This window comes from Cibotium barometz, chromosome 5, assembly GCF_041138505.1.
Source record: "Cibotium barometz isolate CiBa-2024 chromosome 5, ASM4113850v1, whole genome shotgun sequence".
Lineage (NCBI taxonomy): Eukaryota > Viridiplantae > Streptophyta > Polypodiopsida > Cyatheales > Cibotiaceae > Cibotium > Cibotium barometz.
The window spans coordinates 34,284,932-34,357,020 of NC_141050.1; the positions used below are offsets into that span (position 1 = coordinate 34,284,932).

Here is a 72,089-nt window from a genome sequence, read left to right on the forward strand (position 1 = left end):
TTTGACATTGTATTTTATTGTTTTCCTTAAGCCTTTTGAGCTTATGTCCCTAATTGCATCAATGTGTCACCTTCTACTCCTCTTTCTAGGCACTTCATGAAAGAATGTAATCATAAAATGTAAATCTTCTTTCTCAATCATCGAGAGCATAATTTAAAAATAGAAATATACTCACTCACTTTATAGCCATCCCCTCTCAAGACCTCATAGCTTCTAGCCTTTTCAAGTGGGTTTAGAGACCTAAACCACTGGCCTACCTTGCCTTCTAAGGGGCAAAGTTTGAATAAACAAATGTAACTGCGATCATCAATCTATCCCATGTCCTCACAAAGTTGATCAAAATTTTTGAGATATTATGAATGGGATCTCTAGATTCATCAAAATAAACAAATCTTGGTGGGATCATCAACCCATCACATGGCCTCACAAACTTAATCAAACATTTCTAGGTACTAAATGGGATCTCCAATTTTATCAAATTTGGTGATCATCCTTGAGTTGTAGATGAGTTATGGATTAGCTTTATTTTACCCAACTTTGATCCTTTGGGTACTATGTTTGTCGCAAACCCCCCTTCCCATTTACGTATTCACATGGTGAGTGTGTTTGTACAAAGCCCTCTATTTCAAGGTTTGAGAACTCTTATCCTATTGGATTGGAAAAAACCCTCTATTTTAGGGTATGGGATCTCTTGTCCCATGGGATTGGACTATGCAATTGTTAATGGAACTCGTTCTCCATCACCCTGGTTTTGAGGTTGCACGATTGCTATGGTAGGATGAGGACACGTTATGTGGACACCCTTATCGATCCCTTGGGTTTGAGGTAGTATGACATTGGCTCTTTACCCCTTACCATGCATGTTCCTTTTTCCTCGTGCAAACGAAGAAGAACTCGAACTTGGTACCATGGTGAGTAAAGATGCTTCAAAAATGAGCTCCTGAGAAAAATGGGACTCTTACTTACACTACATATATGTATTGTTATGTGTTTTGAAGAACACTTGTATCAACAAAGGAGACATGCTCCAATTTCCATTACTTGAGGTTGTTGGGATGCTTGTTGGTCATGGTTACCTTGAGATAAACCCAGATCAAGATTGACACCAAATGTTTAAAACTTTGTAGCGTCTGACATGGTTTAATCACTTCCTAATTGAACCTTGAGGTTCCTAGTCCCGCTCCCCTACTCCTTCACTTGAGCCTTACTCAAAGATAGGGAGGTTTAATTCCCTTTTCATTAACTTTATGATGATATTCAAAGAGCCAATTGAGCGATGTGGCACTCAAAGGGCTCATGTTTTCTAGGTATTCATTGTTCCTCTGCTCACGTCTATGTTTCATTGGTTCATTTTTAAGCTCTGCTTGAGGTGGATCTGAGCTTTTAATGAACTAGGCCTATGAAAGGGTTGGTGTGCAATTATTGGAAAATAATTTATACAATTAATAGGTAGTAATACATGTAATTATTGGGTAATAATTATACTTTAATTCCCTAATAATTATGGGTAATAGTTATACTTTAATTCCCCATTAATAATTGTAAAGGATAAGAATTTTCTTTGGAATTTGTAGTTAGTAAAGATTATATGACAAGGAAATCCTTAAAGGACATGAGTAGATATGTCCTTACAAGATAGTAATAATTAGTTGGCACAATATTAGGTATACCTATATCTAGACTCACATATGTTGGCTTACATGTCCAAACTCCCATCTTTTTTTACAAGAGTGTGGGCTCACGTCTCCCAACCCAAGAGCTAGTCTTGGATTGGTTATTGGAGTTTTTTAGATTTTTTTAGACTTGATGAGAGGTGATTAAGGATCTTAATATTAATGGTGGTTTTTTAGAGTTGATATGAAAGGTGATTAAGGATCCTAATCCTAGTTAATGGTGGTTATATGTTGAAAAATTGTTTGATCAATGCTCCACCCTTGTATTATTTCTACAAGTGATAGATGTCCTCTATTAGGCAGTTCTGAGTTAAGAGATAGATTATGTAGGCTTGGAACTTTATCAAGTAGGATGCATGCTTATGCAAGCTAATGACTACATTAGTGAGTGCTAGAAATCAAATCAAGAACACACTATTCTGAAGTTATGGGAGCAGTTTGACAGTCCAGAGGGTCTTAAATGGTTGTGGTGAGAACTGCACACAAAGTTCATATGGGATAATGTTGTAATCTAATATAGTCCCAGACGAATGATATGGTCGATCATTTTGAACCAAGCCATAAGTTGGCCAACGTGGCCAACCTATATCCATGCCAACCCTTGGTACTATATATAGACTAGTTTGGAAACCTTAGTTCATTCATTGAGTTCACTATGTTTAAACACTCAATGGATGAACTAAGGTTTGAACATGCTTAGCTATCAAAGCTCCTTACTTAGAGCACATGGGTGGGTGGATGCCATGAGTTTGTAATCAAGCAGTAATATTATTTACTCTCCTTACTTAGAGCACATGGGTGGGTGGATGCCATGAGTTTGTAATCAAGTTTACAAGCAGTAATATTATTTACTCTCCACTTTTTTTTCAATTCAATGCTTTTTATTGTGTTGATCTAGCTTCTTCTATTATGTACTCTTACATGATATCATAGTATAAGCTTTAGGCAAAGCTTGTTTTGACAATTTTTTATTTTTGAAGGTGCCCACCCTCCACCTTTTGTGATGGGAAGTTGGATTGAACAAATTGCATTCTCTAGAAGTTTAAGATTAGGTTAATTCTTCATTCATATGAGTTATGGGAAACTACAATAGGTGTTATGTAAGATTCCTCCCTCCAGCTTTTGAGGTGTGCAGGTGTAAGAACCTCCCCTTCTGATCTTGTAATTATTCCCCTTTGAAATAAAAGAAAGATTCTGTTTTATCTTATTTTGACCTATAGAGAGAAAATGTCTAGAGAGAGGTAATCCAAAATTGAGATATTTTTGGATATAAAAATCCTCCTAGTGTCTAAAATGGTTTCCCCTGAAACAGAAATTCAAAAAGAACCTTTCAATGTGCATTTGGAATTAATTAAAAATAAGTATAAAGAACCTTAGCCTAGGTGTCCAGATTTTCAAAAAAAAATAGAATATTGTCCAATTAAGGTTCCTATGGACCAATAAGATTAATCCAAATGTAGGGAGGAGATAAATTGAAGAATTAGAAGAAAAACCCCTAAAAATGAGTAAATACTCACAAAAGATGAAGAGTTGACTAAGGACAAGGTTTATTAGTAAAAAAATATGAATATTACTAAAAAAATGAGATATTTTGGGTATAATGATTCAATTTTGATACCTTGTTAAGGAGAAGGGGGCTCTTCAAGGAGGTGCCTATTTCACATGTGTGGTGGAGTTTTAAACTCAAAAATATTGTGATATTTTTATCTCTCATCTCCACTGGATCAAACCAAATCAAAAGGGAGCCAAACTAGGTCCAAATCTTGTCCAAATTCAGTCAAACTGAACCTGGAAAATTCTAGAAACTAGTTGGACTTGGTTAGAAGCCTCCCTCACCTATAAACAGATTCTTAGCTCTTTGTAAAAAAATATGAGAACTATTCCATGCCAGTATTATACTGAAATAATGATATTTTCTATTATCCTCTAAAAATTCTCTACAAATTGAAGAGATTGGAGCTTCTCTCTCCCTTCAATCTTCCTTGGAGACTACGTTAACATACCAAACCAATTGATTGGTTGGGGGCCTCTACTTTGATCAAAGAATCAAGCAATCTTCTAGGAGGTAAAATGTGGTTTATGGTCTTTTTTCTTTAATCTCCAAATGTTTCTCTCTTCTCAACCCCTCTCAAGCTTGAGAAGCATTCAATTGAATGGATTTTTAATACAATTGAAGTTCTTTAAGGAATTGTAGTGATAAAACACTTAAATTTTCATTTATGCTTAAATTAAATGTTTTTTTTAAAGCATGCCTCTCTCTCCCCCAAAGAATGGTCATTCCTATGACCTATTCTGTATTCAAATCAAGCTTCTCATGAAGCACTTCTCTAATCTAAAAGTAATTTCTATGCTTGTCAAATTGAGGCCAAAGAACTGGCTTTTTAATGCTTTTATGCTATTTAATTCATGGAAAAATTAGGAATCAATTCCATAATTGGATAGTAATCCAATTAATGGTTATTCTATCATATGATATTACTAAACTTTTGCTTTCAAAATTATTGAGAATTATCAGTAATAATAGAGCGGAGCTATGGTAAATTTTCTAAAAAATTAACACATAAATCATTTTCATTCATAATATGAAAAGAGGACTTCCTATCATATTATAGGATTAATCATCCTAGGTTAATTGATTAATTATCATCATAACCATGGATAAATTGATTTTAATGTTTATGCACAAATAGTTAATAGCAAACAGAGAAATTTCTAGTAATATATTTAAATGTTAAAAGAGAAATTCCTAGTATATTGGAATTAATGAGTATTTTAATTAAATTCAAAGATGAAATTTAGATAAATTTATTTTATCTATGAGAAATATTTAAATGTTAAAAGAGAAATTCCTATGACATTTGGAATTTCATCATTTAGATGGGAAAAGAGAAATTCCTAGCATATTGAATTAATGGGTATTTTATTTTAGATGAAATTACTTTATGAGAAATATTTGATGATAAAAGAGGAATACCCATGACATTGGAATGCAATTAATTAAATGCAAAAAGAAGAATTACCATGGTATTTGAGATCCAAGAAATTAAATGAGAAGAAGATATAGGTTGTGAATGGATGAGATGTGATGTGATGTGAATCAGGATAAGAAATAATGAGATGAGATGTGATGTAAATTGAGATAGATGTGAAATGAAGGTGTGATGAGATGTGAAAAGGGGTAGATGCGAGTGGATGAGATGTGATGAGGATAAATGAGGAAATATGTGATGAGATGAAAAATGATGTGATTGGATGAGAATAGGAATACATATGAATTGGATATGGATTAAGTAATGTGGACAGATGTGTGTGGACAGATGTGGAACAATGTGAAAGATGAGAGTTCATTATTAGAAACTATAATTATGACCTTTTTTTAAATGATGTGATTGGATGAGAATAGGAATACATATGAATTGGATATGGATTAAGTAATGTGGACATGTGGAACAATGTGAAAGATGAGAGTTCATTAGAAACTGTAATTATGACCTGTTTTTAAATGACTGTTTTATGTCAATAATGCTTGGGAAACATTTTGACCGTCTTGAGAATGAGGTCATGGAGACCTAATTGATAAAGTTGCAACAGCTAATAAAGAGCCAACGGAGGACGTCTCGTGTAGCAAGGTCAGCCGAGATCTTGACCAGCCTCGGTTCGATCTAAATGGTGAGCTTCCGGTAGTACGGTAGATGAGGGACCAAGGAAGCGGCCTATGAGTGAAGCGCTAGGTGACCTATGGCGAAGGATCCTAGAGGGTGTTGACCATACGGTGCTCGGGCTCTGGGTCACCGAAGATACCCACACGTGCGTCGGGGAAGATATTGGAACAAGGAGTAAGAGTTGTTTTCTAAAACCAGGCATGGATCTGGTTGATTGACCTTGCTGGTCCTCAACAGATGAGTCCATGGCTCTTTTATATGGATCTGTTGGTTGATCTTGCTGATCTTCAACGGAGATTCCATCTTGATTTTTATAAGTGAATATATTGTCGGGTACTATGAGCTAGGAACTATCGAAAAGGCCCTTGAGGGATAGGTGGTGAGCGTTCTAGTCAATGATGCCATAGGTACACCAATGAAGAAATGATTGGAAATTAGGATTCAACTCGATATTTTGGAGGATTATGATCAGTGACACTTTGGTTTCATTAAATGATTGTTTTAAAGATAGATGAACCTATGAAAAAGGCAATTTCATATTGGGTATGTAAGTGGTGTGACTGGCATTAAATTTGCATGAATATCCGGCTTGGGGGCCTGGGAACTCTTTTCCCTGGTACCCGGGACAAAACCTAACCAAATTCCTAATTGGATCCCATCACTACAATGGTTGGGCGGTTGTCTAACCCATGGGACTGGATGGGGTTAGGATGGACTGATGGATCCGTAAAATGAGACTCAATTCTCTTATTGTACGATAGATGAAATAAATCTCGAATAGTAATTGTTTTATGGAAAAAGAATCAACAGCTGTGCCTCTCGATGGGGAAAAAAGCGTTGGTTTCTATGATCCAAGTGCAAGTTTCTTCCTTGATCTAGCCAAGTGACTCACAGGTTCGATCGGATCAGTTTGGTTAGTAATGACCCTGACTACGTTAGAGTACAAATATCCTGGAGGAATCAGTTTGGTCAGTAATGACCCTGACTACGTTAGAGTACAAATATCCTGGAGGAATTGCTCGTGCTTTCGGGTAGGGGGAAGTTTTTCTGGGTTCAGTTTTTGAAGAACCAAGGGATTAGTCTCTTGTCCGGATATCCATGGGCGAGGCCCCGAGTGAGGGATCCTACCCCATGCAAGAAGTGCTACTTCCGCTGCTAGCACCCCCAAATCCGTTGCGTGGAGGGGACAGGGATCTTTCATGTTATGCATCCCTAGCAGATCTGCTCTAAAGACCATACTGCTAGATCCTATTCTCACTTTAACGTGGAGGCAAAGGAATCCAAATATAATATTTGCCATCATAGCAAGTTCTAAAGAACCAATATAAGATGAGGAGTCAGATTGCAAATACAATATGTGCCATCACCAAAAGCATCACTGATTCAGTGATGACATTGATTCAACATACTACCAAAGCTTCTAAAGCATAGCAAGTTATAAAGAACCAGTATGGGACAAGGAATCAAACAAGGATTCAAAACCTTAAGAATCATCTTGCAGCATAAAGACATTCTAATGGAGAACTAGCAGAGCAATTTATCTCATGGATTAAAGGTCAGATGGCACGTAGGTGCATCAGTGTTGTCTTCTAAAGTATGATAGTTTGATGACCTCATTGAACATGTAGGTATGTAACCCACCTCTTACTTTTGAGGATTTTAGTGCAATGCTGGTGGACAGGAGATGCATTTCAAAGCTAGAGATGTTTGTGATGCTGAATTCTCCATAAAGGCAAAGAAATGCAAGGAAAATGGGGGGCTTTGATAACCCCAATGCTTCTTAAAAGAAGAAGAAATATCATACATCATCCTAATGGGTACATTAGTCTTATTGAGATTAGTTTGGGAGAGCATTTTAGCAATAATATGGCCAAATACCAAGCTTTGTTAATTGGGTTGAGAGCATGAGAAGAATGATAATTTAAGCCTTGGAAGGAGTCCAGGAATTGTGCTGAAGTAGAATTAGAGTTGTTTGTGGCAAAAGAAGAAATATGTTTAAAAAAAGAACATTCCTTAGCATTCGATGGTTCATGGATCATTCACAGTGGATCATCCTGACATATGGCCTATCAAAAGGGCTGATATGCCTCCCTTAAGCCTATGGAGGAGTCTATCCTAGTAGCCATCAAGAATGATGCCAAAGCCCAACCATGGATTCAAGTATCATTTCTTTTATTTCGAGTAATGGTGATACTAAGAAGTTGTTCGATGTTCTTTATATGCAAGACATCAAGAGGAATATATTGTCTATTGCAACAACCATAATTCAAGGTGACTTAAAGGTTCTCTTTGATAGGAATGGTGTAATCATCACAGACGCTATCAACAATATCGTGGAGAGAGGGAAATTGACACACTATCAGCTTTTACAACCCGAGCCCATGTTGGGACGAGCAAGCTATGGCATGAGAGATTTGGGCGCTTAAGCTTTGTAGTCTTAAAAGAGATGCAAAGTTTTGTAATTGTGGCACATCTACTTTCATCGTCAAAGAGTCAAATGTGTGTGAATGTTCTATGATGGGTAAGCATCATTGGCATGCATTTTCACAGGAAAGCAAGGCTCATACATGTAGATCTCTATGGTAAAATACCAACCACTATATTGGGTGGTTCTTCTTACTTCTTGTTATTGATCAATGACTTTAGTAAGAAAATGTGGGTGCCCTTTATTCAGGATAAGGCTAAAGATTTTGGAAAATTTAAAATATGGCATGGCTCAGTAGAGAATAAGATTGGAAAGAGGTTGAAGAAGTTTCAAACAGATTTAGGAGGAGAATTCACATCAAATGAGTTTAATTGGCTAATGTAAGGAGCACACTCGATCAAGAGAGATTTGACAATTGCTCATACGTTGCAAATAAAATGATGTTGCAGAGCCTAGGAATCATCACATAGTTGTGAAGATGGCATAGAGTATGCTTAAAGGAAATGGATTACAAAATTGTTTTTGGGTTGAGGTAGTCAACACTACATCACGCATATCCTTATTAAAAAGAGTTACACAAAGGCAGTGTTTATTCACAAGTTGTATAATTGCATGACTTGAGAGCATGGTCAAACAAGATAGGAGAGTATTTATCACTAATGGATTTCATATATGTACAATAGAACTTTCACCACATGTGAAAAATATTGATAGGGGTATTGTTCTAGTAGTCATCTATATTGATGACTTGATTATCACAAGGGATAGTGATGTTGACATTCATGAGGTACAATTCTCCTTAAGAAAATGTTTGAAATCGGGGACTTAGGTAAGCTAGGATACTTCCTAGCTATAGAGATGATTAGATCACATGATGAGATTTAGTTTTTACAGAGATAGTAGTATGCTTTAGGCTTATTGTCCAAGTATGGAATGACAGGTTGTAAGCCAATCTCAATGCCATTAGAGTAGAACAGAAAATTGGTTGTGTATATAGGTGATGGAGGACCTTGCTATGTACAAGTATATTGGAAGAAGTTCAATCTACATGACTATCACCGAGCTAGATTTGAGCTATGTTGTTGGATTGGTGAGTCAATTTATGAAGACCCCAAGAAAGCCATACTTGGATGTGGCTTTCTTGGGTACATAAAGTCCACAATACACTATATGGAAACTTTTATGAGGCTGAAGTACAAGTACAAGTACATGGATATACATATGCTGATTGGGCTAGTAGTATCTTAGATAGGATGTTTTCTTTTAGCATTACTAGTGTTAGCTAGAGCAGCAAGACGATTGCTTTGTCAAGTATAGGGATTGAGTACAGGAGTGCTGCTATGGTAACATATAAAGTTTCTTGGTTGTTGTAGAAGCTACTTGGTTAAAGATATGGGTGAGCACATGGATAGGGCTATCGTCTTATATACTATTATGAGACAACATGAGCAGCAGTTTCAAACCTCTATTAACGTTCTAGAGAAATTAACTAAATTTATTGCTCTCCTCTTCCGGAGATAAATATTATGGAAGGTTCATCCCCAAAAAATTCACATGATAAGTCTTCTACTTAGATACAATAGAGGTAGAGGTAGATCATCATCTAAAGGATGCGATGGGGTTGATTTGGAAATCAAAACTACAAACAACAATAACCACAAGAAAATCACTCTCATATAGGTGGAAGAGGCCACTCTAGAAGCAAGTGGAGCTAGAGAGGCCGAAGTGATTGGCAAAGAAATCCAAATACAAATAACATGAAGTGCTATTACTATGACAAACCAAGGCATATTTCAAAGGACTATACTATAAAAAACAAAATGATATCAAAAGTGTAAAGTTACAATAAGGAAACTATGTAACATCAAGTAAACAAAGTAATGACAGAAGAGTGAGCAATTGTTTGTGATACAGCACATGCTCGATTCCATGACAAGAATGTGTTAGGATCATGAGATATTTGGCAAGTGGATTTTAGTACTCCTAACCACATAACTAGTCATGTGAGTGGTTTAGAGATATGTAGGAAATGGAAAAACCAAGATATATGAAAGTAGGTCATGATACTACACACCCCATTGTGCATGTTGCTAAAGTGCTATTATTTATGTAATGAAAAAATGAAGTACCTGGTACATGTACTTCATGTTCCTAATATTATAAAAAACCTCGTTTCTCTTGTTGAGTAGGGTCTGCTCAAGTGAGGTTCAATCTTTAAAGGTGCTTTGTAATACTTTAAAAATCAATGTCGCTTGGTTGCAAAGGGAAATAAAAATAATAGGATATTTACTTTGCATGTTAACATGCCTAAGGTGAAGGTAGTCATATTTATGCATGTGACAGGTGTCATTATTAACACCTGGCATAAGTGCATTGATCGTGTGAATATACAATGGATAAAGTTTATGCAAGCCCAAATATGTTGCAGGTTTGTAGAAGTTTAAGGTTTATGGTATATGCAAAGTATGTGAAGCATGCCACCTTAGTAAGTAGGCCAAACATGCTTTTCTACATGAAAAGCAAGTTAGAGCAAGGTCATTGGATATTATATATTTTGATATATGGGGATCAACCAAAACTAAAATAATTTTAGGTTGCAAGTACTATGTTACATTCATTGATGATCACACTAAAAAAGTATAGGTTTATTTCATGATAGAAAATAGTAGTGAGGTGTTTGCTCACTTTCAAAGATTTAAAACCTTGGTTGAGAAGGAAAAGGGTATGTAGATCAAATGCCTAAGATTGGATGGTAGGGGATGTAGATCAAATGCCTAAGATTAGATGGTAAAGGAGAATAATTTTCCAATGAGTTCAATGATTCCTTTGAGAAAGTAAGAGATCAAAAGGCAATTCACATGCAGACACACTTTGCAACCAGAATGGTGTTGCAAAAAGGAAAAGTAAGCACATTATACAAGCTACTCATGCCTTGATGTCTAAAAAGAATATGTCAATTTAAAGTAGAAAGTGTTGTTATATTATGAATATGATCCCCACTATAGCTGTTCATGATATAATGTGTGAACAAAATTTATAAGCATGAAACCGACTGTGTCTCACTTGAAAGTGTTTTGATATATTGCATATGTGCAGATTCTTGATGAAGTGAAATCTAAGTTAGATCCAAAGGCACAGAAATGCATTTCCATTTATTATTCTTTAGAGCAAAAAGGTTATAGATGCTATACCATATCACTCACAAGATATGAGTAAGCATAGATGTTATCTTTGATGAGATTAGTAGCTAGTATGCACAGAAATGCATTTCCATTTATTATTCTTTAGAGCAAAAAGGTTATAGATGCTATACCATATCACTCAGAAGATACGAGTAAGCATAGATGTTATCTTTGATGAGATTAGTAGCTAGTATGCACCAATTAAGGCAATTAAAGATGTAGATGAAAGAAGTTATGATGATGTCTTATATGTAGAGCAACAACCACAGATGCTTGGTGGACCAAGAGAGTTCTCTAGCAATGGATCCAATGTTATCCACAACCTCAAACTCATACTCTTGCAAAAGAATAATCCACCTTGCAATGCGACCAATTGAGATAAAAGAATTTGCATTAATATACTCCCTCCTCTCCTCGATCGATTGGATCTTTGTGTGCAGGTGGCCTCCAATTGAGACTCCACCCAACAAATGATCTGGGATCTACTCATATAGCCACTCAAAGGAGAGCTAGGCTCATGCGAATACTCCTCTCTTGATCTCTAAACATGGTGATTAAGTAATACAAGAGATAGAGCCCACTTATTTTAAGTAAACACTTGAAAATAAGAAATGGGAAGATACCATGGATGAGAAGCTAGTAACATGGTGGTAGCATTGGATACAAATGTGACAACATAGGCATTAGTGCCTTTGCCTAAGAATAAGAAGACAATTGGATGTAAGTGGGTCTACAAGGTCAAGCATAACTCATATGAATCTAAGAATAGGTATAAGGTAGGACTGGTTGCCTAAGAATAAGAAGACAATTGGGGATGTAAGTGGGTCTACAAGGTCAAGCATAACTCATATGAATCTAAGAATAGGTATAAGGCAGGACTGGTTGCCAAGACATATCGCATTGACTATGGAGAGACATTCAGCCCCGGTTGCGAGAATGGGAGCCATGAGAGCTCTCATTGTAAAGAATGTATTCTTGCATGGTGATTTACAAGAAAAAGTTTACATTTTTCCACCAGGTTATGAGCGCTACACATCCAGATTTTGTGTGCAAGTTACGTAAAGTTTTGTATGGCTTGAAGCAAGCTCCCAAAGTATGGTCAAATAAGATCAAGAAATATGTTGTTACTGTCGGATTTCAAAGATCCAATATAGATTTTTCGCTTTATGTAAAAAAGATAAATAGAGGGATCATGTTATTAATCATTTATGTGGATGACACTAGTCATAGTGATACTAACATACAAAGATGCTTTTGAAGAAGTTTGAGATAAAAGATTTACTTGAGTTGTGATATTTTCTTGGTATAAAGGTAATGAGATCACTTGATGGCATTTTCCTAACAAAGGCAGTATGAATTGGATATGTTATCTAAGTATGGTATGATAGACTATAAGCCCATTTTAGTGCCGTTGGAGTAAAACAATCTGTTGTTGAATTTGTGAGTCAATTTATAGAGGTCCCTAAGAAGCCATACTTGGATGTGGATAGATAAATTCTCAAATACATAAAGTCCACTATTGACTATGGACTTTTCTATGAGGTTGGCAAAGGGATACAACTACAAGGGTATATAGATAATGATTAGGTTGATAGTATCTCAGCAAACAAGATATCTACTAGTGGCTTTATGCTTTCTTTTTGTTTTGGGAGTGCTGATGTGAATTAGAGCAACAAGAAAGAAACAGCCCAACAGTTACCTTGTACACAGAGGCAAAGTACAAGAACACTGTTATGGCAACTTGTGAGTATGGGTGAGCCCGTGAATAAGACCATTGTCATTTATTATGACAACACAACTGGCTAGTAACCTAGTCTATCATGCTAGGATGAAGCACATTGAGGTATATTATCATTTTGTGAGAGATAGTATTCTAACAGCAGGTGATGTGAATTTGATATATATCACCACATGATCAAGTAACTAATATCTTCATGTACGCATTGGATATAGAGAAGCTCTGCCAAGTTTAGGAGCTTACTTGGAGTGTAAGGCATGGAATTGAGCTCGAGGATGAGAGTTGAGATATTGAGGTCAACTAGTGCTGCGAACATTGATGACCCGCCTAAGTCATAGCTTCCACACTTATGCCACTAGTGGCTGGGTTGGTGAGATTATGGACAATATTCTACCATTGGTTTTTAGTCTATGCGATAGCCACTTTGGTGTATCAGATTTATGGCATAGTTATAACACTAGCTCATGTAGTTGGGTTTACACTATGGACGTACCTTTATATGTTATAGTAAAAAAGAACTTTCCTACTACTTTTCCTTATAATAGAAAAGTACTTTGCTTTATAGTATATACTCTTAACTCTTTATGTTATGGTTCTAGAGAAGAGAAGAGGAGAGAGAAGAAAATCCATCTCTCTAGAGTTCTTATTTACTCATATGTGTGCTTTTAAGGAGCTCAATCTCTCCCCAACATTCTTCTTCACATAATACTTCTTTAATTTGCTCCCATTAATGTATCCATCTAGACACCTTCAAGGGTTTCAATTCTTAGCGAGCCTTTCATCTCAACACCAAGAAGCGTTTCAATTCTTAGTGAGCCTTCCGACACGACACGATCAAGTGTTTGTGCTTTGTGGAGTAATCTTCGCAATGAATTTAAATGGTCCCATACCTCAATATTTTAAATTTTTTCTTTCTTTCCCACATAAGGACTATGTCCCCTTCCTTAAATTCCTTATCCTTAAGATTTTGATCAAACCTTTTTTCTACGAAACTTCTCAACCTTCAAATTGTGTGAGGCTACCAATATAGTTTCATCTAGTTTTTGAAGGTCAATCAACCTCTCAACCAATACATTTCTTATCAAATGTTTGGTTATTGATTATAATCCTTAAGTTTGGTATAATGTACTCCATTATAATTACGACATCATCATCGCCTACTTAAACCAAAAGGGTGTTTTATCTATTTATAACCAAAAGGATGTTTTATCCACTTAAACCAAAAGGGTGTCTTATCCATTTATAACTGTGTAAGATGTTTAATAGAGCCAATGCGTAGCTATAAGCTTGCGTTCTCAATCATTTTGGTTGGCTTCACTAGGTTTTATAAGAATAGCACATAACATCTTGTTAGCACTTCAACAGCCATTGGCTTATGGATAATAGAGCAAAGATTTTTGGTGAACCACCAAAAAGCCCTTCAAGAGACTCAATAACCTCATTGATGTAATGTTATCCTTTTTGCACAATGATAGTGAAGTTGAATTCCTTTTCACACAATGATTGTAAAAGTCAAATTCCAAACGCAAGAGCAACCAACACATGATATGTTCTACCTATTGTTGTGATGAAAGGCTTGTTTACAACATATAATAAAGCCAAACGGTCTACAAAGAAAATAAATTTATTAGCCATAGTATAATGAAGATATTTCTTTATTGCACAAACCATGAGCAATCCTTCTCTTTCTATAGGAGTATAATTCATCTCTACATCATTGAGTTGCATATTGACAAAACATAAAAGATAATCCAATTTGTATTCAAGCATCACTACAACTTGGAAGGGTACGATGAGGCAACGTTGAACCTCGAAGCCTACAATTCTTTTAAGGGGTCTAAGGTTGGGCTAACAAAGGGGTGACACACATGTGCAAGGACCGATGTGTCAAAAAAGGGTTGGAGAAAGACTTACATCATAATTGTGAGGGGTAAAATTCTCTTCCGACAAGCGACAAACATCTCACGAAAAGGCAAACAAATGTACAATTTGCAAGACTTGGACCTCACCATACAAAGACAAGAGCTCAAAACACTTGACCTAAGCAAATTTGTCGAAAGGAAAAATGTCTCGATTAGCTTGAAATTCCTAGCCTCTTCTTTTTGACAACCCCAACACTTATCCGAGCCCAAAAAAAAGGGGGGGGGGCATGTCAACCGCCCGGATGTGAACCAGGCCAAAGGGTAAGGTCCATGTGAAAGCATGTGTACGAAAGGTTTTACTCGGGGCATAAGGCCCACATTGCACATAGAGAATCATTGGTTTATGTACCCGGCATAGGCTCTAGCGTGTACCGTTGAAAGCAGCACCTTTTTTCAGGTTTTTTTTGAACGAAATGGAATCAATTGCCTTTTCACCAACAGATCAGTTACTGCCAGTTGGCACACTTAATTCACACAGACCCAAAAACACACCTTCACCCTGCGCTGTGCAAGCAAGGAGACGACTCCCCAGCCACACTTCATGATATGCATGTTTCCCCCAGCATACATATACACACACAGCCAGTATACAATTAACCTTTTAAGCCTACTCTTGACACTTAAACCCTCTCCTTTTTCGCCTGTTAATCCTCTTCTCGCACATCTAACACGCTTTTCTTTCCCATCATTCATAACCCATTACGCTCTTAAGCTAGTTTAACACTTCCATCCCCTCCTTCTGAGGATCCTCTTCCCAAATGCTTGCAGCATATAGACAAAAAAAATCTACCACCATTACATTCCCAAAAGAGCAAGCAAGAAGAAACAGCTCAACCCCTAGAGAGATTCAAATTTTTGAAGCTTTTTTTGTGTGTGTTATGACACCATAAATGTCCCTTCCAAAATTCAAACCCAGCTTCCATATAGAGATCACAAAACAAAGCACATCATTTTATGTGATGTGAAATTCCATATAACCACCATACACCATTCTTAGTGGCAATCCAGATCAGTCCGGTTAGTACATCTAAAGGGCACAACATCTAGGATCCTCTCTCTCTCTCTCTCTCTCTCTCTCTCTCTCTCTCTCTCTACCTACACTAGGGTGAGGCTGCTTTCACCACCAGGAGGCTTTCTAATGCCACCTAGATGGTCTCTGATGACTGGCTTTTCATCGGCAAAAATATCGTTGCCTGTTATCTCTTTGCGCTTGGCAACACTCAAAGACTTCTCTGCTAGTGATGGAGGAGCATCCTCTTTGAATATGTTGTTCCCAGAGAGCTCAGCTACCTTGTGAGCGTTGGATTTCTTGGCTGACAGATCCAGGTCCTCGTCACCAAAAGCAGCAAGACTAGAGCCCACAAACTGCACAAAAACAGCTCATTGGATTCCGAGTCAAAATGTCATTTCAAGATCAAAAGCGGTGCTTTAGGTATGCAATGGATGAGGCAGAAGAGTGTATGCTTAGTACGTGCAATAAGCCTGACACAGAGATGGCATGCATCATGTTATGGGGTGCTTTGTTTTTTTTCCCTCGAGTAGATCCTTCTGGCCTTCCTGCCTCAAGACATTACAACTTATGCCACAATACCACCAGGAATCTGAACTCAGGACCTCCCCTTCCAAAGTCACAAGCCCACCAGGAGCATCCGGGAATCTGAACACGGGCTCCCCTTCCAAAGCCACAAGCCCACACCACTAGGCTGCACCCGTTGGCAAGGGGTGCTTTGTACAGCTATTAAGATAGGAGTAAAAGAGATGCTGACACTATTATATCCATTCAAAACACCGGGCAAGAAGATAAGTCACATAGAGAGTGGCAAAATCAGGACTGTCAATAGCATTGGACAGGCAGTCTTGGTCACCACTCATACAGCAGGGAATGTGTGCTTTTGGAGGCAGAACATGCAATAAAATAAGAAAAAATGTTCTCACATGCAACGAACGATCTTCAATAGAGTGCTGTTGGTTGCAAGGCCAATGGAATGGGGATCCAAAAAAGTGAAGGCCTTGGATGCAAAATACATGACTTCATGGCATTACCTTGGGAAGGTTCAATGAAGGGTCTGCAAGGGGTGTGGTAGCATCAGCACTCTCGAGGTTGCATGACAGAGATCTGGACTGCACATCAGGAGGGGGGCCAAAAATGTTGCTGCCCACCAGTTCCTTGACCTTGGCTGTTGAAGTGGGCTTCCTGGATGGGGTATCCTCTGTGGGTGTCTCAAGGGTTCCACTCAGCTCCCTCTGTTTGGCGACCTCTGGCAACGTCGTGGGCTTTTTGGGCGAGATGGAGCCCTCCACACCAAAGGAAATCTGGCTCACTCCACCAGCAGGCTGCAAAGACATGTAGAAATATTGGGAAATTTGAGTGTCCCCCCACCTAAAAGGGCGGAAATTTTTAAAAAGATGCCCAATCAGATCAAAGTCCCTGTTTCATGCCCATGATTTTTAAAGGCCCACAGGCAGGTCATAAATCAAATTGCACCAAAATGAAAGAAATCAGATTCATTCAGTTTTAAAAAACATGAGTCTCAGGTGTTCTTCCATATTACACCACAGCCAGATAAGTAGAAGAAACAGCCAAAAAGAAAATCTGCATTTCAAGCTACAAACTCCCCCCCATGATCCCATCCCCCAAAAAAGCATTTTAGCAGATTCTTTTTATTTATAAATGCCACTACAAAATTCAAGCAAAAGAGGGGGCTGAAATCTACCCCAAAAAGCTTTTAAACACACAAATTATACAAAACCTACTGTTATGGGCAGAAATGACCCCTTTCTCACCTTCTGAACACGGACCATCGGCTTGTCTGCAGAGACGGGGTTGTTGGGGTCAAGGTCACCGTCCTCAGAGAAGATGCCGCTACCACTCATTTCCTTCTTCTTCAGCTCAGAATTGGGTTTCCTAAAACAGTGAAATGAACAGCCCAGAGCTCAGAAGATTTCACCTTCACAGCCATTGCAGAATACCTTGTGTAAAAAAAAAGATTTGAGCGAAATGCAGCTTAATCTTGCCGAATCAACTTAAGCTAAGCTTTTGTAGAGTAGCACTGTCAAGAGAGTATCATATGAAATACTTCTTCTGCAGAGCTTCGGCTTCTTCTGGAGTTAGGGCTGCACCCAGCAAGATGGCGCTGATGCCGCCTGTGGGCTGCAGTTCAACGACCAAATTTTTTTTAAAAAAATAAAATCTTGAGTACCCAAAGCTATATTTTGCGGGGGAGCGGGAGGAAGGGGGGAGGGAGGAGAGGGGCTTCTCACCTGTTGCCGGACCGGGGTATGGGCGGCAGGCTGGACAGGCTCATCTGACCACCTGAGAAGGTCGAAGGTAGAGGGGCTTTTGGAGGATTTGGGGGCTGACATTGCTCAAATCTGGTGCAAAGCAAAGCAAAACACCAGCGAGGGAAGCAAGCAAGGGGAGATTGGAGAACAAAAGAAAGCCACACAGAGAGAAAGCTATGGCGAGAGCGAGCTCAGAAACGACAAGGCAGATCAAAAGAAAGCCACCCCTCTTTACCTTCTTTTTCTTTTCTTTCCTTCTTTCTGCTGACAAAAGCTTTGGGTTCTCTCCTCAAGAGTTGAATTGGCCCCAGGAAGAGGAAGACGATGACGTGTATATATCGTAGCCGTCTGTTCGCTGCCCTCTCAAAGCCGTCAGATTGTCCCTCTTTTTCCCATTTTTTAAATGTCGGCTTAAAGTTTTTAATGTTTGGCGCGGGCTGCTCCTATTTTAAAAAATGCACTAATTCGGATATTCATTAACCCCACAAAACTTGGCTTCCAAGCTCCTCCCATCACCCCCACTAAGAGTAAAAGGGACCTACTTTGTTATACGCAAGCCAACCTTCTACTTCAAGAGTCAAAAAAATCAAAAAAAAGATTTGAAGGGTCAAAAGGCACCATTTTCATCTCCTAACTAATTAATTGAAAACAAAATTTTGGTCCCATATTAACCGAGTTGGGTGCCTACATGTGCCCTCGGATGTCAAACTTCAGTTGTGTTTCCATCGTTGCCACACGCGACGGCTGCATTAAAAAAAATAAGGAGCCCAAAACCAGACACTTCAAGAATTGCACTTGAGTCAAATTATCTTTGGGGGCACCTAGGGCATGTGTCGATGTTCCCCCATGCATCACAATTGGGGCCACTAGCATCATATTGCTCCTCCCCCACATGCCATTAAAGGTTACCCCAAGACTTACGCAGTGAGGAGCCAAAAGGGTGTCCACCCTAGACCAGTGTATCAAGGGGAACCTTGTAGATATCGTTGCCCCACCTTGAAGAGATCAACACCATGGAAGGTTGCCTTGCAAGGATAATCACCATGGTGGATCTTCCTTTGCAGAGATCATGGCCTAGCTTCAAGACATGCAGGTGAGACCTCCTCGCTCAACAATCATTGTATTCTCCCGCTATCAATATGATCTCTTATGTTCTCTTTTCCCTATCGCGATGGAGCCATGTTCTTTCAGCCAAATTGGTTGCTTACATGCTTAATTATCCTCCAAAGATATATTTCAATTCCTTTATTATATTGAAGTCTACATAGCTTGCCCCTTATTGTTTGTGGTCCTTATTATGTCTACTTTGACTATAGATTTTACCATAGTTTAATTGTAATTTTGATAAAAAGAGTCTCCTTAGTATGCCCCTAATTGACTATCAAGATGAATGCCAAATTGATTTATTTTAAGATTGACTGTGAATTTGGCTTGAATTCGACTCACTCATTATGCTTGTGATTTTAGGATTAATACCATCAGCGTGCGTGGAAAACTAATTAGCTTGGGAGATTACATAGCGATTCAAACATTAGTAGAAAGGCAAGTAGGCACAGAGTTTGCTTTTGGTGGATTAAACAGCGATGAAAACACTGAGCATAGGACACATATGGCTTACCAGTATACGATAGACAATTTGCACATGGAAGGAAATCTATATTTGGAAATCCACACATGAGCCTTGGAATTTCGGATCTCAATAGATGCTAGCCTTTGATCTATTATAATTGTTTATACACTTTAGATTGTATCAATATCACTTCCCCCCCACTCATGACAAAAAAAGGTGCTCCTTCTTTGTTCCATCATGTAATAGGCCCCTTTACCCTATTTTGAACATTATAAGTCCCATTGTGCCACCCCACAAAAGTCATGGATGGCCCTTGAATCCTTTACACCTTAAAAAGTGGTTAATGGACACGTAAGATCAAACCTAATGAAGGTCTTTGATTGATCTCTGATTTTTCTTATTTTTGTGGCAAGTGTGTAAAGGCACTTAGAACATGAGATTTGTAAATGCAACGAATAGTCCAAAGGTTGGACGTTTGTAAAGGGCTTAAGTTTTAAGCACAATGGATACATTTGAGGATATTGCACATCCTTGGCAATAGATCACAGTGGATGCACGCATTAAAGGGTGGAAGTTTGCAATGGGCTTAAGTTTTGAGCACAATGGATACACACAATGGGCACATTTAAGGGTAGATCGTGTAATTGGCTTGACTAATGATCATCTTCAAACCCTTGTTTCAGTCTTACTTTATAAAGTTAATCAATAAATCTCTCTCTCTCTCTGTCTCTCTCTCTCTCTCTCTCTCACACACACACACACACACACATCTACTAAGAAACCTAGAACAGACCACCCTACTAGCATGGTGCTTCTAAATCAAAACTATAACTTGCACTTGCTACAAACCCTACTCAATGCATAGATCCAAAATTGACTAAAAGAACTAACGATGTGAATGTGGGGTATCATTATTATAAAAGATGACACATGGCTATGTGTGTAAAAAGACATTGCCAACACAATTGCTTTCTTAGAGCCCTTTAAATAAAATCAATGATGTAAATGTGGGGTATCATTACTTTAAAATATCATACATGGCTTTGTTTGCAAGAAGACATTGTGAGCATTTTCTTCCTTAGAGTGCCCTTTAAATAAAATCAATAATATTGATATGGACTAGATAAACAATCTACATATTATGTAATATGTTGATCATTCTAGTATGTGCACCATTTCATGTCCCTACCTTCATGTCTTCAGCAAATCTTCTTCATTGCATCATCCTCTTTGTATATGTCTTCTATAGGAACCAAGTCCTTTCCTTTCTACCTTACTACATTTCATTATCCATGTGTGGTGACATACAACTCCCATATTTATTAATACAGCATTTTCCATTGAGACCCAATAATGTAATATGTTTAAATAGGGCACCCTTATGTACATTCATAGAACAAGAGAGCATAATATTGCTTATGGGTTTCTAAAAGGTTCCACTACTTTATGATTTATACCTTTTAAGTAAATGCAATCTTGTTTCTTTCCATGTGGTTTTCTTTTTATGATAACTTCATATTTATTTTGGCCCCTTCTCATATGACCAAAATTATAAAATCTCATAAGAGTTCAAAACCATTTTTTCTCATATGCACCTCTAAAATTTGTGACGAAAAGGACATGCTATAGAATGTTACACAAAATTAACAATATTTGCAATAGAAAAACACCAAGAGATGATATAAACTTCTCTATAATTTTAATAATGTTACACAAAATTTACAAGATTTGTAAGAGGTGATACAAACTTCTTTTTGCATTTTTTATGCTTTTTGGGGTTTCTTGATCTTGCACACTTAACTTTTAGAAAAGGCTATACTAGCATTGAAAGCCTTTTTATAGAAAAGATGAACTCTTCATTTGGGGGGTTTTGAAATAAATCCTTTTGGAGATTTAGTGTTTCTAGACCATTGTACAAAAAGCAATATTAGATTTTAAGATATTCCATTTGAGGTAAATACCCCTTTCCAAGATTAACAAATCTATTTGTGAAGACTAGTCGAAACACTCTTTTAAAGGTAATGATTTTTGGTATTTTTTATAGTGGATAGTCACTTTTCGTTATAGATTTTTCATTACTTCCCATTTTAGCTCTGTCAAAGGTATTCATATCTTGCACTTAGCTTCATCCATGTTGTATATGCTTTGATTTCAGCAATGAGAAACTAGCAACCATCTTTCTTGTAAGTAAGGAGCATTCTTTCCTCACAATGCCACATCATTTATCAAACCATGATGCCCATGGGCAAAACTATTTATCTCTCTCTCTCTAAACAAAATCTTTTATTGGTGATGGGATTTGATCTTGTTGTGGCCTTAAGCTAAAAGTATGAGTTGCGTACTGGTTATGATGTTAACTAACATCAAGGATGGCCCTTTTTTCATTTATGTTAATATAATGTTGCTCCACTTAGAGCTAGAAAGGAGAAATAGGTTTTGGAGGAAGCACCCTTTGCAATGAGGGGGAATGTAGAAATTTTGAATTGGGAGATCGAAGTAGCTTCATTACTATGAAGCAAACATTGGAACATTTCTATACATGTGGGGGTAATGACAATACTCCTTTGTTGCCTCATGTTCTACACATGTGGGGGCAATGACAATACGCCTTTGTTGCCTCATGTTCTACACATGTGGGGGCAATGAGAATACTCCTTTGTTGCCTCATGTTCTACAAATGTGGGGGTAATGAGGCTACTCCTTTGTTGCCTCATATGAGTTGATGCATGTGAGACATTTCAATCACCAAAATCTAAGAGTGTTGTCTACAACTCTTTGTGTAAATCAACCACACTCTTTAGTCAATTGTGTTCCTACCACCTAGTACTTGTCAACCATGCTCTTCAGTCAATTATGGTTGTACCATCTAGTACTCCCCTCCTCTTTTTTACCCCAATATATTATCTTCAATCTTTCTCCATGCAGACACATGCACAAAAGATGTATGGAAAAAAAGAGGCACATTCACCAAAGATATACTTTATTAGAAGCTAAGCAATGTATATAAAAGAAGCCAAGCACTATCACAACAAGCTTGTGCAAAACAAGTAACTAGTAGATGTATACAAACTTGTGTGAGCCACGAGAAGGGTTAGCATGTATAAACATGTTCCCACTTTACCTAGCTAGCCCTCACTACCGAGAGGTCAAGATGAGTGAAGGTGTGAGGGGCACTTATATTTATGTTCTTTCATCTTCCACCACTTATATTTATGTTCTTTTATCTTCCACCACTTGTCCACACAGAGGATACTAGCAACTCCTTCATTCTCTACAACTACCTTTTATTCCAAGTGAGACTTGCACATTCCAAAACTCATGTTTCATCAAGCATAGAGAGGAGTGGCCTAAGATCATACTAATAGAGCTCTGATACCATCAAGCATGGAGAGGAGTGGCCTAAGATCATACTAATAGAGCTCTGATACCATCAAGCATGGAGAGGAGTGGCTTAAGACTACATGAATAGAGCTCTAATATATCGACCAACCACTTTTATTGCACCTATGCACAATGGCTAGCTAAATTTAAAATTAATAGAGCTTTGACATCATCTTGGAAACCAAGCATTGTTATTGTGCCTATACACAATGGCTAGCTAAAGATAAAACTAATAGAGCTTTGATATCATCTTGGAAACCAAGCATTGTTATTGTGCTTATGGCTACACATAGGATACTAGCAGCAACTCCTTCACCCTCGACAACTACCTTTTATCCCAAGCGAGACTTACACATTCCAAAAATCATGTTCCATCAAGCAAGGAAAGGAGTGGCCTAAGATCATACTAATAGAGGTATGATAACCATCAAGCGTGGAGAGGAGTGGCTTAAGATTATACGAATAGAGCTCTAATATCGTCTTGGAAACCAACCGCTTTTATTGCACCTATGCACAATGGCTAGCTAAAGATAAAACTAATAGAGCTGTTGATATCATCTTGGAAACCAAGCATTGTTATTGTGCCTATACATAATGGCTAGCTAAAGAGGGTAAAAGACCAAGATTAGGGAGATCGAAGATTTGAAGCACCTCTAGACTATTTATGTTCTTCCATCTTCCACATCTTCTCCACATGTAGGATAAAACAACACCTCCACACTCTAGCAACCCCCCTCCATTCATTTAAAGTTAAACCTTCCAACAACATATATAACCCTTTATGATTAGGTTAAAGGCCCTTTCCCAAATAGAATAAAGCTCAATATTCAACCATTAATGTACCCTAGAAATTTGCTTATGAACATAATAATTAAGGTTTTTCATTAAGTTGGTACAGGCTTCTTCTTCCTAATATTGTGTGTAAAAGTAAAATGGCTTGAGATCCCAACATAAGAAGGAGGAGTTCTAGACACGATACCTTGAAGGAGAAGGAGTTCTAGACACACCGTACCCCGAAGGAGGAGTTCTAGACACCATACCACCCTTAAGCTTATTCTTGAGAGTGTGTACTACTGGAGCTTCATGGAGGGAGCGTCATAGGAAGCTTTTGGTGCCACGACGTATCTTGCCCATCCACCACCACCTCCTCACCCTAAATCCCTCTCATCTTCTCGTATACCCCCCCCCTTGTATTATATTGACATCTTATTACAATCACCTCCATCCTCTCCCTACCTCCATTGTCTCCCTAACTTCATCGTGATCTTCTCTAATTTTCTCCCTTCTTTACTTTACTCCTTTCAATCCAAATTCTTTCACTTCTAACCTATCTCCGTCCTCTCCATCTAAATTCTTTCGCTTATCGCCTCTCTACTTATTATCTCCCTCCTCCTCTTTTCCCATATCCCTATCATCTCCCTCTTCTCAATCATTCCCTACATCCCTATATCATCTCCAAGTTTGTATAATATCGTTCCCTCCATCCCCACAAGGTCTCCCTCTCTCTCCCACTTTGTATAATATCATTCCCTCCATCCCCATAAGGTCTCCCTCTCTGTCCCACTTTGTATAATATCGATCCCACCATATCCATATCATCTACCTCTTCTCCATTGCTCCTCTTGTCTCCCTCCTTCTTGGCATCTTGTTACAACCATCTCCATCCTCTCTCCCTACCTCCCATTCTCCTCTTTTTCACTTATTAACTCTCTATCTCTCTCTCCAATTTTGACCATATTGCCCTTCGTGGGGAATATGGTTGATGTTGACCATATTTTGAGGTAAGGGAATGTGGTCGATACTAACCATATTCCTCTTGTGGGTGATACGGTTAGCTTGGCCCCTCTCCCGACCCTTGTGCCTTGCTGCACCTCCCATATCTGCCTCTCCCACCTCCCTCTCATTCCTTGCTTTTAACCCTTGCGCCTCTCCTAACTCCCAAGCCCTACACCTGCCCTCTCTCGCCCCATATGCCTCTTCTATCCCGCCTTCGCCTTCGCCTTCGCCTCTCCTCTCTCTCGCCCTTGACCCCTGTGCCTCCTACCTCTGCCTCCCAATTTTCACCCCTTGTGCCTCTCCTATCTTGCCCTTGACCCCAGTGCCTCCCGCCCCTCCACCTCTCCTCTCTTGTCCTTGACCCTTGTGCCTCCCGCCCCTCCACCTCTCCTCTCCTCTCCTCTCTCGCCTCTGTTCTCTCGCCCCCAACCCCTGTGCATACCTAGATTCAAAATCTTTCTCTTGTTCAAAGTAAAGAAAGAGAAAAATCATGAAGTGGATATACATAATTATGAATTATAGTTTATATATTATGAAATCCATAATTTAAATATAATTTATATTTTTTCAATGCCATATTTTAGATATATACATAAATAAAAAAATATAGGGCTACCTAATAAGGACAACATCAACCATATTAGGGGAACACTAAGTATGGTCAACGACCATGTTAGGGCTTGCTCTCTCAAAATAGACATTTTATATTATATCTTTTTTTTTAAAATCTATATATGTTTATTAAAATATTCAATAAAAATATTAACATTTTGATTATATGAGTTGTATTTTGATTTCATTATGAAGGATGCGAGAAGAGGATTTCATTATGAAGGATGCGAGAAGAGGATTTCATTGGAGTATCTTGTCTTTCAAGTAAGAGGTGAAGCAATGCACCATGCACACCAAAAGGACCATTTATTGACCTCACAATTGAGGACACTCCTCCTTGTAATGAAAATCGACCAAGTCAAGTAATAGTAGTCTTTGCAGCAAAAGTATGGTGCAATATGTATTGTCAATAGAATCACATGCTGGTGTTCTTCATAAAATGTTTCTAGCGTGCACATATATTGAAGAAGTTGAAGAAATTCTAGAGGTTTCGATGGCAATGTCGCATTTGAGTTACCAAGGTTACTTGATCCTCTATCGCCCACCAATGCAAGGAATGGAACAAACAGATGATGGGCATTCCTAGATTAAGCCACAAGCTTGAGTCATGTGAAGTTTTTAGGAATTATGTAAAAGAGTACCTGTGGAGGTCTTTTTGAGTGCACCTTTAAGGGCTTTCCTATACCATAATTCCAAGGTTTTATAGTTGATGAGGAAGGAGAAAATTGGATTGCTGTGAGGATGGTCTACAAAGGAGGTTCAGAGAATAAAATGGAAGGCCATGTCTCTTCCACTAAGAGCAAAGCTTAAATATCCACACCGTGCAATATGTTATGAAGAACTTTCAAGATGAGCATAAGCGAATATGCTACTAGTGGCGCTATGCTATATCCAAAGAGAAGGCATTATCACAATACCGATACATTAGATCATGGTGGATATTGGGCAAAGTTGCAGATGTAAATATCCCAGTTGGTGGCACATAAGATATCCACACTGGAGAAAACATCTTGTTAGAGTAAGTAGTATTGATTTTGCTCTCCCTAGCATATATTATTTCACTTAGTTCTAAAAAAAATTTGTTCTACATTAATATAAGCAAAAATCCATTTTTTAATTAAGATGTAGATGATAACACATTGTCACACATGCCAACCACCAATCTTGCTGAAAAAAACATGCAAGTTGGTTGGTAGGCAAAGGATTCAAGAGTAGCATATCTTTGTATGATGTTGTAGTTACTGACCTTACAAATGCAGTATTTTAAAGCACTAAGAAGCATACATTCATGTAAGACAAATATTCATAAAGTAGTAATTTAGCAAAATATGTGTATTTTACAAGATCAAAATTAACTTGATATACATAATACACACTGATATACAAAAATGCATGCTCTTGTACTTTATTTTTGTACTTCAATATGCTTTTCAATATCAGTAGATTAACAAATTAACACAAATGAAAAACACAAAAATCGTTCTTTTCATTAGGTCAAACAAGTGTCCATTTGCCCTAATTAGCTTAGGCGTTTATACGCACGTGAACGACTTAGAGATATTTTTTTAGAAAAAGTGCATGCTAGTAACTTTCAAGATGGAAGAGGAGGTCCTAAAACCTATTTTCCATCATTGTCTCAAGAAAAAAAAATTGAGAATTTTTTCCCTGTTTCGTAGCATGTTTTTGAGGGTGTTCCAAAAGGAATTTTGAAAAAACTCTGTATGAGAGAGTTGTAGTATTTTTGGAGTACTACAACTTGGTTTCCTTGAGTCGTTCATGATTTTGTTGTTTAGACCCTCAAAAAGTAGCTCGAATACAGTTCGACATCATTATCGCGCTATTTTTTTTTTGTGATTTTTTATGCTTTTTGACTTGTTTTTTTTTCTTGATTTTTGGGTCGAATTTTGAGGCTGCTGGTCAGAGGCCAAAACAATCGATTCTGACTTCGAACGGCAACCAAAGTTAAAGAGCTCGATGTCAGCTTTTCGATGAGCCCTAGATAACCTTCATCAGATATACGGTTTAGAAAATATGAGCCTCTAAATAGGGGTGTTTTCTAGAGTCTTAAGGAGTGACCCTTAATTCGTGAAAGGCTTGGCCATGAAACGCTTGGCTGTGAAAACTCTTGACCGTTGAAAGGTTAGCTCGTGAAATGGTTTAAACTCGTGAAGGTAATTCCGTGAAATGTTTTGGAATCGTGAGAGTAATCCCGTGAAATGTTTTGGAATCGTGAGAGTAATCCCGTGAAATGGCTTGGAACCATGAAGGGTATTCCAGTGAAATGGCTTGGAACCGTGAAGGGTAATCCCATGAAATGGCTTGGAACCATGAAGGTTATTCCCATGAAATGGATTGGAACCGTGAAGGGAAATCCCGTGAAATGGCTTGAAACCGTGAAGGTAATCCCGTGATGAAGGGTAATCCCATGAAATGGCTTGGAACCGTTGAAGGGTGATCCTGTGAAATGGCTTGGAACCGTGAAAGGTAATCCCGTGAAGGGTAATCGTGTGAAATGGCTTGGAACCGTGAAAGGTAATCTCGTGAAATGACTTGGAACCGTGACAGGTAACCTCGTGAAAGGGCTTGGAACTGTGAAGGGTAATCCGTGAAATGGCTTGGAACCGTGAAAGGTAATCCCGTGAAATGGCTTGGAACCGTGAGGCTTGTCTCACGCGTTTTGTTTTCTCGAATTTTTGAATTTTTTTTTGAATTTTTGAAATTTTTTTTGTAGTCTAGTGGGAAATATGAATTTCCTTGTTTGGGGGGATATTTTTTTGAATTTAAATTTAAGGAGATATTGGCATTTTTCCAAAAAGGTAAGTGAGAATAAAAAAAGGTAACCTTTTTATGACACCCCCCTTACACCCTTCATAAATGACCCCCAAAATGGACAATTTGACAACTCATGAGCATCCACTCATTGAATGCTCATTAGCCTTAATGAGTTATGTAAAAAGATGATTAAGAACTAATTCAAGATTAATACTTTCACTAATCTTTCTCTTTTACATTAATCAAGGCCTCTAATTAACCACTAATCTCTAATTAATTCACACAATTGAGCACATCATTGGATAGAGCAAGGGAATGCTAAGCTAGTACATCAACAAATGTGTAAATTAATCTAAAATGGGAGATTAATTAGACTCTTAATTTTGGTCTCTTCTTTTAAGACAAAAAGAGTCAAATTCCTCTAATTTGATAAAGAAATTGATGTAATTAGGTGTTTTGATGTATCTAGATGCTCTCAAAACACTTTAAAACACTAATTTTGACTACTCACATGATCAATTTAGACTCCAAATAACACATTTTCTAAAAATTTTACCTCTTGAACAAGATTAATCACCCTTAATGATAAACACCAGTCCATTAAGATAAATTAATCGAATTCAAGGATTTTTTTATGGTTTTAAGAAATCTTTTGAAAGATTAAGTTACTACTAATGCTTGCTAACACTCTAAAGTAAACAATTTTCACAAAAAACAGATAATTAATCTAAAATTAATGATTTTAGTTCTATGTTTAATACTAAAGAGAGCTAACATTCACTAAAAATTACATTCTATTGCATTGTTTAATGAAATGGATGCAAAATAAACCTAATACAAACTATATGTAAGCCCTAAGAACATGAAAAACCATAATGACAACAAAAACAACAAATTAAGCTAGAAATTAAGCAAAAAACATTCTTTGCAAAAACAAAAAAGAGAGCTTTTCTACACCAAATCACACACAAATCACCAGCAAATCCACCTTTTTCATGGGAAATCATTAATAAAGATAATGGGCAATGACTAATGCGTAGATTAGAGGAAAAAAAATGGAAAAAGCCAAGGGATGGCCCCCCCCCGCCGGTAGTAGCGCCAAAAATGGAAAAAGCCAAGGGATGGCTCCCCCCCCGGTAGTAGCGCCAAAAATGTTATGGGTCACCCTAACCCCCCGTGAAACACATCCAACAAGAGATTACCTGGTGAACCACAACTGTCATGAGGATATTTCCAATGGCTGAGCTCGTAAACCTTGAGGTCTCCAAGCTCTACAACTCCTTGAGAAGCAATTCCACTGCGCCTCACCGAGCGTTGTCACACCGCCGTGTTGCACTACGGGTACTCGTCCCTCCTCTTGCCTCACTTCACTCACACACACTCACTAGCATGCATTAGAGAGAGAGATTAGCAAGAGCAAGACTCGATTGCACAATGGGAGAGTGTGTTGTATTATGAGAGATATTCACTTACATACATGGCCATAAGTGTTCACACCCACTTAAACTATGACCGGCCAGGCACTTTAGGCTCATAAGAGGCCTAATGCTATTACAATGACTACTCTCATAATATATCCATGAAGTACATCACTTAGGACTTCATCCTAACTTGCTACCACACGCTTTTGAAGCAAGAATCACCATAAATACTCTGTCACACCATTACGAGCGCCCGTCTAAGTTGTAGCTTTAGACACTATTGCTTCATTTCTTGAATGTATGACCCTTTGGTGTGTCTATCGTGACTCCTTGATGTAAGATAATGGCAATAGATCTTGTTAACCCTAAGAATGGGTTAACACTCTTCTGTGTAATTTTGTGTTATGTTAGGCTTTGCACTTCCTATTTTTTGCCTATGTAAAGCTTGCTTTCCTCTAAGGTATTAGCACATATGAGAATACAACGATGAGTACCAAATCCTTGTTCTTGAAAATTGAGATGAAAAGTAGCTTAAAGGAGGGGGACCTTAACATTTACTTTGTCTAGATAAAAAGAGTTGAGAAAATTAGTTCTAACTTTGCTTTTATCAATAAAGATGACGTTTTTTGGGTTCTCTAACTTTGCGTGGCGATTGCTTGTGTGGTTTTGTTGGTGACCAATTGTTTAGCATCCTCTTCTCCTTCAAAATTAGTTCTAACTTTGCGTGGCGATTGCTTGTGTGGTTTTGTTGGTGACCAATTATTTAGCATCCTCTCTTCAAAATTATATATCCCTTACAAAGAACAAGTTGTTCAAGTTAAGAGCTTACCTTAGCCTTAACAAATCATGTGTCATTCAATCATTTAAATAGTAAAAGTGAAATTCTTGATATATTGAATTAATGGATATTTTATTTAAATTCAAAGATAAATTTATTTTATGCATGAGAAATATTTAAATGATAAAAGAGGAATTCCCATGACATTTGGAATTCAATCATTTAAATGGAAAAAGTGGAATTCTAAGCATATTGGAATTAATGGATATTTTATTCAAATTCAAAGATGAATTTTAGATAAATTTATTTTATGTATGAGAAATATTTAAATGATAAAAGAGAAATTTCCACGACATTTGGAATTTAAATGTGATGAATGTGGATGTGATGTGATGTGATGTGAGTCGGATAAGTATGAATGGGTGAGATGTGATGTGATATGATGTAAATTGGGATAGATGTGAATGGATGATATGTGATGTGAATGGATGAGATGTGATGTCATGTGAATCGGGATGTGAATGAATGATATGGGATGTGAATGGATGAGATGTGATGTGATGTGAATCGGGATGTGAATGAATGAGATGTGATGTGATGTGAATCGGGATGTGAATGAATGAGATGTGATATGAAATGGATGTGATGTAAATTGGGATACATGTGAATGGATGATATGTGATGTGAATGAATGTGATGTGAATCGAGATAGATGTGGATGAATGAGATGTGATGTGAATGGATGAGTTGTGATGGGATGTGAATGGATGAGTTGTGATGTGAATGGATGAGTTGTGATGGGATGTGAATCGGGATAGATGTGAATGAATGAGATGTGAGGTAAAATGGAGGTGATGTGATGTGGATCAGGGTAGATATGAATGGATGAGATGTGAATGAATGTGATGTGATGAGATGTGGATATGGGTAGATGCGAGTGTATGAGATGTGATGAGTATAAATGTGGAAAGATGTGATGATATGCTGATGTGGAACAATGTGGAAAGACGAGAGTTCGTTATAGAAACTATATGTATGACTTGTTTCTAAATGACTATTTCATGTCAAGAATGCTGGGGAAGCATTTTGACCGTCTTGTGAATGAGGTTGTGGGAGACCTAACTGATAAAGTTGCAACAGCTGACGGAGAGTCAACGGAGAACGTCTCGCGTAGCAAGGTCGACCGAGGTCTTGACCAGCCTCGGTTCGATTTACATGGTGAGCTTCCGGTACGGTGGATGTGGGACCAAGGAGGCGGCCTATGAGTGAAGCGCTAGGTGACCTACGAAGGATCCTAGAGGGTGCTGACCATACGGTGCTCGGGCTCTGGGTCGCCGAAGATACCCACGCGTGTGTCGAGGAAGATATTGGAACAAGGACTAAGGGTTGTTTTTTAAATTCGGGTATGGATCTTGTTGATTGACCTTGTTGGTCCTCAAAACGGATGAGTCCATGGCTCTTTTATATGGATCTGTTGGTTGATCTTGCTGATCTTCAATTGAGAGTCCATTTGGATTTTTAGAAGTGAATATATTTCCGGATACTATGAGCTAGGAACTATTGAAAAGGCCCCTGAGTGGACAGGTGGTGAGCATTCTGGTTGCCAATGATGCCATAGGTACACCGATGAAGGAATGATTGGAAACTAGAATTCAACCGGATATTTTGGAAACTAGAATTCAACCGGATATTTTGGAAACTAGAATTCAACCGGATATTTTGGAGGATTATGATCAGTGATACTATGATTTCATTAAAATATTGTTTTAAAGTTAGCTGAATCTGTGAAACAGGCAATTTCATATTGGGTGTGTAAGTGGTGTGACTATCTTGAAGTTTGCATGAAGCGCCGGTTAGGGGACCTGAAAACGTTTTTCCCTGGTACCTGGGACAAAACATAACCAAATTCCTAAACGGATTCTATCACTATAGTGGTTGGGCGGTTGGCTAATCCATGGGACTGGATGGGGTTAGGCTGGACTGATGGATCCCTAAATTGAGACTCAATTCTGTTATGGTATGATAGATGAAGAAAATCCCGGACAGTCCTTTTCTATGGAAAAGAATCCGACTGTGCCTCTCGATGAGGAAAAAAGCGTTGGTCTCTATGATCCAAGTGCAAGTCTTTTCCTTGATCTGACCATATGACTTACGGGTTCGATCGGATCAGTTCGCTTAGTTAAGGCTCTTGATGAGGACATTAGAATAAAAATATCTTGGAAGAATCACCCGTGCTTTTTGGGCGGGGGAAGTTTTTCCGGGTTCGATTTTGGAAGAACTGAGGGATTAGTCTCTTGTCCGGATATCCGTGGGTGAGGCCCTGAGTGAGAGGCTCTGCCCCGCACAAGAAGTGCTACTTCCTCTGCTAGCACCCCCGAATTCGTTACGCGGAGGGGGCAGGGATCTTTCAGCTGGTATCAGAGCGAATTGGCTAAAGTGGATCAATCGAGAAGCCAGAAATGTCAAAAAATTATGGAATACCAGTAAAAGATTGAAATTGTGTGACGAAACTCATACAAATTGATATTCAGAATGAAATACATAAACTGGTAATTGGGTCTTCAGATGGAAGTACCGCAATTGTATGGAATCCTTGACTTGCTTGAGGCCTAGACATGATGGTATTTACCTTATAATTACAAGGACCGTGACTATCCGTATATATCGAGAGTATAACTGTAGCTCTTTACTGGCAGTATATATGAGTAAATCTAAGACCTTGAAATTATAAGCAAAAATGCTATCCAGATGATGAATTCAAATACTGGTTGTTATGATTTTAGAATTCTGGTTGAGAATTGATGAATGGAATTGGATTCTGATTGAAAGATGATGATTCTTGAATTCTGGTTGAAAGGAGATAAGTTGAACAAAACCACAATGAGGATGAATGGGGCGAATCCCAATAATGATGTTAATAACTGGAATGGCGATAATAATGACTTCAGCAAATCACTATGAGATTAGTGGATTGTGCTGATGACAGATTGCTGCTGTTAACCCTTGACCGAGTGGATCTAATTAAGGGATGACAAATTGAAAACCTGCAAAACTGAAATTCTCATGGAAGAATGTTCAAATGAAATTTTCGGTCTAATGGACCATGAGCTCCTTGCAAGCCAAAAAATGCAAACAAGAGTAGACAAGCACACAAGAGAGATGGATCATTGAATTTTTTCTATTCTCTTCTCCTCTCTTCAACTATAACATAAAGAGAAAAGAGTACATACTATTAAGGGAAAGTAATCTCCTACTATAACATATAAAGTTCGATCCATAGTGTGAACCCAACTACATGAGCTAGTGTAAGATTCCTCCCTCCAACTTTTGAGGCGTAAAGGAGTAAGAACCTCCCCTTCTGATCTTGTAATTATTCCCCTCTCTAAAATAGAAGAAAGACCATGTTTTACCCTGTTTTGGCCTGGAGAGAGAAAATGTCTAGAGGGAGGTAATCCAAAATTGAGATATTTTTGGATATAAAAATCCTCCTAGTGTCTAAAATGGTTTCCCCTAAAACAGAGATTCAAAAAGAACTTTCCAATGTGCAATTGGAATTAATTGAAAATGTGTATAAAGGACCTTAGCCTAAGGGTCTGGATTTTTAAAATTTTTTGGATTATGGTCCAATTAAGGTTCCTATGGACCAATTGGATTAATCCAAGTGTGGGGAGGAGATAAATCCACCAATGAATAAAAGAAAATACCCAAAAATGAGTAAATGCCCACATAAGATGAAGAGTTGACTGAGTACAAGGTTTACTAGTTAAAAACTAGGAGATATTACTAACAAAATGAGATATTTTGGTATAATGATACATTTTTGACACCTTGGTAAGGAAAAGGGGGGACTTCAAGGAGGCGCCTATTTCACACATGTGGTGGAGTTTTTAACTCAAAAAATTGTGATATTTTTATCTCTCCTCTCTCTTGGATCAAACTAAATAAAAAGGGAGCCAAACTAGGTCCAAATCTTGTCCAAATTCAGCCAAACTGAACCTGAAAAATTCTAGAACCTAGTTGGACTTGGTTAGAGGCCTCCCTCACCTATATATAGATCCTTAGTCCTTTGTAAAAAAATATGTGAACTATACCATGCCAATATTATACTAAAATAATGATATTTTTATTATCCTTTAAAAATCCTCTACTTTTGGAGAGAGTGGAACCTCTCTCTCTCTTCAACCATCCTTGGAGCTTTCCTTTCAACACATAAACCAATTGATTGGTTGGGGGCTTCTTCTATGGATAGAGAAGCAAGAAAAAACAAGAGGTAAAGTGTAATTTAATGGTTTTTCTCTACTATTCTCAATGTTTCACTTCTCAGCCCCTCTCAAGCTTGAGAAGTTTCTTAATTAAGTGTTTATAATGCAAATCAAGCTTTTCTTAAGAGTTGCAATGAATAATTAAGAAAAGTTTACATTTATGCTTAAATTAGAATGCTTTTATGTTTATCTCTCTCTCCCCCAAAGAATGGTCATTCCTATGACCAATTCTCTATTCAATTGATGCTTCTCATAGAGAAATTCTCAATTCACAAATCAAACTCTAGGCTTGTGAAGCTAGAGGTTAAGAAAAGAGTTTTTTATACTTATATGCTTGTAAATTATGGTAATATTATGAGATAAATCCATAAATTGGATTTAAGGCTAAAAGATAGTTATACTATCATAATTACATTACTGTCTTATTCTTTTCAAAAATATTAAAATTTGTCAGTAATAACAGCGGAGCTATGGTAAATTTTTTAAGAAATTGGTACATAATTCATTCTTATGCATAACGTGAAAAGAGGACTTCCTACCATATTCTAGGATTGAATATTCTAGGCTAAAAGAATGATTTTGATCACATTCAATGGAAAACTAATTTTTAAGGTTTATGTATAATTAAATAATTAAGAAAAGAGAAAATTATGGTAATTCTATTTAAATGATAAAAGAGGAATTCCCATGACATTTGGAATTCAATCATTTAAATGGAAAAAGTGAGATTCCTAGCATATTGGAATTAATGGATATTTTATTTAAATTCAAAGATGAATTTTAGATAAATTTATTTTATGCATGAGAAATATTTAAATAATAAAAGAGGAATTCCTATGACATTTGGAATTCAATCATTTAAATGGGAAAAGTGAAATTCCTAGCATATTGGAATTAATGGATATTTTCTTTAAATTCAAAGATGAATAATAGATAAATTTATTTTATGCATGAGAAATATTTAAATGATAAAAGAGGAATTTCCATGACATTTGGAATTCAATCATTTAAATGGAAAAAGTGGAATTCTTAGCATATTGGAATTAATGGATATTTTATTTAAATTCAAAGATGAATTATAGATAAATTTATTTTATGTATGAGAAATATTTAAATGATAAAAGAGGAATTCCCATGATATTTGGAATTCAATCATTTAAATAGTAAAAGTGAAATTCTTGACATATTGATTTAAGGGATATTTTTATTAAAGAAAAGAGGAATTTTAGATAGATTTATTTTATGTGATAAAAGAGGAATTCCCATGACATTGGAATGAAAATACTTAAATGCAAAAAGAGGAATTCCCATGATATTTGAGGTCCAAGAAATTAAATGGGAAAAAGAGAAATTTTTAGTATAATTCAATTTATGATTATTTATCAAAAGTGGAAATATGGGTAGAATTGGTTTTTGTAAATCCCATGAATTCTTTTATTCAAAAGATGAATATTGAATATAATTCATTTGAGAAATTGAGAAAGAATATGGAAATAGTCGTCGAGAAAAAGAACCTTTATCTAGGCCCAGCAATTGGCAGAAATTTAGAAAAAGTCCCACTATAAGTATCGAGGTAGAAAAAGCCACTAAATGGGAATAGGATGTGAAATGGATGTGATAAGATGTAAATGGGATGTGATAGGATGTGAATGTATGTGATAAGATGTAAATGGGATGCGATAGGATGTGAATGGATGTGAATGGATGTAAATGGGATATGATAGGATGTGATAAGATGTAAATGGGATGTGATAGGATGTGAATGTATGTGATAAGATGTAAATGGGATGCGATAGGATGTGAATGGATGTGATAAGATGTAAATGGGATGCGATAGGATGTAAATGGGATGCGATAGGATGTAAATGGATGTGATAAGATGTAAATGGGATGTGATAGGATGTGATAAGATGTAAATGGGATGCGATAGGATGTGATAAGATGTAAATGGGATGTGATAGGATGTGAAAAGATGTAAATGGAATGCGATAGGATGTGAATGGATGTGATAAGATGTTAATGGGACGTGATAAGATGTAAATGGGATGTGATAGGATGTGGTGTAATGAAAATGAATGTGGATGAGATGTGAAGTAAATGGATGTGGATGTGAATGATGAGATGAGAGGATATGTGAAAGGGTGAGATGGGAAGTAAATGGATGTGGATGTGTATGTGTATGTGAAAGAATGTGAAGTAAATGGATGTGGATGTGTATGTGAAATAATGGATGTGGATGTGTATGTGAAAGAATGGATGTGGATGTGTATGTGAAAGAATGTGATGTGATGTAAAGGGATGTGGATGTGAATGTGATGTAGATGTGGATGAGATGTGGTGTAATGTAAAGAGATGTGGATCTGAATGTGATGTGGATGTGGATGAGATATGATGTGATGTAAACAGATGTGATGTGATGTGAATATATGTGGATGTGAAGTGATAGATGTGAATGTATGGATAGATGTGAATAGTCGTGCATGTGAATGATTGGATGGATGTGGATGAATGAGATGGGATGTGTATGAATGAGATATGATATGGATGTGATGTAATGTATGTGATGGGATGGGGATACAATGAATGTGATGAATGTGGATGTGATGTGAGTTGGATAAGTATGAATGGGTGAGATGTGATGTGGAATGGATGTGATGTGATATGATGTAAATTGGGATAGATGTGAATGGATGAGATGTGATGTGAATGGATGAGATGTGATATCATGTGAATCGGGATGTGAATGAATGATATGGGATGTGAATGGATGAGATGTGGTGTCATGTGAATCGGGATGTGAATGAATGATATAGGATGTGAATGGACCCATTTCTTAATATCTACCCATAGTGTGGGAGTACTTTGTAGCAACAACCTATTCACGTTTTAATTTGTGATGATGAAAGGAATGACGATTAGCCATATATTTTGTTCTCTTTGTGACTTCTTGTTCTATGGTGTGGTCTTCTATATGTAATCCTTCAAAAAGAAGGATCTTGGGAAAAGGGAATTTTATCCTCATCTTTGTAAACATCTGTGTCATGGGATCATTCCCTAAGTTGGCATGGATACATTGTATTGCTAATGCCTTACTACTCGCCCTTAATTTCTCCTCAAATTTCACTTGGCATTTCTCCACTAGGCATTTAGCTATTGAGCATTTCCTCTTTGGCATTTGGATATTCGCCAACTCCTCTAGGAGGTACATGTTTTCATTTAGCCATCTCATCCTTTTTTATAAGATCAGCAAACTTTTCTTGCTATAATATGTGAGTAGAAGCATGGATAGGTGGCTTGCCTTTTTGTAGTTTAAAGCACAGAGTTGGTAAGTAGTAGAGAATGGGTTGGTTGAGTTTGTTGTGCAAAACCAATTCAAAATTAAAAAATGTTGTGGTGTCTGTGGCATGTAGTAGTGATGGCGGACTAGCCAAGCACATAGGGTTTTAGTGGTGCGGCTCTCCTATCTAACTGATTAGGCCATCCTCCATAATGTGTTCATAATCTGCAACCACCCAAATATCGAGATGTGGGGAGTTGATCCAGGGATCCATTAGCATGCCATACTTGCAGATTTTGCGTGGTGGTGGTCTCAACACAGGTCATTGAGGCCATCCAACAGATCATTGCACCAAAACGAGAGGGGTGGATTGGAGTGTGCAAAGTAGTCCACCTGTAGTCGATGGTAGCACACATCATTTGCCAGTTGATCTAGATTATAGTTGATCTAGATTTGACATATGTAATCTGCTACATAATCTGTTAGTAGAGCCAATCTGGATCCGGCATATGTAATCTACCACCACCACTCTCAAATTTATGCCATCTGTCGGACATGGAGTGATCTTGGACACATTGTCTCAGAACATCGGACATGGAGTGATCTTGGACACATTGTCTCAGAACATCTGTCGGACATGGAGTGATCTTGGACACATTGTCTCAGAACATAGGATTTCCTTAGATGACTCGACGAGGCATGGTCCCATCACAACAAGGAGGCGCATTTCACTCAATATAGGCCCATGCTCCTTGTGAGACAGTGGAGCCATCCACCCACCATTGGCTTGCATCCAGTCCCTCGCATGATTTAGAGTCTTAATGCCATCTCCCCTGAGGAGCTGGTGCCATCCCCTCCCAACCTCGGAGCTATGCCCCCACTGTTGGCATGCCAGGGTTAGCCGACAAGGCCTAGTAGGCAATGAGAGACAAAGAGTCATGTCTCAGGCTCGTGACTTGTTTGCTGATGAGGTCTAGAAAGCGCTTGCACCATAGAAAGAGTGTAGAAACAAACCAATGTCACGGGGCTTTTCCCAATCACACTTGGGAGCATAAAACAACTCAACCAAGAAGCCAATATTCCATGACCTATCTCACAAATGCAGGGGCAGGGTGTGTCACTCACCTCGTGAATACTTGTGCTTGGGATCTTTGTAGGTTGCACTACTAGGAGCACCTGAGAGCTCCACCCCGCCACCGCCTCCACGTTTTAAATGCAGCTCAACCCTCCTCTCACTCTCACACCCTCACTCTCTCTCACACACACATATTCAATGAGCATACAAGAGCTTGAATCAAAATAGGCAAATAAGACACCAGAGAGAAAGAGAGTAGAGAAGAAGAATACTATATTGATTATGCATAAGAGAATGAGTCATGAGAGTTACATTTTAGGTTTTGTAGTAGGTGATCTTTAGGGTTCACACTCTTGGGCGACCAAAGTTAAAAGTTTGGTCCCCGGGCTCATTTGGCCACTCTAGCTAGTGTAAACACCTATTCTAAAGCTAGCACTCTCAAACTAGGATCCCGTTGGTGACCTATAGGGTTCACACTCTTGGGCAATCAAAATTAAAAGTTTGGTTCTCGGGCTCATTTGGACACTCTAGCTAGTGTAAATACCTATTCTAAAGCTAGCACTCTCAAACTGGGATCTCGTGGTACGCCTCAACACCATAGAAGTCTCTGGTAAGGGTCAATAGACCCTCCTTCCTAATGCATATTCCATCCTCAGAATGTGTCGATGAAGGTGTGTGAGATTGTATGCTAGACGCATGTTGGTGTTGGAAATGTCAGAGGTCTACAAGGTAACATGGTACAACGAGTAAGGTATTCTTGTGGAAAATAATTGAAATTTAAGCATAATGCAAACACCTAATCAAACATTGAGGAAGCATAATGCAAACAACATGCAAACGCCTAATCAAATAGTGAGGAAAATAATGCAACAAGTAAGGTGTTCTTGTGGAAAATAATTAAAATTTAAGCATAATGCAAACACCTAATCAAAGAGTGAGGAAACTTTTGTGACTGGTTAAGTCTAGAAGTCAACCAACACAATTCGACATAGATCTAGACTCTCCAAGTTGTCATTGTGGCAATATTTCTTTGTACTCAGTTATAATCTAGTAATAACGCGAGAATACACCACTTGGTGGGGGCTCTCAAGTGCGTGGATTGGGACCCACTTGGATGCAATCTCTCTCTTTCTTTTCATCTCCCCTCTCACTTAAGTCAATCACATCTTAACCATGTCTAATCAGTGATCTTCCCCTATGCGTGGAAGATAGATAGATAGAAAGAACGAAAGAAAGACATGTTAATGTCTTCAAAAAACCGAGAGGGTCTATGAGACCAAAAGGGTAGTACAATGTATTGATGATGAATATTGAACCATGTAAAAGAAAAGCTAAAGTATCCATGACTTGATAGAGTCCTCCCACTGGGTAAAGTACACTCACGTCATCATGTTATTGTGGTGTCTCTTTTACCATGGAATGCAATAGTCTTGTCCCATAATGCCTAAAATAGGTTCTATAGTGCTAACATAAGTAGAACGTTGCGTACATCATGTGACGCTCACAAAAGTAAAACATGGTGCAAGGGGATGAAATTGTAGGTAGAACAGGTCCACAAAGGTGGCTCCATAACATTGCTCCCCTAGTGGTGTATAAAAATAGTGTGAGTGGGTTTGAAAATGAGGAATACTTAGCTGCCCCCCTTGATAGTACCATTCAAGGCAATCCAGGATAGGGTCACTCGTATTAATCCATGAAAAGTCCATGCTCACGGCAAAACAGTGCATTAGCCCAAAAGGAATGAGAGGCTAAGGCTAAGGCTATAAAAGTGGCTAAGCAAGAGAAAAAACAAGAACCTGACTTCTTATGCCCGATAGCACATCATTACAAATTATACACCATAGGGGATCGTAAGTTAATTGTTGACACTACAAAATGAGGACCTACGACTGAGGAGAGAAAAGTCTATGATGGACCTACTGAAGTGAAGGAGGTAGACTTGGAAGAATGTGGTGAAGATTCTAATCCAATTCACATTGATAAAGTCACCAAGGAAGAGGAGGTTGAGCTAGTTGATCTTCTCAAGGAGTTTAGGGATTGCTTTGCGTGGACATACCATGACATGAAAGGAGTTCTCACATAGGTGGTACAACACACCATCCCTATGATACCTAATACTAAGCCAGTCCAACAATGACTCTATTCGATGAATCCCAAATATGAAAGCATTGTGAAAGAGGATATTGAAAAGCTCATTGAGTGTAGACTCATCTATGAGATTGAACACTCAGAATGGGTCTCACCCTTGTAATTGTCCCCAAGAAAAATGGAAAACTTTTTGTGTTGATCTAAAAAAGAAAGTGACATTTGGAGATGTTTAATTAGATCTATGAAGCATTCGGCCATGTAGAATATCAGGTTAAGGTGAGTGCCTTTTTGGTCTCACACTTGATGGTAAAGCTGGTCATTGGTTTCAAACACTGAAAACAAAAGATAAGAGAAGGCCACCTTTGATTCCTTGACAGAGGCCTTCAAAGTAGGGTATTCAAGACAAGGAACTCGATGGAGTCCTATCAAGTAGTTGCATGATGTGAGGCAAAGGAAGGAGAATCCATTCGGGACTACATCAACCGGGTGAGATATCTTCACTCTTGCTGTAATGATAAGGATAAGTTCTCTCATGAAAGGCTAATTGATCGATTTCTAGAGGGACTTGAAGATGTGGCCTTGCATAACTCCCTATATGCTTGGACACACCTATAGAAGTGCCATGGACTTTGAAGACAATTTCAAGGGAACCCATTCCTGAGAATTTCATGCAAGTACTTCAGAATCTTTCTTTAACACTAGTTTGGTAATAGGACAAAAAAGTTTCCATGGACATAGTTGTCCTATTTACTCACTAACTTTATGGAATTATTTAGATTACATGGATAGTGAAAATCAAAGGTTTCCTTTTTTCATATCATCGAGTATATAGTGAAGGAAAATTGAGATTTTTTGGGATCATATTGGTTACCTCTAGGCTTTTTAATTTCACAAGAATTTATAGGCCAAATAACAGTCATAATGCATAGCTGTTTGGACTATATTTGGATCAAAGGCTTTAATTAGCCAATTTCTCATTGCTTTCCAAAGTTTTTGGATATGCATTGCTTCATAAACATATATATGGTGTAATACAGTCCATCTTAGGCTGAAAAATCAATTAGAACTCTAAAATTTGGGTCTTAATGAAAATTATAAAGATGATGCCATTAAGTAAATGAGAAAACTCATATTTGGGCCAAGACATATCCAAGCAAGCCAAACCACCTACTCTGAGTTTGCCAAACTTACCCCTAGCTTGTTCAGCCACATGGCTTGTTACCTCAAGGGCTCTGCTTTGGCTGTTGCCTTTGAGCCTATTCATGACACAATCCGGCCAATAAATGTAGAAGTTGAGGTGAACTCTCAGGCAACCCCTGAAGAGACCTCATTACCAAAAGGGAGAATCCATGTGGATATTCCTAGCCAGACAGACCTCACTCCACCAATCGTAGCTATAGTTGTTGATCCCCCACATATGCAACAACTTTTGGCTCATGGAAGAACCCTAGAAGAAATACAGCCACCAGTAGAGACCCATTGTGTAGCAAACATGCTCAAGATGCTTGCTTTGACGTGATGCAATTTCCAAACCTTAACATATTTTCTAGAACCATAGCCTTTTCTAAGCCTCTTCTAAGTTGGACCTTATCAATCATTTATGGAGTGTGTATCTACATGGAACTACAACAAATAAGCCTTTATTATTTAATACTTGAGTAAATACATTGATACATAGCTCTTATGATATCACACCCATTGCAATGCCATACCACCATTTGCAATGGATCCATGTACTAGAATATGGTAAAACAAGAACACAAGCTAGACTGAGAAATAAACATTAATAAAGTGGCCCTTGTTGGTATTCTTCTAGTATTTATGTCTTATGAGGGGGTGTTGGGACTTGGATCTAAGTAGGACTTCAAGTGGTGGAAGGCCCTTCAAATATGGATCAAATAATCACATGTATTGAAAATCACCAAGTGTGATGAATCTAACTAAAGATTTGCTAATTTTTGAGTAATGTTAAAGCTCCAATAGTTAACATGTGGTGTAGGATGCATTGCTAGGAAGGTGTAAATGCTTGTGTGGAAAATGATGCTGATACAACACCATTTCACCTGATCCAACTTAAGTGGTAACGTGGAGTAGAAGGGATGTGGATACACAATGTTTAATCGTCTCACTAGTGTCAAAGACTCTATTTTGACATTAATTTAGCATGTCAAAATGGATGCAGAAATGGAGAAAAAACGTAGGCAATTCTCAAGGTCCAGTACAAGATAATGAACAAGACAAGGAAACAAAACCTTGAGACTCAACTAGGTAATGAGAGGATGTCCAAGACTGAATATGTCAAAAATTTCATCACAAGGGTGAAGGACTTAAGAGACCAGATGGCAGTGATTAAAATTTCTATTCCAAGTGAAGACCTTGCAAGGAGATGCATTCGAATTCTTCCACCAAAGTATGACAATTTGGTCACTACTTTGAATACTCAAGTAGCAAAAGCTTGAGGAATGTGTGAGTGAACTCCTTCACACTTAAATATCTTTATTGGAGATCATCCCACTCATAAAAACAAGCTTATCCTTATGCTACTAGGGGATCACGGTGGCTGGAGGATTAATGCATGTGACATGAGGCACAAACTGGTCTTGGGATTTATGCCACTTTGGTTTTTTTTGGGGTGGGGGGGAGGAGCTGAGGGGTAATATTTGAAGCTCTTCACTCACATACCTCTCCCTTGCCGCTTCCTCCTCTCCCCCCAATCCCCCCCTCCCCCCCCCCCCCCCAAAAAGTACCATGCTTAATGATGTGCACATGTTTACATTAGAATTAATTATCGTTTTAAAACTCTCATAGGCCTTTTATGTATGATTAATATTGGATGAACATAGTACTTGGATTTATGGTGTTGATGGTATATCTTATCATTTTATTTTTTCCTCAATTACTAGAAGTATGTCCTAATATAATGGTCATTAAATCCTCTATTACAAACAAACGCATTAATACTTGCTCTATCCATGCTATCCAATCTTCCATACTTATGCCTTCCATGGATAGTCATTAAAGCCTTCACACCCTTGAGACAATACCTTTTATACATTGTATTTTCATTCAATTTAGGACAATGCCTTTACACATTATATCTCCATTCAATTTGGAGCTCATTTTTAAGTGACACATAAAGATCTAATATGCATGAGTGAGATATGTAAATTACATTAATAAAGTTAAATTTTAATTATCTTAATTGAAGTATTAAATTCACATCAGGTTTTAATAAATTATAATTTCTCTCGTGGTTACTTGCTTTTTTTTTTCTTGCTCAGTGTTTTGACTACCTCGGCACATCGAGTTGCACAGTAGTAGTAGTGTGAGAGAGTGGCAACATTTGGAGCATTTCTTGGAGGCTCTAGGTGGGGCGTTCAAATTATCATCATTTTCCTGCACATCGTGGGTGAGCTGCCTTGGCAAGTGTAGAATTACATCCTCACCTATCCTCATGCCAACAAGGCATAGCTCTGTCGAGTCATCGGCCACTTGTAAGCCCTTTTGCACTGTCAGCACACGTGCTAGGCTAGGATTCTCTATGAATCCTTCCAACTTGAGAGACACGACTTTCGTATGGCACTTCCTCTGAAGACACGGTGGTCATCGCCTCCTCCAAAGCTACCCACATCTTTGGTCCAAAAAAACCCCCAAAGCATCACTCATTTCCTTCACCTTGCCATTCTTAACTACCCTCCATGCCCTCCCTACCTTACAAGAAAAGTGAGGAATAGAGCTTAAAGCTACACAAGAGATAGGGGTAGCCATTGGTTGTGGCATCCAAGACAATCCACGATGATAACCCTCGAAACATCACTCGCTTCATTTAGCTCACTAAAGACCCCCAGCTTCCCTGCACACCCTCCCTACCGTGAAAGCAAAGTGAGGATTAGAGCTTGAATCTGCATAATAAATAGGGATAGCCCCATGGACTAGGGAGAAGATGACTGAAGAGGTCATCCTTGCTAGAGAAGCTAAATGAAATCAAACTACCAAGAAAGCTCAACATTTCATTAACCTTTATTTATCCAAGTTCACAAGTATAATATATATTTCTTAAGTTCCAAGTTCACAAGTATAATATATCTTTCTTAAGATGTTGTTCATATGATTCTGATTTCAAATAATCTTCTCTGGGTCTGATGGCTTTCTTAAATCATTTTTCATCCTATTATTTTTAATGGGGTTAAAATCTTGAGTGTATCCTCTTAGATTTCAAGTTGTTGCGACTTCTGTCATGATTATTTTATCACGTTACATTTTTTATTTGTAATTGGAGTTTTGTTTTAATAAGGCTAGTTAGCTTTCACTAATTTTTATTTTCTAGCTTAAGATATGATTTTTGAGTGTTTAATAAGCCTTAATCAAGGGCTTTTTTTCTAGGCTTATTTAAACCTTAACAGCTAAGGTTTACAAGCCTTAGTAGTTTTAAAGTCTATAAAATACTTAGTTCCTAGCCTAATAGACCTAAAAGCTTTAAGGGCCTCTCCTAATAACTTCTTTTAACATACTATAGCAGTAGGATAAGTTAGGTGGTAACTGTAAAGAAACCAATACTAATGCTATTACCTTTGGCTATAAGGTTATTGGAAGCCTAGAAATTTTGATGTATGAGAGAGTTTATTGGCGACTATATATATGAGATAGTTTATGGGAGACTATATGGAACCCTAGAAATTCTGCTACCCTATTTAGGAAGACCTTGTTGTTCATGTTATTCTTCAAGGATTTGTGTGTGTGTGTGTGCACAATGCTTGTTCTCTCTCTCTCTCTCTCTCTCTCTCTCTCTCTCTCTCTCTCTCTCTCTCTCTTTGTAACCTCTCTCTCTTACACAACAAAGAAGTTAGTAGAAATCCTAGCATTGATGATGGTAAATTCAAATGGCAAAAAACAAGGTAGCTTAGTTTCTATCACTCGGTTTTAGATCTTGCTTGGTTTCAGATTGACTACCTCTATGAGGAGTATGTGATGTGAGAGGAGGGAAAAAAGTGCACAACACTCATGCTTCTAAGAGATAGTGATGGAACTTGCTTCCCATGGAGGAGTGAAGCGCTTTGAGTGCTTTGGTGATAACAAAAAGTTTCCCACAACAATATTAGAGTAGAGGTAGAGTGGATCCCTAGTGCCTACAAAGCCTTTACATTTGCTCTAGTCAATTTACCTCTTCCTTTGCCTCTCATGCTTTTCACCAATTTTGGTAAATCAATTTCTTAGCTAATTCCCATTAGCGCCACCATTTAGATATCACTCTCATGTTACATTTGTTGTTGAGGTAGAGGTAGAGTGGATCCCTAGTGCCTACAAAGCCTTTATATTTGTTCTAGTCAATTTACCTCTTCCTTTGCCTCTCATGCTTTTCACCAATTTTGGTAAATCAATTACTTAGCTAATTCCCATTAGCTCCACCATTTAGACATCATTCTCATGTTACTTTTGTTGTTACGTGAAATAATCCTTCTCTTTCTTTAGCTTTTAGTAAGACATCATCCTTATGTTGCTTTCGTTCTTATGTGAAATAATCCTTCTCTAGCTTTTAATTAAGAATTGTCACATCATACTTGTACCTTTTGTGATCGACTAATTCATCTAGCATTCCATTTGATACCAATAACAAATACATGTCTTTAATGACTTGAGAGATATATAAGCTTTCTCCTCAAGATTCTTATCTTGTTATATTACTTCACCTCCTATCTTTGATGAGCCAAGCCTTTGTAAAGAAGTGGTAAATGGAAATCCTTCGGTGTTAGTAGGGTTAGCCACTATTTTTTCTATTTCCATCAAATTATTATGCACTTTTTTAGCCTCATCCTTTGGTACTCCTATTTTTGGGTGCTTGGCTTGGTTGTTGTTTTTGTCTATATGAGTAAAGCTCTCTTGGCTATAGCAGCTTCTCCAAAGCTTGTGTGGCCCACTTACTTTCTTCTCTAAAGCTTGTGTAGCATCTACTTGCTTCCTTGTAGTGTCTTGTTCAATATCCTCATGGGATCCTCTTTAATAAATAGTAACTCGGGTTGAGGCACAAGCCATCCAAGTGTGCATAAACCTTGGTCAAAAGTGTTAGATTATGTATCCTTGTTTGATGTGTCTTGTATATCTTGTTGTAATGTAGTCAACCCAATTTGTTAATTATCCTTTGTGGATTTGGTGTACCATTTATCGTTGTAGTGCCCTTTTACTAAGACCATAAGAAGCTAGGGCTTAAGGTGTTCATATTTAAGTCCTGCACCTTGGTGGGTGTAAGGCATTAGTGGATGCACCTTAGCAAATCAATTCCCCAAGGAAGCGAGTACACTAGGTGGCCAAGGATGATATGCATGCTTCTACATTAACTTCTAGGTGGCCAAGGATGATATGCATGCTTCTACATCAACTTCTAGGCGGCCAAGGATGATATGCATGCTTTTGCCCTTAACTTCTAGGTGGCCAAGGTCAATACATTAACTTCTAGGTGGCCAAGGCTGATACATTAACTTCTAGGTGGCCAAGGTCAATACATTAACTTCTAGGTGGCCAAGGCCGATACATTAACTTCTAGGTGGCCAAGGCCAATATGCATGCTTCTACATTTTAAATTTCTAGGTGGCCAAGCCTTAATTTAGCTTCTTGATGACATTGAAGAATTTGAGGAGTGATGAGCCACTATGAATATTTGGCCCTCAACTACTATGATGGTTGTCTTTTAGGTGTAGCCTTTATCTATACTTCCTCTAAGTTCCTTTATTAGTTTATCACCTAGGTGGGAATCTAGCTCTCATTTGCCTCTTTGAATGAGTGAGGGGGTAGCCATCTCCTCATTCTTGTTGTACTCTCTCTTGTTATCTGATTCAAAGAGGTTCGACACCTTGTCTATGGGTAGCCTCTAGGTAGTGTACTTATGCAAAAAGTGAGCAAACATAGAAGAAGCTATAGGAACAAAGCCTTATGCTTATGTGTTAATGTACTTACGCAAAATGTGAGAGAAGATTCCAAGTGACAAATGCAAGTGTTAAGAGGCTTCTAAGGAGGTATGAAGTTTCATACATGATATGGGTGAAAATTGGGATTAGGTTAATTAGGATTAGTGGTAGAGTTTCTTAAAATGTAAAAGGAATCAAGAAAGCTTGTAAATCCAAGAACTCATGGGTGGAAAACCCTCCTCTATAAATTTTTGATTAACATTTACTTAGTGCTTAATTATAGAGATTACAAGTGATTAGTCTAATTTAGGGTATTTAAACCCAAATTCACAAGAGTGATCATGGAATGTAGGATGATGATTTTGGGGTTTTTTCTTGGCTAAGTGTGCACAACATGTAAAAAAATGAAATTTTTTGACATGCTTCACCCCAAATCGGAAAATACAGATAGTAAAATGAGACGAGGCCTCCCACCATGTTCTATATAGCTTCCTATAGTTATGCACAGATGATTAGAACGGTACGCATATAATTATGATTCATTTATTATGTTGGACCATTTAATACCTTCTCATTATATACATTGAACAAGTTAAGTTATTTGTCATACCCTATGTTTGGTTTTGTTCACATAACTACTTCTGTAATGTACATTGGATTACTGGGTCTCAAACAAGTTGAATTGTCCATCTGAGTTGTCCATTGTTCTATTTTGTTTTGACCAATTCATATGTATGATAGGCCATTGTATTCATCTGTCAAAACATTTAAAAGGACATACGCCTTAGAAAATGGTCTCATATATGCGTACATTTTGCAAGTGTGCATTATACAAGATGATGTTGTATCCATACCATCTTATTTTTGCCATTTTATTTGTATCATAGATCATTGTATTTGTTCATTAAACCATTGAATCATTTTATTTTTATGACAAACGATTGTGTTTGTCCATTAAACCATTTGAAAGAAAACACTATTTTTCAAGTGTGCATCATACAAGATGATGTTATACGCATACCATTGTAGACTATGAAATATTTTGGTCCCTGTTTTTATTTTTATAGTTTTGGGGTTTGGTAGGGTATTCATTCTTGTTGTATAGATCAAGTCCTCTACATTTATACATTTTTTGGATTTGTTTGGGTACTCATACCTAAGAGGATACATGCAGTGTGTATACAAGAGAACACTCTCACAAGAAGTAGAATCTTTCACAACATAAAATTTTAGAAGTCAAATTACACAATACCTAAGAGGATATAGCATGCAGTGTGTATACAAGACAACACTCACAAGAAGTAGAACCTTTCACAACACAAAAATTTAGAAGTCAAATTACATAATAATAGGAGATAGAGAGTAATATCGTAGTGCTAAAGTGATATAATAAATGCCCACACTCATGTGCTCCTATGTCGAAAGATTTGATGGCTGATTTGGAATTGCCTAAAGCACATGCTACATGCTAGTAAAAGTTATAGAGTATACCTACACCACTGATACTCACAATGATGTGATTGATAAATTAGAAATTGACTATTCATGTATCAATATATAGGTGCATATACCCGGGGGCAGCCATGACACAAAAGTGTAGGTCCATGATCATAGTCGGTGACACACCCCACGGCCATCTAGGCTCAACTTGGGCCATATTTACAATGTTAAAACATGGTGTGTTGTCCAAGTGTAAAGTCTACCTATTCCCTATGCAGGCCATTATGAGGTACCATTATTAGATAATGATCTAGTGTAGAATGTAGCCTACTTGGTAGTGTGCCAAATCTAATCCAAGCCCTCTCTCTAAACCCTCCTAGGACACCTTCCTATGTGAATACAAAGATGCCAAGCATGGCGCCAAGGCCATTCCTCATAATAGGGGCCATACAAACATGCCGAGTGGCACACCATGGCTGCTCAATTGTATAACTACTCCTTATAATGGGGGCCATACAATTATGAGCTAGCTGGTGTGCCTAGAAAATAAAAAATGAGAGTGGAGCATTAATATCCAACCCCCCCCCCCTCAATGTCCACCCAAAGGTGAACTACTATGTGGTTTGTGGTTTGATGCCGAGTCGATGAAGATGCTGCTCCATCTAGTCCCTACTAAGAGCCTTTGTGAACTACGTCTATGGTCCGATGTTGAGTCTATAAGATGTGTGCACAATTCTAAGCACAAATAGAGCCTTCAAGTGTTGACCCCAATCCTATGCTTGGCAGAATGTAGCATTTTTGCTCCATTTTGTCCTCTTAGTTGACTACATGTGTAGCCAACCCAAGACAAGCCCAAGAGAAGATGGGAAGAATGGAGCAAGAATGCTCCATTTCTACAAAAAAAAAGTGTCAATATTACCCTCCAAATTTTTCTAGTTTATAACCTTGTATAAGCCTCATAAATATGTAGATATTACCCAATGTATTTGGTGGAAATACCAAAGGGTCCTTAATATTCAAAGCATCGATATCTAGTATAGAAATACTGAGGGTTGTGAACTTTCACAGCCTCCGATGCCAAGGCTTTGAAATCCAGGTCACAAACTCAGTCCCTAGTGGAATTAACAAGCATTTTATTAAGGGATGTAACCTTTATTCTCGAAAATTTTCTAAGTATAGAGGCTCAATAAAATCTATAGTATTTGTGGACATTTTGTTGTTGTACCCAGTTCTTTGACAGATGATGCAAAAGTAATAGAAGGTGTTTCTCTAGATGGGGGAGCATCAATAAATGATCTACTAGAAGATACCACAAGAAAAGTAAACCCAAAGGAATGACTCAACCACTACATTTAATGTTAGGCTGGTGGTGGAAGATCACCACTTGATTAAAGGCTTGAGAATTCTTTCAAATGTCATGGTCAAGGTTTGTAAGGAAGATTTTTGAATTATGGTTCATAGTCAAGGAGAATTGAGTCAAAATTTCCCATAGTAGAGGTAGATTACTACCCAAGAATGGAACCAAAACTAGGGTCCTTAGAAGATGGCATCCTAGAAATAAAGTACTACCTACTAAAGATTGCACCTAAAAAGTGTTGGAAGAAGAGTTAAAAGATTTCTAGGATTCTAGGAAAGACTTTCACGATAGTGAAAGAAAAACAAGTAAGAAGAAATCCGGATGAGCATCGTTGATAGTAACTCTTTATACCTCGGCCGATACTAGCATGCTATTGTCACGAAATGCAGCCCAGCAGTTCGGTACAACCGGTACTACTAGTACGAGCTACATGTTGGCAAGAGTAAAGCTATCTTAAGTGGAGATGCAATAAGAATAGGAAAAAAGAGAATCTGCATGGAAGCAAAAGGCATGGAAAGAAAAGAGGGTCCAAGAAGAAGACAACTAGCAGTCATGAACAATCAAGGGAAACCATCTAAAAAATGAATAAAAAAAGAGTGGAGTGATGTCATAACATTAAAAGGGAAGGTAAATAGTAGAAATCTTAAGTGGACAACATTAAGAAGAATACAGGGGAGAGGGGGAGCTTAAGCTCCTTGTAAGCAAACACACACACGAGTAGAAAATTACTCTCTTACTAAAACATACAAGGTTAGTTTACTATGTAAAACCAACTACATGAGTTGGTGCTATGCCATAACTCTAACAAGCCACAGGGACCGTCGCATAGCTTAGTGACACCAACCATGCCAATGGCATATGTGCGAAACTGTCATCATGGTATTGTCATCCATACTCTCAATATCTCAACACTCCCCCGCGAGCTGAAGTCTATACCATGCACTGCAAGTAAGCTCATGAACATGTAGAGCTTTTTTTGAGGGCTTGAGAGTGTCAGCGGATGCAGAGGAGAGCATGCCATCAGCTGAGTCAGTTTAGCTGGCTTGGTCGGGTTCAATCAAATCTGAAGCAGCTATGTGTCAGCTATAGTCAGTAGGGAGCCTATAATGTGATACCTCTTCGAGTTAAGAGCTGCTTGAGGGCCTATGGATGTCTGAGGACATTTGGAGAAGTTTTTTGCATCAGTTGAAGTTTCTGAGTCAGCCGGTTCTGTGTCAGATTACTGAGGCAAAAATTAGTCAGATTCAGAGTAGGAAGGTCAGAAAAGGGTCAGCAGGAGTGTCCAAGAAGGTCATGGGGTTGTGGTTTTAAGGTTAGTTGACCTTGGAGGACAGTAGAGGATCCTAGAGGACCTATTTTGAACTAGAGACGAGTGGAGGATGGTCAACTAGATATCAGTTTAGGTTAGGAGAGGCTTTTAGGTGGAGTATCAGAGGTGCTGGAGGTCAAGCTGACCTGAGGATAGCTAGAGGAGGCGACCGGGTCAGATTGGGAGGTTGGGAGGGTGTTTGGGTGTCCGACAAAGTCAGCTAGAAGGTTGAGGATAGTTTTGCAGGTCTGATTGGTGCCCTTGGAGCAGGGATTTCAGTGTCCCCCATTTCTGATCCCAATGTGTCTTCTTCTTGTGTGTCTGTAGTAGGTGGTGTAGGAGAGGCTATCACCCAGCCACCACACATGCTTTCGTGTCCCCACTGAGGATCAGAAGGTTCTTTAAGGCTTTGATCATGAGGTTGGAACCCTTTTGCTTTCTATGGTCAACTCAGGACCAACGGCTGATTTTGGATATGATGTGTTCAAAGGACAGAAGGGTGAGGATGTCACCCAGTTTCTGAGAAATATTGAGTTGGTGGCTTTAGGCAATAACAAGGGTAATGGTGCCTATAAGCTAAGGATGGCATATTTGTTGTTAGTTGAATATGAAGCCACGGATGCTGATAGGGAAAGCTGGGAAAGGTTGAAGAGAGCCTTAAAGAATAAGTTTGGGAAGGCTAATAGCCTAGAGGATTTATGGAGAGAGCTTCGTAGGTTGAATCAGGGGGAGAGTGAAGACATGTCAATTTTTGTTGGCAAGTTTGAAGCTGTTTGGAGAAATCTTATGAAAGCTTTGGGTGAGAATCAGGTGCCACCTAATTTTCTGAAAAAAGATTGATTCATTGGTGTGTTGCATGGAGCATCAGGATGAGAGTGGACCTGAAAGATCCTGACACATATGATAGGGCAGTGAAGATGGAAACTGAGCAGTGGAGGAAGAGACCGAGGAAGCGGGAGCTGACAAGGAATGAAAGAGAAGCAAACAAGCTGGTAATTCCTATGGATGTGCATTTGGAGAGCAGAACATGTATGGAGACGCCAAGGGTTGTGGAACCAAGTAAGGGGCAGAGTGGTCTGCATCAAGAGGTACAGAAGCTGACTGATCAGGTAGGGAATCTGAATGTTGTTGTATTGGGAATTCTGGTAGTTGATTGGAGTCAAGAGCAACCCTCGAATCAATTTAATAATGTGAATATGACTGGAGCTCTTATGGAAGTAACAGAGTCTTTGGGTGGATTAGATGAGGAAGTAGATTTAGATCAGAGTTTGTTTGAGTCAGTTCAGTAGTGGAAGATACATGCATTGATGCTCATGGAATCTTTGGGTTACTGTTGATATGCTTACAGAGGAAGCAGGCGTGAGTTTGAAGGATGCAGCCATATGCTTTCAAGAAGGGGTTTGGAGGAAAGTGATACTGTGAACCAAACATCTAAGAGTGTACTGGAAGTGGCAAGGGATTACGAGGATGATGTGGGTGCTGAAGTGATCGAGCTAAGCTGCAAGATCTCCTTTGTGCTTTGTTGATACTTTTCCGGATGATATTGATGTGCGACCTTTTTTGAAGTGGATGATGGGGGTATTGTTGCAGATGTTGTTGAGCCTATGGATATAGACTATGTGAATATCCAACCAAGTGGTTGTGATGAGTTGGATGAGGGTGACTACACACAGGGTTTTGATTGTTGGAAGTAGACCCAAGGTGTGGATGTTATGAAGAGTGGGAAGAATGATGATATCTGTGCTGACCTTGTTTTGCCAAGAAAAGAGATGGAGGAAGGCTTGTGACTCCAGGTTGGGAGATGATCACGTTGTTTGTGTGAATATTCTTGGAGCTAGTCTGGATGGGCAACCTTGTGATGGCAAGGATGTGTTTGGAGGAGACAAAAAAGTTCTTGTAGATACATATGGTTTTAGGAGGTGGGATGAATGCCAGATGAAGGCACACAAACTGGGAAGAGGTTTTGGGTCATATGGTGTTACCAAGAAGTCTTTAGATGGAGGGACCAAGAGGTGGGCTAATAAGAGGTCTGGTTGGGTTGTGCCTTTTGATGGAAGCACAATGCTGATGTTGTTTATAGGATGCGTGCAAGTGTCTGATGAGGAATGCAAAGAAGATGCAATTGGATGGCCTTGGAGAATGGAGATATATCCATTTGATCCAGGTGGATGGTGAAGTATTGGATCAGGCTATTGATGCTATATATAGAGGTGTATAGAGTGGTTTGAGGAAAAGAAGAATTTGAAGTGGAAAGGATGCAGTGAAACACTTGACGGTGTTTCACCTAGGGGGGTCGGCTAAATGTGAGGTGAATCCTAAGCCCCTCCTAATAAACACGATGTATAGATGAAAGAAGTGTACATATGATGGTGTATGATCAATCTAAGGTGGTGAAAGCAACGTGGTGACCAAATGGATAAAGGCATAGGTGCGCGAAATGGAAAAAGGAAATGTATGGGAGAATAAGTAAACCAGGCAACACAATTATTCCAGAAGAAATTGAGGCAGCAATGGGGTGGTTCAAGAAGCACACTTAAGTTTTCTTCCAGGACTCTCCAAGATAAGGTGGCTGAAGTGACCACCAAAGAGAGTGAGAGTGAGAGACTACAGTTGAGTGGGCTCCTACAGGTCTGTTTGTTATAGGCTAGAGCTCCTGCATATTTTCAAGTTTGCAGAAGAAGAAACCAGCACAGTGAGAGGAATTGTTTGGATCATAGCAGAGGGAGAGCTGGAGGCTAGACAGTCTTGAAGGAGGTGTTTTCCCTTGGATCTGTATAAGGAGCTGATCTCCATTAGAGACTTGATTCAGTTCAATTCTGATCACCTGGAGCTGTTCTCTGTCAGCTAAGTGCTTTTTTGAGTGGCAAAGGCATGTCGTTCGTGGCAGTGGATGGAAGTGTTATCGTCTTGATCTTTGTGTTTTCTTCTCATGTTGGTGCCTAGGTCTCAAGGCTATTGAGACACAATTAAGTTTTTGTATATCTGATGAAGACAGTGTTTGGATTGTGTCAGCCTGTAAATGGATGTATAATCTTTTGTTTTGATGTTTCAGTTGTGAGATATGTGTGGTTTTGATTGAGTTCTTGGCGATTAAGGGCCTATGTGTGTGGATTTGGTGTTGGGTATACTACATCTAAGTCAATGCTAACTTAGTTTGTGTGAGTTGAGAAGTAAAGGTACAGGGTCAATTGAGAGTCCAGCTAAAGGTGGAAAGGGCTTGCCTTGGTTTGTTTGAGTTTGAGAGAGTTGTTTGTGAGTCTAATCTGACAATCTAGGGACTGTTAGAAGCAGTCAACAGTCAGCAATCAGACAAGTTAGTGGTCAAAATGATGATTCAGGGTCAGTTTTGTGTCAGGTTGCTGTAGGTTGAGTGGCTTTATATTTAGATCCTTGGGAGATTTGAGTGTTTTGAGGGCTTGAGAGTGTCAGTGGACGCAGAGGAGAGGATGCATGCATCAGTTGAGTCAGTTTAGTTGGCTTGGTCAGGTTCAACCAGATTTAAAGTAGTTGTGTGTCAGCTATAGTCAGCTATAGTCAGCAGGGAGCCTATAATGTGATATCTCTTCAAGTTAAGAGCTGCCTCTAAGGGCATGTGGATGTCTGAGGACATTCGGAGAAGGTTTCTGCATCAGTTGAAGTTTTTGAGTCAGTCGGTTCTGTGTCAGATTTCTGAGGCAGGATTCAGTTAGGTTCAGTCTCAGCAGCAAAAGGTTAAAAGAGGGTCAGCAGAGTGTCCAAGAAGGTCCTGGGTTGTGGTTTTAAGTTAGCTGACCTTGGAGGACAGTAGAGGATCCTAGAGGACTTATTTTGGACTGGGGACAAGTGGAGGATTTCGGAGACAGATTTCAGTCAATTCTATGTCAGCTACTGCTGTTGTTGGGACTTGTTTGGGACTTGTTTTGGTCAACTGGATGTCAGCTGAGGTTAGGAGAGGCTTTTAGGTGGAGTATCAAAGGTGCTGGAGGTTAGAGCTGATCTAAGAGGACAGCTAGAGGAGGCACAGTTGGGTCAAATTGGGAGGTTGGGAGGGTGTTTAGGTGTCCAACAGAGTCAGCTGGAAGGTTGAGGGACAGTTGTAGGTTTGATTGGTGCCCTTGGAGCAGGGATTTCAGTGTCCCCCATTTCTAATCCCATTGTGTCTTCTTCTTGTGTGTCCTTAGGTAGTAGAAGCCATCACCCAACCACCACACGTGTATGGACCAAGAAGTTGGAGTTCCTGACTCCCCTATAACTACTCAATTTTTGTAGACGTCATTAGAAATTCATCGCAAGTGGTCCAACGGAGGAGTGGGAGTCAAAGACTCATCAAATCGACCAATAAGTGACTAAGAAAGACCAAGCATGGACCGCTACTAATATGGATGCTAACCAGTATGCCTTGGCGGGAACAAGAAGAATCAATCCTATAGAGGAAGGAGTAACCTTCCTAGAACCACAACAGGAATGGTTACTGAGACCGCCACTACTTCAATAGCTTTTGGCTCCACCAGCTCACAGAACACAAACCTTAGTGTGTTTGAAATAGCTTGGAGACCCACTGTCCCCTTCATTTCGGTACATCTAATCTTGGTACGAGCAGTGCAGGGGGGTTTAGGTTCAACATGACTACTATAGAGGCCACAATAACCACTCAAGCCAGTAGGAAAGAGGAGTCCATCCAAGCTACCAAATGCACAACCATGGGAGCCATGCGGTGCAGAGTAGGGAGCTCTGAGCTAGATCAAACAGCTCAACATGACTACATAGGTCACATTAACCACTCAAGACACTAGGGCCGAGGAGTCCATACAAGCTACCAAAAGCGCAACCATGGGAGCCATGTGGCACAGAGTAGGGAGCTTCAAGTTAGATCTAACTCTAGAAGGAGCATACATGCCACAATACGAACCAGCCTTGCACGGCTATCTTCCACAATATCCAAACTTGCCTCAGGAATAACCTACCTACCCATACCCATACTACCACCTACAGCCACCCTACACTGGTTCCTTCCACTACATCTTAGACTAGCTTTCACTTTGGTTTAAAAACTTAGGCAAGGGAGTAGCAAGCCTTATCAATCTAGTAAAGGCCCTTCCAAGCCCCTTTTTGTTTTACACTGGCCCCTTCTTCTATCTGCTTCAACATCTTGGACCAGCTTTCACGTTGGTTCAAACACTTAGGCGCAAGAGAGCAGCAAACCTAGCCTTAGCATGAATGGGAAAGAATAAAATCCATAATCCCCCCAACTCCTTATGCATGCACATCTTTTTGCATGCCAACCAAGAAGCATACTTTTGACTTTTTTTATTTTTCCATCAAAATCTCTTGATATAAGACACAAAATAATCCCAATGTACACTCCTAATTATTGGACATAAAAACATAATATATGCATTAAGAATGGAGTCATTAAGTCCACTCTAACATGAAAGGATTATAAAACAACCCCCTCCCACTTCCTATTTTAAGTATAACCTTGTTAAGTGCCCATTTAACGAAATCCTTATTAGAAACCCCAACCCTAATAAAGACCCCCAAATGTATAAATATTTCCCCTTTGTTGATGACATGGCACCCCCATCTAGTTGTGTCATCTTCAGTCAAACTAATTATTCTAGATTTGAAAATATTACATTTAGACCCTAAAGCATCTACAAATATTTGAATAATAGCTAAAGCCTTTCTTACGATACTATTATCATCTTGTAAGAAAAGAAGAGAATCATCCACAAAACACTGGATAACCACATGTTCCCCTGCCTAAAGCTATAGACCCACAATTTTCCCTTCCCCCAGCAGCCACTTCAAGGGCCAAAATTAAAGCGTGAGTAGCCAAAGAAAACAACAGGGGGGCTAGGGGGAACCCTTGTCTACTACTGACAAATCTCCTTACCTCAAAGCAACCTACAAGAAGTCCATTTAATAACAAGTGAGAAGAGACGCCAAATGTGAGAGAGTAAATACAAGTGGCCATCTTGAAACCAAGCCCCATCTTCTCCATTACCCTAGAGATGAATGACCAATGCACTCTGTCATAAGCCTTCTCAAGATCCAATTGAATCATAAGACACTTTTGAACTCATTTCCAACTAAGGCAACCATGATATCGTCATAAATGGATCTCCCTTTGATAAATCCATGTTGCCTTTTAGATACCACTTCTTATAGAATGAGGCCAATCTGAGTGCAACGATCTTGGCCAAAATTTTATACACCACAGATAACAGAGTTATAGGTCTAAAGGATAAGTTACAATTTGCTTCTAAAGGATAAGATTAATGACCCCTTGCTTCAAATACTTGTCCACAAGCCCTAAAATAAAGGCCCTATCAAAGGTTTACATCAAATATCCTTGGGGGGAGTCCAAAAGGCTAGAAAAAATAACCCATCCCATCCTGGGTTTTTTTTTTTTGCCTAACAAGTTTAAGGCTTGCCAACATTCAAATTGAGCCAAAGGTCTCTCCATCCAAGCTACTATATCATGAGATATAACTTTAGGTAACAATTTGAGGAGGGGCCCTTCATCTTAGAACCTATTTTGGGAGAAGTCCTTTCATGCTTAAGACTGCCCCTAGATATGACACCCATCAATCTCACTAGGTTTAGACATCCAATTACCATTTTCATCTTTTATATGACCAACTAGCTCCTTTTTTCTGTGCTCCCTATAAGCTATGAATACATGCTTGGAAAACCCTTTTATATGACCAAATAGCTCCTTTTTTTGTGCTCCTCCTTGTAAGCTCTGAATGCATGCTTGGAAACCCCTTTTTTATTTCTAAAGGCCTGGCAACTCTTAAAACCCCCTGCGTAGATTCTCATCCATGATAGACAACTAAGCCATGCAGCGTGCTTTGAGTACCTTATCTATTTATGTGGCCCTTACCACTTTGTAGCATGATTCAAAGTAGAGAAGTTGAGTACCTCTATGGGAATATGGAAAAAAAAACCCAAGGAGTCTTTGGAGGGTCTACTAAAGAAGCCACCCAATCTATCTACTAAGGTTGGGTTTCTTCCATCATCCATTGGCTTACCTGGTTCATTAATTGCAATATGAGTCCTATCATGCCAAAGGATGGATAAATTATCAGTGGCAAAATTTAAATCATGGGCAGAGGTCCAAATGCTATGTCCCTCTCACCCTAAGTCTGGTGGTTTGTTATACATGGTGGCACTATTGCCAAAATGCAAATAACCATGCACGTCTATAAGCAACACTCACTTTTTAAGGCTTTCCCTTTACAACAATGCCAAAGAGTTTAAATGATGGAATATAAATCACAAGCATGCACAGGACACTACACTAGGTCAGAATGGCTAGAATGCCCCTCCTATCCCTCTGATCTTATTAATCTTAGTCTTCCTCTTCTTCTTAAGCCTTCCAACCCCAACAATCCTTTATCATTTGTTGAACCATCATGGCCTCTGTCGTGGGAGGGGGCTCCTGGCAGTTAAAAGTAGTGTGATAAATCTGTGTAATGACAAACTTTACCTAATGTTGATGAGATACAAATGTAATAAGGTTCATTTGTATGGTTGATAAATGATATGAAGAGATGCAAGTGTGCACGAGTGTGTGGGAATGCTATGGAAGGGTGTAGATGTCATGGAATGTTCACATGAAGGGCATAACCACCTACCACCTTCTTCATCATTGTAATCATGCAATTCTCTAATGTAATAATGGAATACAATACACAATTGTGTTTTTGCTTCTCTAAAAAAAGAGTACAACTACTGAAATGTTCATTGTGCTCTCACAATTACCAAACTCAAAACCTGAGGATTTAGGAAGCCATGTAGCTTTTTATAGGCCAATTTTCCCTCGTCAGTTGCTTGAACTGCTGGTTGTGGGCTCAATTGGGAGGACCCACCTTTTTCCCCATACTAAAGGGTCTTTCAATCCTCAACTCTACTCAAAGGGATTGATCTAGGACACTCCGTGGCCTCTATAATGTTAGAAGTCATCTCCTGTCTATTTTTATACACCAGGGCCTTTGTTGTGGGTGTGCCCGCCCTTATGAGGTGTTTTATCATTTTTCCCCACTCTCCGCATATTTCCCCTATTTTTCCCATTTTTTCTGTGGCTTGGGAGGCAGCCCTGAGGTGGCAGGAGGACCCAGTAGCTGGCCGACTGATGGCACTGGTCCACGACTCCATCTCTGAGATGGCCGACTTCTGCTGACACCTGGCCGACTGGCTGTTTTTTGCTGGTCGTGGAGATTCAGCACCAGTCGGCTGCCTGTAGCACAGGCCGACTGGTATATGGGGGCATATAAATAGGCCCCTAGCCCCCATACCACTTTTGTATCACACTCCGAGATCTTCTTGTGTATATAGAGCAGAGTTACACGCCTATTTCTCTCTCTCTCTCTTGTGCTGTATTTTTCTACATGCGTTTTTGCTCTTGTGTTCCCAGATCTGGTCATCATCTCCGCTGCGTATTCTGACATGGTATCAGAGCCTAGGCTCTAGATAGTTCTTGGGATTTGTGTGAGCAAGAGGGGGACTGTTGTGTGGCTGATTGGTGGACTGTTTTGGACTGTTCGGGAAGAGGAGAAGCAAGAGGATGGCGGGCTGATTTGCTGGACAGCCACTTGCAGGTATTAGTTCTTCTTTGTTCCCACCCATGCACCCTTTTCAGAGTACATCCCCGCAATGGCAGATTTGTTTGAGATGGCCGAGAGGCATGTAAAGATCCCGACACTCCCCACGTTCCCGGTGGACCGTCAGTTGGACGGGAGCAACTACGGCATATGGAAGGTTATGATGGAATCTGTTCTGGAGTCTTACGACCTCGCTGATTTCGTCGTTGTTGGGGTTCCACGGCCGGAAGTAGAGGAAGGGGAGTTACCGTCAATCCGGTAGGACCGGGAGGCTCAGACACAGATGTGGGATCGTGTCAACGCTAGGGTTCGTTCGTTTATTTTTCTCAACTGCACACCGTAGGTAATCAATCATGTAAAGCATATGATGCTGGCCAGAGATATATGGCAGCATTTGGCCTCTCTTTACAACAGGGTATCGCCCATGAAGAGGATTTCCTTGGAAGTACAGATGCGGGTTATGAACCCTGCAAAGTTGTCGACGATGCGGGAGCATATTAACAAGCTGCAGGCTCTTGAGCAGGAAGTTCTTCAGGCTGGGAAGGAGATATCGTCAGAGGACATGGCCATAACGTTGCTGTCGCACTTGCCCTCTCAGTACTCAGCATTTTACTCGTCTTTGATTACCAGTGGCAGGCTCAGCACCATCACCTGGGAGGAGCCCATGGTCCTGGACCAGGAGGAACGATTCACAAACCCTCCTCAGGGTGGAGGTTTAGAGGCCTTAACTGGCCAACGGTCGAAAGGCCGTAACACGGGCAAAGGAAAGGCTTCGTCGGAGAAGTCTTCTGAGAAGAAGTCCGTTATTACTGACCGTGAGAAACTAAAGGCAGAGAGGACCCATACCACTTTTGTATCACACTCCGGGATCTCTCTCTTGTGCTGTATTTTTCTGCATGCGTTTTTGCTCGTGTTCCCAGATCTGGTCATCATCTCCGCTGCGTATTCTGACATATAAGCCCCCAAAACCTAGGGAGTTGATGAAATCTTTTCTTCTTCTTCATCAGAGTCATCTCACCAACCATGTCCCTTGATGAGGGCTCACAAAAGTTTGCTCCTCAACCTTAGCTTTCTTATACTACCCTATCCATGCCCTGAATTACCTTAATGCATACAGTTGGAAATTGATGCATGAGACATCCTATGGTGGTACAACAACGGAAAAAACCATCAACAATGTCGAAGAGACTTTCCCAAGCACCTCTGATAGCAAAGAAGGTTCTCTCTCATCACATACCTGTAAAGAATTAGGATCTTACTGTGGGTATTCTTGCCTTCATCACAACTCAAGTTCTCACTACTCTGCAACTTCAATTTCTGCCAGACATCCTTGCAAAGATGATATCCTCAACCATGGTTTCGGACTCTTGAAATGTGACACAATACTAGAACTCCAAATTTAATCCACCTATAAACTCTGCAACTTAGATTGCTTTGATCATGCTAACACAAATCACGAAATCTAGAAGGAAATTGCACTTGCACTTCATCTGTTGATGGAAGTGGCTTGGCATCTTCAAAATTTCATCTTGGATATCATCCCATATGCATGTGTGACAATGGCATTTTGTCCAGCCCTAAAAAGGGGATTTTTTCTGGATTTATTAGGTTTTATTTATTTTTTGAGGTCTTACTACTGATCGACTATCCTTTTGCTGGGCCGACCAGCAGCCCCCTTACTATACATAGCATAGCCCTTCATTCAGCATCTAGTACCACTTCATTGCACACATCCGGTACCACGTCATCATCTGTTGCTGCTGTTGTTGCTACCGGCACCTGCAATCTATCTGCTTCATCATCTTCACCTGTCAGCTCCAGGACATCAGCGTTTTACCTCGGCTCAGGCGACAGCAGCCCTCTCTACTACATAGAGCACACCAGCATTTTTACCTCAGCTCATGGGACAGCAGGCGACAGCAGCCCTCTCTGCTACATAGAGCACACCAGCATTTTTACCTCAGCTCATGGGACAGCAGCCCTCTCTGCTACATAGAGCATACCAGCGTTTTACATCAACTCACACCTTGGGACAGCAGCCCACTCTCTGCTACAGGACATCATTTTTCTTCTACATTTCACATCGGGACAAGAGCCCTCTCTACTCACCTCATCGAGACGACAGTCCTCTCTGCTGATCTTCACCATCAACACCACTCGGGACGGCAGCCCTCTCTACTCCTCACCACCACTCAGGTATTGCACTACCCTTGTCACTAGATCTTGCACCCCTACACCACTTGGGACAGTAGCCCTCTCTGCTCTTCATCACCACTCAAGTACTGCAACACCCTTGTCACCAGAGTCTACATCATCACTTCACCTTCCGCCACCCACTACGACCTCGGAGTGCCTCTGCATCCGACACGAGCCTTCGACACCGACCACCTCACGGAGTGCCTTTGCCTCACATCGACATGAGCCTTCGTTACTGACTGTGCTTCAGCTCTGACATCCTCCTTGCTTCAGCATAGATCTACTACTGAGAGTAACCTCACATCAAAGGGCTCTTGTACATATTTTCACTCACCATCATATATACACTCACTCACCCATTTCATGCTTTGTTTTTTTGCTCTGATCTCTCGTACATCTAGTCCTTTCATCCTTTTTCGCTCACATGGTATTAGAGCTAGCGTGAGCAAAGAATTGAAGACCTCAAGAGCTGGATCGTCTAACCGCACTCCCGGAGGATCAATTTTTATCACCAGAAGTTGATTCTCTAAACTTTGATTTGGACCACACAGGGAATGGGACTTCTTACTCGGAGGAGAGCCCTGTTCAAGATCTTACTTTGGGAGACTTTCAACCCATCTACATCAACTCACCTTCACTACCTTTGCCATCACAATCTCCTTCTCTGACTTTATCAGACTTTGCTTCCAGAGGGGGATACTTTCCTTCTGCCAGAGTGTGTGTGTGGGACTCTAGCATCCTTCATTTTTTCTCATCTTCTCTCATGGTCCCCTTTTAGGCCTGAGAGGGGGTGTGTGAAAATGGCATTTTGTCCAACCCTAAAAAGGAGATTTTTTCTAGATTTATTAGGTTTTATTTATGTTTTTTAGGTCTTGCTGCTGGCCGACTACTCTTTTGCTAGGCTAACCAGTAGCCCCCCTTACTATATATAGCATAGCCTCTTCATTCAACATCTAGTATCACTTCATTGCACACATCCAGTACCACATCATCATCTGCTACTTCTGTTGTTGCTACCGACGCCTGCACTACATCTGCTTCATCATCTTCGCCTGTCAGCTCCAACACATCAGCATTTTACCTTAGTTCATGGGATAGCAACCCTCTCTGCTACATAGAGCACACCAACATTTTTACCTCAGCTCATGGGACAACAACCCTCTCTGCTACATTGAGCATGCCAGCGTTTTACATCAGCTCATACCTGGGGACAGCAACCCACTCTCTGCTATAGTACAACACATCATAGTTTTATCATCAATACATACCTTGGGACAGTAGCCCACTCTACTACTACTACAGGACATCATCGTTTTTCTTCTACAGTTAACCTCGGTACAACAGCCCTCTTTGCTCACCTCATCGGGAGGGTAGCCCTCTTTGCTTATCTTCACCATCGACACCACTCAGGACAACAACCCTCTCTGCTCCTCACCACCACTCAAGTATTACAGGACCCTTGTCACTAGAGCTTGCACCACTACACCACTCGAGACAGTAGCCCTCTCTACTCTTCATCACCACTCAGGTACCGCAGCACCCTTGTCACCAGAGTCTACATCATCACTTCACCTTACTACGACCTCGAAGTGCCTCTGCATCACGCGAGCCTTCGACACCAACCACCTCACGGAGTGCCTTTGCCTCACATCGACACGAGCCTTCGTTACCGATCGTGCTTCAGCTCCGCCATTCTCTTTGCTTCTGCAGAGGTCTACTACTTAGAGTCACCTCACATCAGAGGGCTCTTGTACACATTTTCACTCACCATCATATATACACTCACTCACTCATTTCATGCTGTGTATTTTAGCTCTAATCTCTCATACATTTGGTCCTTTCATCCTTTTGACCTCACAGTGCACGCTCAAAGTTGTATCACCAAAGAAATCCACATCCTCAAAAGAACATTGCGCATGATATAAACCTGATCCATCGAAAGAACAAAGAATTGTATCCACCTTCGACACCCAACAAGTTGCAAGTTCTCTCCATCAAACTCCCTATGGAACTTTGGAAGCGTCAACATCTTGAGGTCTTCTAACGGATTCTCTTTTTTTTTTTTTTTTTCCGAGATGGTGCACACGTCTTTTGGCTTCCAAAATTATCTTTAAAATGGAGGAAACAGCTTAACAAACTTGGTAGCTTACATGTAAAAACCACCTTGACAGTGCTTTCTTGAAACCAAGAGCTAACCCTATATCAAGCAACCAAGATTGAAGAAATGGCTAGAGAAGCATCTTTTTAGAAGCCCCAACATTCAACCAAATGTTAAGCCTATTCAACCCAAACGCAAGTGTTTGATGAGTTCTCTAGATCCAAAATCCAAGGCCCAACGGTGTCTTAGTGTCCTACAGTCTGCTATATGGCATGTGGCTCTCTTGGGCAGCCTGTAGTGAGGTGTCACATGCGCTATTGGTGCATGCTTACCTCTCATCCTTGAGAGACGTGTTTACATCCATACATTTCTTTTGCAAATACGTTTCTTTTAAGTGTTTCCTCAAAGGACAGAATATCCATACATAGTCCCTGAACCTTTTAGTTCACCTTTTTCATTTTTCAACATGCTTGCATGATTGGGTCTCATGGACCATATTTGGCCTCAAAAGGTGATGATATAATCTACATACCTACATGTGTGTGTATGAGTGTTTCGAAGAAGGGGAAGTGGGGAGGGAAGGAGGGGGTTGGAATGGCTTTCCCTAGAATGCTAAGAACGAGGAGGGAGACCCTTAGCTAATGAGGTGATAGCTGAAGTGGTAAAGTTGTTTGTCTAGAACTAGAAGGTCCTACGGGCGGTGAAAAATGATAACTATGGGAGGATCTTGGGCCTAAGGCCAGTCAGAACAAAAGAGGAGGGAGACCCTCACATAGGCCTCATTGAGCTCTGATCTGCATGGCTCGTCAGTCCTAACCAGGGCTGCCTGACCATATTGGGCACTGTCCAACAGCTTCCCCATAAAGCACCTCTAGAGTACATTGGGCACCACCCGACAGCTCCCCTACCCCGCCTGTCTTTAGTGGCCCTTACACATGTATCCTGCCTGCCCATTCTTTCTGCCCTGCTTGTGAACCACACAATTTCAAAGCTTTGCAATTACACAAGATCAGAGTTGGATTGGGCGTTTTTTTTTCCCAAGAATGCTAAGAATGAAAAGCGAGGCCATTACATAGGCCTCTTTCAGCCCTGATCTGGTTGACCTTAGTCGGCCAGGACTCGGTCCTAACTAGGGCTGCCTGACCATTCTGGGGCACTGCCGAACAGCTCTGTCATAAAAGCTCTCTCGTAAAGCATACCTAGAGTATGTTGGGCACCACTCAACAGCTCCCCCATAAAGCGCTACGCTGCCTGCCTTAAGTAGTGCAGATTGTGGCGCTTCCGCATGCATCCCATTTGCCCATGCATTCTGCCCTGCTTCTGATGGTGTGAACAAGCCCAAAGCCTCCTGTATCGCTCAAAACATCATCTTCATCTCTCTCTGTTGCAGGCTTATTATAAGTCCATACCCCTGAGCCACTGTGATGAGGTGTGTTACACACAATTTCAACACTTTGCATTTCCTTGAGGTCCACCTTGCATTGCGTTATTGAAGAACAGATCTTATCAATAACAACCGACTCTGCACACTCCTTAACGTAATCTCTACCATTCTGTGTTCTCATACTTCACCATCTCGTCTTTGGCCCCAATCTCTCAACTCCAAGAACACGGGGAGCAACCAACTTCATCTCTAGATCGAATTTCAATCATCATGAACATGCACTCAAAAAAAAAAAGCATTCTTGTTGGACTTGGCTCAAGCTTTGAAGCTATGCAAGCTGCCAGAATTTCTGAGTTGCAAAATCCCAGAGTTGAGTAGATCCCTCTCATATACAAAATCCCATCGTAGGCATACAACTTCTCACCTTATGCAATCAATGATCCAAACCACATAATGCACTCTGCTACCTCAACTCATGTTCTTCACCTCTTACTTCAGATTCATCATCCCACCTACCAATTGCAGCCAATATATTTGATAGTGCTACATAAGCTCCAGTAACCAGTGGATCCAGCTCGAGAGCCTGTTTTGCAGCACATCTGGCTTTATCCATGTCGCCATGGACTCTGCAGGAACTGACTAAAGACATCCATTCTAGAACCCCTGGCTGAAGAGGCATCCGATCAACAAATTCCTCAGCCTCATCAAGATGGCCGGCCCTGCCAAGAAGGTCAATCATACAAGTGTAATGTTGTGCCACTGGCATAAATCCAGAGTCACGACACATGAAATCAAAGTAAAGCAGGCCTTCACTAAACAGGCCTGTATGACTGCATGCTGAAAGAACACTGATGAAAGTATTCTCATTTGGCTTTATACCTTTCCTTTGCATTTGTAGAAAGAGTTCCAAGGCTTTCTTGCTATGGCCATGTTGAGAATTGGCAGATATCATCGCATTCCATGATACTGTATCGTGTATAGCCGTATTATTGAAAACTGCACATGCATCTTCCAGACTTCCACAGCGATTATACATACTTATTAGAGCATTTTCCACAACATTATCAGTGCCATCTGGATCATCCACAATACATGCATGTAACAGCTTGCCATCTGCCAGATTTCCAGCACTAGCACATGTTTCCAAGAGTGTAAGAAGGGTACTCCTGTTGGCCTTTATGCCCTCCTCATGCATTTGTCGAAAAAGTGCACGAGCCTCCTTGCTGTACCCATGCTTGACATGTGCTGATATTATGGCTGTCCATGACACGACATTTCCTGCAGGCATTTCAGTAAACACTTTCAATGCCGCATCAAAGTCTCCGCACTTGTTGTACATGTCAACCAGAGCTGTACCCAAAACTACATCTAGCTGGATGCCTGAGATTTGAATGAGAGCATGGAGTTGCTTGCCCTCATCCAGCTTTGCAAGTGTGCTGCATGCTGTGAGAAGGGTAATGAAGCTGACCTTGTTTGGCTCAATGCCTTCTTGCTGCATTCGTGCATAAAGCTGAAAGGCAACCTCACTGTGCCCGTGTTGGCAATACACCGCAAAGATGGCATTCCAAGACACCACATTTCTCTTGAGCATCATCTCCAATGTCCTCAAAGCATCATCGAGGTGTCGAAATGTGCCATAGAAGGTGATGAGGGCATTCCCGATGTCACCGACGCGGTCAAGCCCATGGTACACAAGACAAAAGTGTGTTATCTTGCCCTCATCTAAACATGTGGACTTCACACATGCGGAAATGACACTGATGAAGGTGAACTTGTCTGGCCGTACATCTTGGCACTGCATGTCAATCATCAGCTGGAATGCATCTTTGCCATAGGCCGCACGTGCGTGAGCTGCAATCATGAGATTCCAAGAGACTCGGTTTCGGGTGGGCATGGATTCGAATACGTGGTGGGCATCCACCAGGGCATCGCATTTGTCGTACATACGGATAAGATGGTTGCGCACGATGGTGCTGCTTTCCTCTGAGTACGTGTGTACGACGGAGAGGAGGTGGGCGTGCACGTGCTTGGCCTCGGGCAGGGCTCTCGCGCTGCCACATGCCTGGATGAGGCACGTGAAAGTGAGGTAGTCCGGCCGTGTATCATGGCGATCCAGGATTCTTACCGCGTCTCTGAACCTTCCTTGACTACAGAGAGATCCCACAAGTTCATGCAGCTCCTTCGTGGTTTCGCGAGCAAGCATCAGGCTCGGTGGTCTCATGCATACAAGTATCGAAACATGGAGGGCAAGTGGTTGGAAGGTAATAATACCTCAAGGCAATAATATTTGGAAAGTCCCAACTGAGTTAGTGTAGTGGTCAAAACTTGTGACATGAGTTCAAGTCTCACTAGGCTCTCTCATATTATAAAGGGACACTTATGCTCGCTTGATGTGTTTGGTTGCTCGGGCTCTTGCCCCTTGAACACTCGAGTGACTCCTCCTCCTCGGGTGGTGGATCACCCGAGATAGGAGGATCCATACGAGACCCCTCCGCTGTTCCAGCGCTCGATTTATAGCGGTGGTTATGGGGGATGCCTAATTCGTGGCTCTTGCCCGATGGTACATGGCCCTTACCCGACCATGATAATTGGCTAATTGTTGGATAGGAGGATCCATACGAGACCCCTCCGCTGTTCCAGCGCTCGACTTATCGCGGTGGTTATGGGGGATGCCTAATTCGTGGCTCTTGCCCGATGGTACGTGGCCCTTGTCCGACCATGATAATTGGCTAATTGTTGGAAGGGGAAATCGGCTCCACCCACTTGAGTGGGCCTCGGGTGTATACGAAAAAAAATAATATTTAAAAATTTTTAAAAATCTCAAAGGTTTTTATAATGTTTATAAATAACTAAACCCTCTCTAATTTTCAACATACACCTTCACACCGCGACACCCTTGGTTCAAGCACCGGACATGGTTTAGCTACTTCTTGTGAGGAAGCGAACCTTGAGGTTCTTGTTGGTCCTTCCTCCCGCTCCTTCACTCAAGGTTCTTGTTGGTTCTTCCTCCCGCTCCTTCACTGGAGCTTCGTCCAAAAGTTTAATTCCCTTTTCATAACGGTGTTATGTTGTTCCTCCACTTACGTTTGTGTTTCGTTGGCTCATTTCTTCCCAAAGCGCCTCGCTTGAGGTGGATCCAAAGGAGTCTAGCCTTCTTAACTGGGGAGCACTCTGTTGAGTGTTGGTCGTTTAATGGGATCAAAGTCTTGGTGGGTTTGAGGAAGTGTTGTTTGATGCTACAGTAAACTGTATTATCTATTCCAACAATTAGTCCAAATCAAGTTTGCATTGAGGAAGTGTTGTTTGATGCTATAGTAAAATGTATTGTCTTTTCCAACAATTAGTTCAAATCGAGTTCGCATTAAGGTCTAGTGCCTTTGGAGCCAGTCTAGTTTCAAACATGTTTTTTTTGCTAAGCTTACGTCTGCAGGTTCATGTGCCTAGGTTCATATCTCTAGACTCACATCTATAGGTTCACATCTTCAAGCTCATGTCTTTAGGCTCACGTATCTAGATTCACATTTGTAACAAATTCATATATTCAGGTTCATGTATGCAGGCTTACGCCTCTAGGCTAATATGTGTAGCTCACATGTGTAGGCTCACGTATGTAGGCTTAATCTTCACTGCTAATAGAGTACGAGAGTGCATTAGCCATTACAAGCCCACTGTTTCATGCCTACATAAGGCACATTGAGTTACATTATCATTACGTCAAGGAAAGGCATATTACAGAAGATATTAGCCTGGCTTATATCTCTACACATAACAATGTGGCAGATATGTTCATGAAGTCTCACTCACAAGAGAAGTTCAAAGCTTTTCGCAAAGCTTTGGGCTTATTGCCATTTAGGGATTCATCAGCCACATGTTCACATCATCATTATCGAGGGAATTTGTAACCATTTATATGGTAGTGATGTGCGAATGTAGGCTAATAATGGGCTGGGGCACTTTTTCCCTCTTTAGGAGATTTTTCCCTTGAGCATATGTACACACTCCTATGAGCATGTGTAAGACCTAACCCTTACACTTTACTCATACTCATCAATCTACTTTGAGTGTTATGCGTCTCTCTATCTCTCCTTGCTTGCTACATGTGTGTGTGTGTGTGTGTTTGCTACCTTCGTCTCCACTCCAACAATTTCGTAGGGGGGCTCGAGCATTACGGTTTACTGAGATGATACAATCAGTGGGTGTGATCCATCCCCTAGTATCGAGGATGATTCTTTCTTTCATTGTACTTGCGAGGGTCACATAAAACTTGCACGATGTAGATTTCAATGAAAAACTCCTCTTCAAAACAACCGATGGCCATGGATTGGGAATTATTTATTGCAGTAATTGTTGGTTGCGGATTGTGTGAGAGGTGGATAGCCTAATGAGGTCCACGTCTCCTAAAAATAAGACATTATGGCTAGCCCTGGTGTTCACCAAGTCTGGCCACATAGGTAGGTAGTCTTTTTAGGGGAACTCTAGCTACAGGCGAGTAGGTCCGATGGGGGTGTTTCTATTTTAGCCACATCATGGAGATCGGTTGCATGTACAAAGATCTATACGCTTAGGGGTCTATGACCTTTTTGGTTCTTCTTTTGTCATGCATTTTCCTCAAGGCGTGCTCTCCATTTTTTTTGTCTGCCATTTCTCCTAGGTGAGAGGTCCATAGTAGCGCTTTAGCTTGCTACTAGAAGTATCCTTCCATCTTAACCAATCCAACGTCTCTATCTTTACTATGCCTTGAGGATAAATTTTTGTGACTAGATTGAGACCTTGGTCTGTGTTCTTAAGTTTCTATTTCGTGTTCTTGACATCATACATAAACACCATATCTCCTACCTACATACACTTGTGTGCACAAGCATAGAAAGGTGGTCTGACATCCTTTCCACTTCCTAGAAATGATGCTGCTATTTCTTAGGGTTGCAGGAAAGCACACAAAGCTTGGAGAAGAAGAAGCAAGAATGCACACAACACACCGTGTATTAGATTGTGTTAATGTACAAAGATAAGTTAGCCCTAGAATAATGGGCGTATATACAAGCCGGGGGGAAAACCTCCTAAAGAGGGAAAAAGTGCCCCGGCAGTCCTAAGTGTGTTCACACACATCACTGCCTATATATATGGCAACAACTTTCTTAGTGTGATCATATCAATGAATGTAACATGGTATATGCAACCTATAATTGTTACAATCTTGGTCAATCCCCATACATCATAATGTATAACATCTAATGGCCTTACAATGACGTGCTTTTCATGTGGGAAAGTATGTTTAACCTACTTACTAAGTAGGCTTGCTTCACATACTTTGTGCATACCATCAACCTTAAACTTAGGTAATAGTATTTTGGGCCTGCATATTCAGTCGATATATATTCACATGACCAATGTACTTATGCCATATGTCAATATCTATAATGAGATCTATTATATATGTAAACATGGCTACCTTCATCTCAAGCATGTTAACATCCAAAGTAAACATCTTGCCATTTTTGTTACCCTTTATAACCAAGCAACATTGATTTTTTAAGCCTTTCACAAAGCACCCGTTAAGGATTGAACCTCACTTGGAGACTCTTCTCAATCATCTGTCCAATAGAAACCATGTTTTTTATAATATTAGGAACGTGAAGTATATCTGCCAAGTACTTCATTTTTCCATCTTGCATAGACAATGACACTTTACTTGGCATGTGCAATGGGGTGTGTAGTATCATCACATGTTTTCATATACCCTTGTTTTTCCATTTTTTATATATCTCTAAACCATGCACCATGATTGGTCATATGGTTAGAGATGCCAGAATCCATAAACCACATATATCATTATCCTAATACATCTCTTGTTGTTGTTGTGAAACTGAATATATGCTGCATTATAAACATCTACTCACTTTTGTCATCACCCTGTTTACTTTG

At 39.7% G+C, this 72,089-nt stretch overlaps 2 protein-coding genes across 2 annotated transcripts; both read right to left on the bottom strand.

Annotated features, from left to right (window-relative positions):
* Positions 1–15,495: 15,495 nt before the first annotated feature.
* LOC147638395 (uncharacterized) lies at positions 15,496–18,193 on the bottom strand. The gene is made up of 5 exons (XM_086798322.1): positions 17,864–18,193; positions 17,680–17,753; positions 17,387–17,507; positions 16,646–16,936; positions 15,496–15,967 (listed from the first exon to the last, which is right to left on the bottom strand). Exons 1-5 carry the CDS (start codon positions 17,963–17,965, stop codon positions 15,698–15,700), a joined length of 858 nt encoding a protein of 285 aa, XP_086654448.1. The 5' UTR covers positions 17,966–18,193; the 3' UTR covers positions 15,496–15,697.
* Positions 18,194–63,627: 45,434 nt separating this feature from the next.
* On the bottom strand, positions 63,628–68,388 carry LOC147638396 (pentatricopeptide repeat-containing protein At4g33990-like). The gene is made up of 2 exons (XM_086798770.1): positions 66,654–68,388; positions 63,628–63,737 (listed from the first exon to the last, which is right to left on the bottom strand). Exons 1-2 carry the CDS (start codon positions 68,386–68,388, stop codon positions 63,628–63,630), a joined length of 1,845 nt encoding a protein of 614 aa, XP_086654896.1.
* Positions 68,389–72,089: the final 3,701 nt, after the last annotated feature.

Coding starts and splice junctions, on each gene's coding strand:
- LOC147638395 (XM_086798322.1), bottom strand. CDS start 17,965: ATGTCAGCCCCCAAATCCTCCAAAAGCCCCTCTACCTTCGACCTTCTC. Junction 17,508..17,679: donor GCCGAAGCTCTGCAGAAGAA/GTATTTCATATG, acceptor TCACTGTTTTAG/GAAACCCAATTCTGAGCTGA. Junction 16,937..17,386: donor CGATGGTCCGTGTTCAGAAG/GTGAGAAAGGGG, acceptor ATGTCTTTGCAG/CCTGCTGGTGGAGTGAGCCA.
- LOC147638396 (XM_086798770.1), bottom strand. CDS start 68,388: ATGAGACCACCGAGCCTGATGCTTGCTCGCGAAACCACGAAGGAGCTG. Junction 63,738..66,653: donor TGATGAATCTGAAGTAAGAG/GTGAAGAACATG, acceptor TGGAGCTGACAG/GCGAAGATGATGAAGCAGAT.